General features: G+C 35.7%; 2 protein-coding genes across 3 annotated transcripts; one reads left to right on the forward strand and one right to left on the reverse strand.

Annotated features, from left to right (window-relative positions):
• Window positions 1-22,302: 22,302 nt before the first annotated feature.
• On the forward strand, window positions 22,303-59,295 carry LOC133794761 (uncharacterized). 2 transcript variants are annotated; one of them, XM_062232147.1, is made up of 3 exons: window positions 22,303-22,670; window positions 58,043-58,521; window positions 58,592-59,295. In XM_062232147.1, the coding sequence occupies exons 2-3, from the start codon at window positions 58,048-58,050 to the stop codon at window positions 59,117-59,119; spliced, it is 1,002 nt and encodes a 333-aa protein (XP_062088131.1). In that variant the 5' UTR covers window positions 22,303-22,670; window positions 58,043-58,047; the 3' UTR covers window positions 59,120-59,295. The 2 variants fall into 2 exon arrangements, 1 of the variants encoding a protein (XP_062088131.1); XR_009875309.1 differs by lacking the exons at window positions 58,043-58,521; window positions 58,592-59,295 and adding an exon at window positions 42,359-42,567.
• On the reverse strand, window positions 22,893-42,272 carry LOC133794759 (calcium-transporting ATPase 12, plasma membrane-type-like). Its single transcript, XM_062232146.1, has 3 exons — window positions 42,076-42,272; window positions 41,610-41,888; window positions 22,893-26,128 (listed from the first exon to the last, which is right to left on the reverse strand). The coding sequence occupies exons 2-3, from the start codon at window positions 41,832-41,834 to the stop codon at window positions 23,099-23,101; spliced, it is 3,255 nt and encodes a 1,084-aa protein (XP_062088130.1). The 5' UTR covers window positions 41,835-41,888; window positions 42,076-42,272; the 3' UTR covers window positions 22,893-23,098.
• Window positions 59,296-72,089: the final 12,794 nt, after the last annotated feature.

A 72,089-nucleotide genomic window follows, 5' to 3' on the forward strand; every position in this document is an offset into this window, starting at 1 on the left:
CCCGTTTGAGTGTTTTGACCTTGGGAACTTGGTTTTAGGCCTCGGGAATGTTCCTACTACCCAGATTAGTGGGGATTGATGTCCCGAAGGCTAGATCTTGGTTCAGGAACCTTTGTTATTCATTTTATTGATGGTGTCCCGTATTTGGTTATGACTAGGTGACCGTTCTCAAGGGTCGTTCTTTTATTCATTCTCGCTTGAATCAGATGTAAGAAAACTGCACCCTGTGTATATGTGGCATGCATGGTTATTCTTGATGCATGTTGGATGCTTAAATGTGACATGCATGGTGTTGACCCTCGATTTAGCCAAAGACACAGAGTCAAATGTACGACAAAATATAAAACAAGAATGAGAAAAATGATCTAACGGAAAGGAAGAAAACACCAAGGAATTATATGGTTCGGCCCCAAAGAATGGTAATGACCTACTTCCACTTAGTGATATTGTTATTATTGAATCTCAAAGTTGTGATCAAAGAACTAGGGTTCTTGAGTTTCACAAACCTTGAATGTCCTACAATAAGACGATGTACAATTCACTATAGCTCTTTTTTCTCTCAATGTTTAGCAAAAAGATTCAGGAATCAAAAGTTCAAAAGTCCCTTCCTTGAGCTATTTCTTGCATATTTATAAGCTCAATGAGGGTTACACATGCCAACGTATCCTATCTTTCCTTAATAATTGCGTATCAAGATAATAATGAAGAAATATTCAACATAGTTATTATAAGATTACAGCTTAAAAAGGAAATAAATTAGGTTATACGACCAACCTGGTTGTATCAAAAATTAATCCCGACGATGAGGTGTGCTTCTGGTTGATAGTCGAGCAGTACTTTCGCCACGTGTCAACCACGTGTGAGAAATTCTCGCCACGTCATCAGCAACCATTTTTTGGGTAAACATTTGCCCCTCAAGTTTATTTATTGCGACCAGCAATAAGTAAACTTAGGAAACCGACTCTTCGAATACCCCACGAAATCTGTCAGAATCGCCCATGCTTTCTCGAAAAAGGTGACCAATCATGTCTAATCAAGTCTTTTCGGTTTCCCAAGAATGTGTCCGACGGCCATTTCACTTCCCTATGCTTAGAAAAATTAACTCATGATTACCTCTTTTAACGTGTCGCAGTCACTATATATAATACCCCAAATTCATGTTTTTTTACTTTTTACTTTTCATTCACCATTTTCTCGTCAAGAACTCCTAAGAACCTCGACTTTCAGAGACCAGAAAACTTGAGGAGCTTCCATCGTTGTTCTAAGGATCCTCCACTCGGACGCTCAAAGCTGTGTCGTTTCAGACCCCTCTTTTCATCCAAGTAAGTTTTACGAATCCCTTGGATGTTTGAGATGCCATGCAAAACAGTTTTTTGTGTATTCAAATATGTGCCCTTGACTGTTCTTGGCCGAAACTATTTTGGGGTAATGGGCATATTGATCGATGCTTGGTAGGATAGCGAAATAACGTTCCGTAGGAGTGAGGAGCCAGTTTGGTAGTCGAGATTGTAGATTTAGGGCGTAAAATTGAAGTAAAAATTCGATTTTTAAGCTAGTTGAAAAACTGAGTTTTTCCTGCCCCTTCGGAGTTGAAGAAGCTTTTTCCTAAAAGACTTTTTACTTCCGCTTTTCAATCTATTTTTCAAACTGCTCGTATAGAACTTAGTGTCTTTATTAGAATGTTGCTGGCTGTATAAAAACTTAATTTTTATACGCGAGCAACATTATTCCAACTCTCAACACAAGCTTTTAAGCTTTACGTCTTACCTCCCCCTTTCTCAGTTAACAGCTTTTCATGTAAGATCCGTGGGGAGGTGAAAGACCCATCGACGACGACTTGCTAGCTCAACTGCTTGAGGATGAGGAGCAATCGTCGTTGCTAATACCTAAAATTCCCTTTTCTCGTGCCACTTCAAACACTCCATCGACCCTCGTCCAAAATATGGGTCGAGCAAAAACTACAGCCCAGAAAAAGAAATCCTCTAATCCTTCAAATCAGCCTGCTCCTCGGGCTGAAATTCCCTCGACCAGTGGTCGAGAAGAAAATATTCCTAACCCAAACATCCAAACTCATGCTCAACCCCGAAATGCTGTTCAACCAGATGTTGAATGGTATGTTGCACTTGTCAGCCGGGTAACGATCATGATGATCGCCAACTATATCAAAAAATACGAACTCCCAGGGTGACACTAGTCCGACCCACTCAAGACCAACGGGCGAACTTGCCAGGAGGCGCTTTCAGCGCCTAGTCAAGGTACCACATTGAGGTAGGGGTTACCTTGCCTCTTCATCCTTTTTTCCAAGGGGTGGCCAACTACTTTGGGGTCGCCCCTTTCTAAATAACTCCCAATGGATATAGAATGCTTGCTGCACTCTATATCCTTTATAGCCACAAAAAATGGCTTATGCCAACACCACATGAGGTTAATTATCTATTTGACCTCAAGTCTAACCCCAACCAAGAAAGCACGGGGTTTTTTCACTTTTGTCATCAGGAAACAGGGCGCACTTTCCTGTCTGACACCACTCACATATCGAACGTGGGGAAGTACCGTCAGGAGTATTTTCTTACGACTGACATGGTCGCGAACAACCTGGCCTTCACTCAAGGAGGTAACATCTTTGTACCACTGGTCGTTAATCTTTCTTTAATTTTTTCTCTACACTTAGATTTTAGTGCTTTTCAGGCCCATGATTGCGACCAGAACCCACTCCAGACATGGAGTTAAGATCAATCTTCTTGGCCAATATGACTGACGTGGAGAAGAGTGTCAAGCATCTGGTCACAGAGGCTAACCTTAGGCTGGTTAGCCTTTTGGCCCTTCATCAGGATGTGAGGGAGTCAATAGCGGGGAGTGCTACTGGCAGAGAGGTTCCCAAGCAGCACCCAGACGTGGAACAACCCCCTTCGAGAAGGGCCATTGGAGTAACAATCAGGGAACCTTCCAGCACTTCGCAGGCTGCTGCTCCCCCCGCCCCAAAGGGAAAAGGAAAAAAGAAGGCCACTGAACCCCCCGCTCCCATCGAAGAATCTTCAGATGAGAACGGTACTGATCTTTCGCTCTTAGATAGTTTGCCAATTCCCTGTCACTTATTTGACGGGGACGTCAAATTTAAGTATACTCCAATCTTAAGTTCAGATTTCTTCCAGGCAGTAAGTAGTTTAGTAAGTAATGTAGCGACCAGTAGTTGTAGCACTGGTACTTTACTTATAATCTCTTTACTTTCATTTTTAGTTCCGTCTATACATCTTGTCTCACTGCTTGTGTTGTTTCTTTTTGTGCAGATATGTCATCTAAAGACGTGTTCGAGCATTACAAGGCTGCCGCTGCATCTTCAGGCAAGAAGAAGAACAACAAGAGGACTCAGGGGGAGAGCAGTAAAATCGCCTCAAAGAAGGCTCGAACTGAGGACCCTCCAGCCACTGTCCCTTCGAAGGGGAACACACCACCTCCGTCACCACTCGAGTAGCCGGCCTCAACTCCTTCTGTCGACCAGCATTCCACTCCTCCAACACCCATCGACCAGCACCCTACTCCTCAGGTTCCTACCAACCAAACACAGTGCACTCAGCCCAAAGGCTCCCTATCCAGCATCGTGGTCAGCTCAGCCAGGGAGAGGATACACAAGCTCTCCAAGCACAAACACAGTCAAGAGGCCGTTAACGAAACCATTTCCATGGAGACTGACCAAATACTCAACCGAGGGTTGAATGAGATTGTTAGCATAAGTTACCTCCTGATGCTGAATAATTTTCTTTTGATTTTCTGCCATCACCTTATCCTTTTCATCTGATTGCAGGGATTACTGACTGTGACCGCCGGCTCGCGCCGTGCGGGTGCCATGGTGTCCAAGACAAAATTTTTGACATCAGGCTTGCTGAGGCTAAGAAAGCGCTTGAAGGGAAAAACGCTGACTTGCTCGAGAAGAACAATGAGCTAACTAAGCAAAACGACGAGTTGCTTGAGAAGAGTGCGGAGCTGTCTAAGCAGAAAGAGGAATTGCTCGAGCAAAAAGCCACTTTAACTAAGGAGCTGCTGGAGGTTCGGGATGCCATGAAGAAATCCAATGAAGACAAAGAAACATTCAGGGAAAGCGCCAAACTCAACTACCAACAATGCAAACAACTTGAGCTTGATTTGATTGCGAGCAGGAAAGAGACGGAGGAGCTGGAAAAGCGCGTGAAGGAGCTTGAGGAACTCGAAGCCAGGAACTTGGAGAAGTACAAGGAAGCCATTCATCTTTGCTTCTACGAGTTTTGGAAGCACAACCAGGAGGCTAACTTCAACTATCTGTCAGAACGCCTGAGGTGGACTCTAATCTCTCAGTGTGCCATTCGCCTGGAGGAAGAAGAGAGGGCTAATATTCCTGCTTCCCTAGAGATCTCTCTGGCAACAGGGATAGATGGTGCAGATAATGAAGCTATCGCAACTGTTGACCAGGACGTTCCTCAAGACCCTCCTGCCTCTTAGACTTTTCCCTTTCTATCTTCTAATCTTTTAATTACATGACCTACGGGTTGTGATGTAAATACATTAATTTTTTATTGCTGCATGGGCAGGTATTTTCCTTTTAATCATTCAGTTACATCCAAGAAATACTGCTCGCAGTGTAAAGTAATTTGTTTTTGATATTATAATACATGTTGATCGTTTTTTTGGCCAACGACGTGAGAACGTCAAAAACGATAAAACCTTCAAGAGAAATAAAACGACACAGACGGTTTTGAACAGGAAGTAAATAACACACGCAATTTTTATAGTGGTTCAGCCCCAATATGCTGGTAATAGCCTAATCCACTTAGAGTTGTGATTATAGATCTGTACTCAAGATCAGATGAACTGAGCCAACTGAGTTTCTTCAGTACAGATTACAAGAATACAAGAATTCTTTCAGATACAAGCACTTTCTCTCTCTAGAAAACTCAGACCCAAAATTTCCCCCAAAAAAGTCCCAAAAAGAAGAAGACATTTTTCTAATCCCATAAGCCATATATTTATAGGCTTAGGATTATACATCTGATATCCCCTAGAATCGGGATATTTTATTATATTTAAGTTACAAAAATATTCAAAATGTAACAGAACACCCAATTTGTGGGAAGAATGAGAGATTCCCGCGTATGCCAAGACCAATTCTTGTTGAAGTCGTTTATGGGAATCTTGACATAGTCTGTCCTACCTGGTTGATGAATATCACCTTCTGGTCGGTCATACCTCTACTGGACAGTCACACACTTAGCTGGTAGGACACGCACTCCTCTGGTCTAACATGGCACTCTGGTCTAGCATGCCATATCTCTCGGCTAACATGACACTCTGGTCTAGCATGCCATGTCTCTGGTCTAACATGGCACTCTGGTCTAGCATGCCACATCTCTGGTCTAACATGGCACACTGGTCTAGCATGACACATCTCTGGTCTAACATGGCTTACTGAGCTACTCCTAAGCCAAGTCACTTTATCACAACTCTGAGGTGCCAATATACTTATTGACTTATTAATGTGTCTTTTACGGACCATGTACTGCCACTTGTCACCTCTACTGCCACGTCATCGATCTCCAATTTTTGGGGATAACATTTGCCCCCCAATTTTATTATATGATTTTTCTCGTATGATAAACTTTTCTTCTAGCAAAATGTTCTTGAGGTCATTCAAAAGCTCCCATCCGGTTGATAACTTTCACGTAAACTCCCACAACAGAACTTTGTCTTGTGATTTCTTCAAATTCTATTTCTTGATATAATGAAAACATAGCCTCCCTTTTGATTTTCTCTTAATTCTCCTTTTGCCTATTTTGCAAAATTATCATGGTATCCGAGACAGGTTGTTGAGTATCCTCGATTTAACAATGTGATCCGATTAGACCATGGGTGAACTCCTAGGTCCCAAATACATCTGATCAGTCCCTTGGCTATGGGCTCGGTCATGGCCATATGAACCCCTTGGACCATGTTGCCTTTCCTTGGCTCAGACGCATACGGGCTCCTCGGACCAGGCGCATCTCCTCGGATTGACATAGCCGCTCGGACGTTCATGCCTTGGCTCCTTAGATGCTTTGACACAGCCCAAGGCTTAGCACCGCAGCTGTATAGATGAATGCCATGATCCGCTCGAACAGCAGCTGCTCGGATGCAGCTCCTCCTGCTCGGACAAAATGTCCCCCGTCCGTTCGGGCACTCACCTCTCTTCGAACCAGGCGCAACCTCTCGGACACAGGTGCGGCAGCAGCTCCTCGGACTGGCACAGCCGCTCGGACGAATGCCCCACACACTGCTGGGATGCAGCCTAGCTGCTCGGTCACCAACACTCAGACGCACGCGGGCCTACCCGGACACCCATGGCATCTGCTCGGCCATGTTCTACCCGATCGGACACAATGCAGCTTCCAACCGCTCGAATGCAGCCTTGGATGCTCGGGCACTCACTTAAACCACTCAAGCATGTATCTCCTCCTCGGATGCAGCACCTTAGGCACCAAATTTTTGGGCCTAGATCCTTGGACATAGGCGAGATGCTCCTCGGACCGACATGCACCCGATCGGCCATCTCAAGGTTTGCCTGGACACCGCATTTTTCAAACACTTTAAGCACCCTTAGGCACTCTTAGGCATTTACTTGGGCACATGGCATAGCCAGTTAAGCATGCCTTATCCCTTCGAACACCATCAAAACACCTTGTTCAAACCTCCCATAATTATTTTGGGAGATTGATTTCTCTCAATCAATCTTGGTGAAAACTTGACTTCTTCTCTCAAAGAAAACTTCTCACTATGTAGTATTTACTTTTCATGCATTTGTTTGATTCACTCCAGGGAAGTTGATCAGTGATACATGCTTAGCAATAGAGTTTCTTACTCGACCAGTGGTACATGCTCAGCTGACCAGGGAAGTTGTATCTCTCCCGACCAGGAAAACGTTGCACCTGATCAGCTAGACTTTGTACCTTGCCAATAGTTTACTCTCTTTTGTTGTGAAGACAATTGTTGCTTAGCAGCTTTGATCGTACAACCGAGCTGTTGGCATTTATACTTTACTTTTCTTTGTTAACTTAAAACATTCTAAGTCTCCTCTAGACTTAAAAAGTTATAAGTTTTTTGTGAATAGTAAGTCACTCTGGTGTATGTCTTATATTTTCGCATGAGTACTTAGTTTTCTAACTTAGAGATTCTAGACATTTCATAAGTCCATACTAAGTATACTTTCTCACACTCTTATTGCTCTAACATTTTATGAGCATGTTTATTGTCACACGAATATCTGCTCCTAACTTGAATTTTTTTTTTTTAAAAGAATTCCAAGTTACTTAAGCTTTGTCAAACAAGTTAGCTTAATGGCCTTTTTGGACTTCGAAAATTTACAAGTCAACCTAAAAACAGATATATTAACTCGCGCTCTTATTGTCTGTGTTAAATTATATACCAGTATACCCCAAGTGCCCCCCAAGTGATCGAGGGTTGAAAGATCCTTAGTTACTTGCTACCTGACCGAATCTGTTTGAGTACTTAATTACTCGGGAAACACATAGAATATATGGAAAATATTCTAGTAGTTGAACACTACTTGAACGTATCGACCAGTTGAACACTGCCCGATTTTACCGACCAGTTGAACACTGCTCGGATAACTAACACACATGCATATTTGTAGCAAGAATCAACCACGCTGCGAGTAGTCTTTTATTACTCGTAAATTAAAAAGGACAAAACATGTCTAATAACGAGTCTTAAACAACCAAAAATTGTTCAAAAATAAAATGACTGGTTAGCAAATAACCAGTTCATAAACCAAACTTAAATAACAAGTCTAACAACTCGAAATCAAGCTACCACTCTGAAAGCGGTATTTAAAAATAATATATCCTTCGGTGCTCGCCACTCCAGTGATCTCTGATCCTAGCACTTCCGCTCAGCATACTTCTCCTTTGCTTCGTTGCTCTCCTTAGCCAAGTGTGGACCTCCACATATAGTGTCTAAGGTAAAGTCCACAGGTCCGGGCTGCAAGGGTGGAGATCTTTGTCGCTTGAGACCAGAGTTGCTGCTACCTCCTTCTCCTTGGGGTGTCTCTGCCCGGTACTTCCTCAACTTGCCCGTCCGGAGAAGAAATTATATCTCGTCCTTGAGGTGGTTGCATTCATTTGTGTCGTGACCATAATCTCCATGGAAACGACAAAACTTGTTCATGTCTCTCTTCCTCATCTCTCTCCTGATGGGTGGAGGCTTCTTGTAGGGAACCTCTTCATGACTAGCAAGATATATCTCTGCTCGGCTGGTCGAGAGAGTGGTGTAGTTAGTGAATTGAGGCTCATACTTGGTTGGCTTTTCACTTGAATCCAACTTTGCTTTCTTTTCCTCATGGTGGTCAGACCCATTATTTCCACGTTTCTTTCCACCATCACTAGGAGAGTCAGTTGATCTGCCCGGATTGTTTATGCCATTCTCCCCTTTCTCTATTGCATCATCCAATTTCATATATTTGTTCGCCCGGTCAAGAAATTGTTGAAGTGTTGAAATTGGATTTCTAAGTATACTGCCCCATAGAGGACTCCGATAAGTTATCCCAGCGGATATGGCAACCATCTTCCCTTCGTCTCCTACAGCAGTTGCTCTATTGGCTTCTCTCATGAATCTCTGTATATAGTTCTTTAGAGACTCATCTTTTCCTTGTTTGATATCTGCCAAGTGGTTGGCATAAACTGGTGGAGTCCGGGTAGTGCTGAATTGTCTACAAAACTCCTTCCTAAATGCCTCCCAAGAGGTAATGGAGTTTGGCTTAAACTTCCAATACCATTCCTGGGCAGTATCCGTCAAGGTAGTCGGGAAAACTCTACACCGATAATCGTCACTTACTTCGAGCAGCTCCATCTGATCTTCAAATTTCCCTACATGCCTTATCGGGTCTGCCTTTTCTGTATAAATTGGTAGTACAAGTGCTTTGTACTTTGCTGGTGGCTGGGCTGCTCTAATTTGAGCACAGAACAGGCTGCCACTCCGGTGGTCGATCGCATCTATCTCGGAAGGTCGTTTCGACAAACCTTGCACTGCAGCTGCTAGCATGTCAAGCTGGACTTGGATGGCTGGTGCAACTGATGAGGTTCTAAGGCCTTGATCACCTGGTCGGGCATTACCATTTGGCGTGCCACCGTCAAGTATTTCTACTTGACTGGCAGTGCGGTCCAGATTTTGCCCTTCGACTGGGACGGTCCTCCTCTTGTTGGTGATAACATCCCTTAGATTCTTCTGAGAAGCATGCTCTCCTACCCGATCGAACACCGTACTGTTTGATTTCCCAGAGGGCTTACTATGCGGGACTTCCTCTCTCCTGCTACGCTGCTGGTCGGGGTGCAGTGGAGGCTTCTTGGCGCGCTCTGGGCAGTTTTCTCCTCTTTGTGGGTTGTGGCCCTCCTTTTCCTTTGACTGGTCGGTGGGATGACTATTAGCCTCATCAAGACCATGCCCATCTTTGAACTGTGAAGTCCCCTTATCTCGAGGAGCTCTATTTTGCTCCTGCCCAGGTGGAGTCTTCTTACTACCCGATCGGTGACTTCTGGAGGGGGTCTAGAGTGCTCCCTTTGTGTTGAGGCAGTGTGCGATCGGACTCCATCTTCCTCACAACCAGGTGGGTTATTACCACCCCTCCTTGGTCTAACATTGTTCTTACGACTAGCTTCTGTGGTCCTTGCTCCTGAGGTGGCTGCTCCTCGTGCTACAGCTTGAGCATTGGCTTGGGCCAACTGGGTAGCTGCCTCTAAAGCAAGTTTTGCTTCACGATGTCTCCGGTTGACCTCCTCCTGTTGTGTTTGAGCTCCTCGCTTCTGGCCTCCATGTCGCGCCTTTGCTGCTCTAACGCGGCTTTCTGCCTGGCCATCTCTTCAACGAATGCCTCCTGTCTGGCGTGGAGTTGTGCCATCTCCTCCTGGAAGGCGCTCATGGCTTCTTGGAGCTCTTCAACTTCTGGAGTCACGTCCTCGAGCATGACCCTAGGCTCATTCTCATGGTCTTGTGGGCTAGGACCTTCTGATCTAGCAGGCTCTTTAGAGGAGCTTATCTTCTTGGAGGCTGCATTGGTGTTCTTAGGCGCCATAATACTTCAGGGACTGTCTGTCTTTCTCTTCAGGCTCTCAATGAAAACACCAAAATGTTGACCGCGTTTTTGGCCAACGACGTGAGAACGTCAAAAATGATAAAACCTTCAAGAGAAATAAAACGACACAGACGGTTTTGAACAGGAAGTAAATAACACACGCAATTTTTATAGTGGTTCAGCCCCAATATGCTGGTAATAGCCTAATCCACTTAGAGTTGTGATTATAGATCTGTACTCAAGATCAGATGAACTGAGCCAACTGAGTTTCTTCAGTACATATTACAAGAATACAAGAATTCTTTCAGATACAAGCACTTTCTCTCTCTAGAAAACTCAGACCCAAAATTTCCCCCAAAAAAGTCCCAAAAAGAAGAAGACCTTTTTCTAATCCCATAAGCCATATATTTATAGGCTTAGGATTATACATCTGATATCCCCTAGAATCGGGATATTTTATTATATTTAAGTTACAAAAATATTCAAAATGTAACAGAACACCCAATTTGTGGGAAGAATGAGAGATGCCCGCGTATGCCAAGACCAATTCTTGTTGAAGCCGTTTCTGGGAATCTTGACGTAGTCTGTCCTACCTGGTTGATGAATATCACCTTCTGGTCGGCCATACCTCTACTGGACAGTCACGCACTTAGCTGGTAGGACACGCACTCCTCTGGTCTAACATGGCACTCTGGTCTAGCATGCCATGTCTCTGGTCTAACATAGCGACAAATGATGTTTTTGATCACAAAATCCAGAACCTTATTGGTCATTATGCTTGCGAGTGGCTCGGCTTCAGCCCATTTAGTGAAATAGTCGACGGCAACCACGACATACTTTACGCTTCCCTTCCCTGTGGGCAAAGATCCGATCAAATCTATGCCCCAAACTGCAAACGGCCACAGACTTTGCATGTGTTTAAGCTCATTAGGGGCTACTCATGGGATTTTGGAGAACCTCTGACATTTGTCGCACCTCAGTACAAACTCCATCGAATCTTCATTCATTGTGGGCCAAAAGTATCCTTGCCTCAGTATCTTCTTTGACAAGCTTTGTCCCCCAGCGTGGTCTCCACAAAAGGCTTCATGTACCTCTTTCATCAACTCTTTGGCCTTGTCTTTCGAAATACATCTAAGGAGTGGCATTGAATATCCCCTTCGGTACACGATTCCATCGACCAGGATATATCTAGCAGCCTATCGCTGAAGGGTCCTGGATTTGTTTCTGTCCGTTGGTAATATGCCTTGCGTTAGATACTCTATATATGGTGTCATCCATGCATCCATCATTTGGATCACCATAGCAGTCTCCTCTGCTTGGATGCTTGGCATTGTTAGCCGCTCAACCGACACTATATTCAGAGTATCAGCATCCTTCGCACTTGCTAATTTGGCCAAAGCATCAGCATTGGAATTCTGGTCGCGAGGTACTTGCTGGAGACTGTATTTATCGAACTGAGCCAATAAATCTTTTGTTTTGTTCAGATAGGCAACCATCTTTAAACCTCGCGCTTGGTATTCTCCCATGACTTGATTCACTACCAGCTGAGAATCACTGTAGATGTCAAGCATTTTTATATTCAAGTCCCTGGCTAATCGCAATCCAGCGAGTAACGCTTCATACTCGGCCTCATTGTTAGAAGCAGTGAAGTCAAACCTGATTGCGCAGTGAAATCGATGCCCTTCTAGCGTTATCAATATCACTCCTGCCCCAGCGTGGCACTCATTAGAAGAACCATCTGTAAATAATTTCCATGTGGGAGCTTGGTTTTGAAATTCAGGTTCATTAGTCTCTTCAATCTGCTCGCCATCTTTCAGTTTAGTGAATTCTGCAATGAAGTCAGCCAGGGCTTGTCCTTTTATCGTTGCTCGTGGCAAGTAAGATATATCGAACTGCCCAAGTTCGACTGCCCATCTTAGCAATCTACCTGCGGCCTCTAGTTTTTACAGGACTTTTCGTAGAGGCTGGTCGATCAAAACCGTAATTGGGTGAGCTTGAAAGTAAGGCCGCAGCTTCCTGGAGGCCAAAACTTGGCAATAGGCTAGCTTCTCGATGGGTGGGTACCACTGTTCTGCCCCAATTAGCCTTTTGGTTACATAGTAAATAAACTTCTGCACGCCTTCTTCCTCCCTTACTAAAACGGTACTAGCAGCGTATTCCGTGATCGCCAGGTAGATGGACAAGGTTTCTTTATCGACAACGGAACCCAGTTCGATTGTGACTTGTTTACCAACTTTTGTGAAAAGAACGGAATAATAAAGAATTTTTCATCAGTAGCTCATCCACAGGCGAATGGCCAAGTCGAGGCTGTAAACAAAACTCTCAAGAGTTCACTAAAGAAAAAGTTGGAGGAAGCAAAGTGACGATGGCCCAAAGAATTGCCCCAAGTCCTATGGGGATATAGGACCACAGCTCGAACATCGACGGGGCATACCCCGTTCTCTTTAACGTATGGTTGCGAGGCAATGTTGCCTATCGATGTCGAAATTCCAACAATCTGAACCCACATTTACGACCAAAACTCAAACCACACTCAGCTCGAAGAAACCTTAGACTTGATTGAAGAAAAGAGAAACGAGGCTCAGCTGAGAAACGCTGCCTACCAGCAACGAGCTACCAGGTATTTCAACAAGAGGGTTCGAGATCGAAAGTTCGGTATGGGAGATCTGGTGTTGAGACGTGTATTTTTGGCAACACGAGATCCAGCAGCTGGTGTGCTCGGGCCAAATTGGGAAGGACCATACCACATAGAGTCAGTCATTCGGCCCGGTGTTTACAAGCTAGCGAGATTGGATGGGAGCCTGGTACCGCGAGCATGGAATGGCGAACACCTAAGACCTTACTACCAATAGTATAGGAAAAGTGTTGCCTGTAACCATGATTTTTCTATCTGTATTAATTTGTCTGCTTTTGAATTCCATCAAATAAAGATCTATTTCGTTCAATATGTTATGTCTCTTTTTATTTTTGCAATCTCTCTTAATTTAATAACCTATGGTCAAACTCATAGGATATTAAGGGGGCATCATTGGTATATATACCATCAGCTTAAAAAATAAAATAACATACAGGAAATACATACAAGTGTTTGGATACAACCAAATGCGCGAGCTTAGATAGTTTGGACGTAACCAAATTATAAAAAACATACAAGTGTTTGGATATAACCAGATGCGCGAGCTTAGATAGTTTGGACGTAACCAAATTATCAAAAGATCAAAACGTTTGGATATAACCAAATGTGCGAACTAGGCTAAAAATGTAAGTGGATTACATACCAAACTTGAACTTAATAGGTTTGGAGCAAACCAGCTAAAACTAATCGACAATAAGTGGGAACTTAAACCTACTTCGAGATAAGTCGAAATCAAGGCTGGAATATCTTAAAGGAAAATAGTTTCGAACTCATAACCTCGGAGAAATAACCGAGGACAAGAAAAAGTAACTAAGCAATAAGATATAACTAAACCATTCACATTACATACCATACAAATACTTTCGGGTTCATGGTTAAAGTAATATCCGACCTTGATAAATAACGAGATCGGAAGCGGATAATTCGAGCAAACGACGCACGAATGTGTTGGGTTTCGAGCCTAAATCCAAACTATGTTTGTATGAATAAATAAACATAAACGATTCATTAATATAAAATATGCAAAATATTTCGAACCAAGAAATGTAAAGCATATGTATTAATATAAAAAGAAATTGTATCAGCCCTACGGGCATAAATTAAAACAATTACAAAAATAAGGGGACGCAGCCCCAAGATAAGATTTCCCTGAGATCAGATTCAAGAAGGAGGAGTCTCCTTGGCCTTCTCAGCATTGGCAGCATTGGACCCCTTAGGACGAATAGCATGACTATCCTCCTGAGCACCTTCGGAGGCGACCTCCCGAGCAGCTTCTTCCGCCTCGAGCCGAGCATTCCACTTATCCAGAAGCTTTGCCTCATGAGGACCTAAGAAGTTGGTATCCAGGTCTTCGTTGTTGGCCCACATTCTGTACATGATCGAATCAAGCGCCTGGTCCTTCTTCTCCTTATACTCAGCAAGGAGACGAGCCTTCTTGCCCTCAATTATGTCAAAGGTAGCGGCCTGATCTTCTTCGAGCTTCTTGTTAGACTCTTGGAGCTGAGCGTTCTCCTTCTCAAGCTCTACGAGCCCGGCATTCTCTTTCTCGAGCTCCGCAAGCCTAGTGTTCAGCTTCTCAAGCTCGGACGCTTTGGCCTTAAGCTCCTCAGCTCCTGTCTCAAGCTTTTCATTCCCCGTCTTCAGGTCGTCACTCGCCTTGAGTTGAAGATCCTTTGCCTCCTGAGCATAAGACTTGCTCGAGTGGATCTCATTATTCAACCTATAGTTGAGCTGGGCAGTAAAGGCAAGAGACTGAAAAGAAAAAATCGTCATTAACACCAGGATTGTGTAAATATAACTAAGAAGTAGAAGAAAACTTACCGCGGCAGCGAACTCGATACTATTCTCATAGAGGGCAGTGCAGTCTCGGGCATTGTTCAAGTATTTCCATTGAGGAGCCTCGAGACTGCTAAAGCTCTGGCCGATTCGGGACATAACATCTGAACATAGCATAGACCCATGGGGACCAGCCGCGTTGTCAATTACATACTCCTCGACGTGAGTAGAAACTGACAGCTTCTGAGCTCGAGAAGTAGAAGGCTTTCTGGGAGGGGGACCAAGTGATGTCTGGACCACTACAGGAAGTTGGGGCTCGACCATAGTGGAGACACCGACCTGTGAAGTCGGCGCCGCGGTAGAGGCATCGACCTGCGAAGTCGGCACCACGGTGGAAGCACCAAGCTGCGAAGTCGTCGCCGCGACGGAGCTCGTAACAGGCGGAGTCGGGGGAGGAGTTTTCTCGGACCTCTTGGAGACCTTGGTGGGCCGGTTAGACTTTCGCGACCCCGCCCTAGGACGCTTGCTCCTCTTGGCGCTGCCACTCTCGATGATGTTGTCAAGGTCAGAATCCATCTTGCCTGCACAGTCACGCCACAATGTGAATCATAGCAAAAGGAGGGAGTAGTATATAAAGTGATTCAGTATCACATTGATATACAAAGTAAGGATAGAAGAAACCTAACTGGAACTCTCCCCCGAGCTCGAGCTCGGGGACCATGAAATTCCCCCATCTTCAGAAGAGGCGGGGGGAGTACCTTCCCTATACGTGGACGTCAACCTCGAAAGGTCCCTATAATCATTGGTCCCATATTGGATGGCTATCCCATCCCACACCTCGTTCAGACTATACATGGTATCATACTTCTCGAGCCAACTATCAAACCTATGAACTCGGTCGTCTACCCAAGTCCATATATAGAAGTGATCCCTATCATCTGGGCACAAGACTAACTTATTGGGTTGGTGCTTTAATAAGGTGGGGCACCACATTCTCGAGCTAAGGATGAATTTACCTTGATCATCCGAGTCTGAACTCGAGGCTTCATCATTAGCCTTGTTCCCCGATGGCGGGCTTCTTCGGCGAGCTGGGGGTGGAGGCCTCACCTTTCTCCTTGGAGGGAGGATGCCTGTGGGCAAAGGCACCTGCTCCCAATGATCATACTTTTTATTGGACCAGTCCGAGGTGGACTGGCCATCTCCCAAAAGTCCGCAAGCTCGAAGCTTACTCTCATGTAAAAGGTATGAGAGAGACCTCCTGCCGTTAGGGAGTTGGAGCAGAGTCTCTCTATGCTCCTTCATTGTGTCGTCGGGAGTAGGATGGTGAAAATTGGCTGGAAAATAAGACACATTTCAACTGAGTACGGATTTACAAATAAAATCCCGAGCACAGAGAAAAAGAAGGTTGGAATACTTACGAATCCGTCTGAATGAGTAGCATCAAGACGGGGACAAGCCATCTGTCCAGAAGAAGGCTTTCTTAAAGTCAGGTGGATGATTAGGAAGATCCTCAAACACCTTTTTCTCTTTGGGGTAGCTCGAAAGATAGTAAAATCCATCTCCTCCCCGAGCTCGGGAAGGGTTGCTTTTCAAACAGAAGAGGTATAAAATCTCCTGTGGTGAAGGTCCTTCCCACTTCAGCTCATGGTATAGCGACCTCAGGGCAGACAGAACCTTGTAAGAATTGGTGTTGAGCTGGAATGGAGCCAGCCCAACAAAGTCCATGAAGTCCTTGAAAAACGACTTCAAAGGCAGTAACGCTCCTGCCTTCATATGCTCCTGGCTCCATGCCGCATACCTCAGCTTGTTGTCAGGGTTTCCATTCCCTGGAGCATAGCAGCTTCGCTCACTAGAGGTCGGAGCTCGACATCTCAAGGAGCTTGACAACCTAAGACCATGGAAGGCCAGGATATCAGTTACCTGATTTATCGAGGTAACCGAGCTCCAGTAGTGCTCGGCCTCAAAGAATTCCCTCCTCGGTTGCGAGGTAGAAGGCTCCCCCATGAGTGAAAATTGGAGCTCTCCCGGACTATACGCAACGGTCACTTTTAATTTAGGGTCGAGGGGAATCGGCCTGGGTCCAGAATCAGGTTTTGGATAAAGAGCTTCTCGAATGGTTCTCCTTTTCTTTTCTATAACCTTGTCAATTTGGCGACGATAATGAGCTCGAATCTCCTCCTGTTCGCGCACGAGATCGTACTCGCGAATCAGACGTTGATTCCGAGCAAACAGCGACTCTGGGCTCAGGGTTTTGGGCGAGAAAGGGATTGCCAGCAATGACCCCCACCATTTTTCTAGATTCTGTGACATCTAGCGAGAAAGAAAAAATGGTGAGGGCCATGCATGCAAGAGTTCAAGAATTGCGAGCTTGAAAAGACAAGCTCGGAGCTTAAGAACGAAACGAGCTCGAAACTAAGACCCTTATTAAAGAGTCAGAACGTGTATTCTACGAGAAAAAGGGGGAGAGTGGATATAATTTTTTGAAAATCCCGAAATATCAGGGAAAAAATGTGGCGGTTATTCAGAAAAGGTAATCTTGGGTATCGTGCGTTCTTTAAAACCAAGATTTAGTACCCGATATCTTGGTGTGCAAGATATGTCTTTCAAATTTTGAAACCCAGAAAAAAGATACCTTGTTCTACACCAAAACTGGATTTGGAACCAGTAACTTAAAACCTAGTATGGAGACTTAAACGTGAAAGTCTATCGGTCAAAAATTTCTTAGCGTATCATACTACGAAAATATATCTGCGTATTCCCAGAAATAACAAGAACAATATAGACAGTAACTGGTATAAAGGCAAACAAAAAGACAATCGGACACTTACACAATGATGGCGATTGCAGAAAAATCATCGAGTGAAGGAGAGGCTGCAGATATGAGCTCACAATCTCGAACAAACTGGCGGTCCTCTGTTTCTTCGGCTGAGAAAACATGCACAAGCAATAAGTTCTCAGGGATAGTTTCTAGTTCTTCTTCTTTTCTTTCTTCTGATGAGCGAAAAATAAAAAGGAAGACGATGAATGGGGTCTTATATATAGATGGAAAAAGGGGGTTAATCTGAGCCATTGAATAAAACCCTTGCAAAATCCAACGGATAGGGATTAATGATATGATGGTACCAGAAAAGTGGCAGACGAACGATCGTGGGCAGATTTCCAAGGTACTCAAGTACCCTGAATGGGCAATACCCAACTAACACATGTCCATTCTCAAGTATGTGACGGTGCGGTTCCCGAAGAAAGTAGTTCAAAAGTTTCCTTCTCATAGGATTCGAACAAATACTTTTGAGGGGGCAAGATGTTACACCCAGATTTCGAGCCATGAGAATTGTGACCTCGAAAGCTGGATTCATAATGAATGAACTCGTAAAGTCTGGAATATGTTCGAAATCTAAGCATCGAGCCTGCGGAGCAGAGACGACTTCGAAGATGATAGCCTCGAAATCCTCACAAGCTCGAAAGATAGACCCTAAAGTACATCTGTTCTCGGGATGGCCTCGGATCAGGGCTCCGAGCCTGACGCGTGTATGAGCTCGAAGTCATGTGGCCTCGGGAAGATGGTATAGCTCGAAAGTCAATAAGAAACCTAGGTAAATAGGGCCTTGCTGATATAGGATAATTACTTTGAATATCCTAATTGAGTCATCTATAAGGGACGCGGTCTACATTGATTACTATAAATCCCCTACAATCAAGGGATATTAATTGTTTATTTATACGCCCCCTGATCTTCAGGGGACATTTCCTTGTATATCGGATTGCAGGCATTTAATGTCATTTAATTTATTTGCATATACAGAATAACTTCCCGAAATATGTGGGATAGTATTATGAAATCTTCTCTATAAATAGAGAGGTCATGCACCATTATAAATGACCGAATTTTTGTGATCTTTGGGTTTCGTGCATTTATCAAGGCCCATGTTTTTATCCGAAAACTTAGTGTACAAGAAACGTTGCCTAAAAATTTCAAAACCCAGAAAAATTGGAACCTCACTCAAATATGAAAACTGGGTATAAGCCAGAGATGTAAATCCAGTACGGGAGTCTAAAAAGCAACTGAGCCTATCGGATGAAAACCTCCTATCACATTATGCTAAGGATGTAAACTAGTATATAAACATACACTGCAAGAACAGTTTGAATAAAAACTGACAAAATGGGAAACAGAGATTGCTTACTTACACAATAATGGTGACTGCAGGGAGATTGTTGATTGAAGAAGAGGTTGCAAATAGGATCTCACTGACTCGAACAGACCAGGATTCTTTTGTTTCTTTGGGCGAGAAAACATGCACAGATTGGAAGCTTTTTATGAGGAGGTCTCTGGTTTCTTTTTTCTTCTTTTCTTGCTCTTGGTAAATGAAGGTAAAAATGAAGACGAAGAGTAGGGTCTTGTATATATAGGTGGGAAAAAGGCATTAATCTGGAACGTTGAAAAAAAATCCTTGCAAAATCCAACGGTCAGGGATCAGTGACAAGATGGCGCCGAAAAGGTATCAGACGGACGATCGTGGGTGTGTTTCCAAGGTACTCAAGTACCAAAAATGAGCAATACCTGGTTGACGCGTGTCCATTTTCAAAAGTGTGACGGTACAGTTCTCAAAGAAAGTAGTTCAAAAGTTTCCTTCTCTTAGGATTCGAACAAATACTTTTGAGGGGGCAAGATGTTATACCCAGATTTCGAGCCATGTTAATTATGACCTCAAAAGTTGGATTCGCAAATCAGTGGACCCATAGGTTTGGAATCATGCTCCAGGATTGTATGTCGAGCTTGCAGGATATAGACGACCTCGAGTATGGTGACCTCGAAGTATTCATGATCTCGGAAGACAGCTCTGGGAACACACTCATCTTCGGGGACGACTTCAGATCAGGGTTCCCGAGCTCGACGCACATACGATCTCGAAAAGGCATGTGACCTCGGAAGATGTCTCCAGCTCGAAAGGTGACAGGAAACCTGGGAGGCTAAAGCCTTAGAGATACGTGATAACCACCTTGAATATCTACAAGTGTTATAAATATGAGATGTAATCCTCATTTATTATTGTAAATCCCCTAGAATCATGGGATATTATTTGGTCAGTTATACGTCCCCTGGCCTTCAGGGGACGTTTCCTTTTATATCTGATTATAGGCATTTAAAGCCATAAATTTTATTTACATAAAAAGAGTAACTACCCAAAATATGTGGGATAATATTCTGCAGTCTTCTCTATAAATAAAGAAGGCATGCACCATTGTAAAGGACCGAAATTCTGATCATTGAGAGAAAACTCTGGAGAATTCATTCTTGAAGAATTCCTAGAGATAATCTTGAGTTTAATAACAAAGACTCGTGGACTAGGCAGATTTAACTGCTAAACCACGTAAAAATCGTGTGTTTATATTGTTTTATTTCAATTGGCCATTTTCAATTATTGTTTTCGTGCTCTTCTTTCACTGTTTGACGAAAAACGGCGTCAACATTAACAGAATGATTGTGTTTTTTTATTTTGAAATGTTAGTTTGATGATTTAAGTAAAAAAGAACTATGACCAAAATCGAGTTTAGGGGTCTATTTGAACTATTCTACAAAATACAAGGTCAAAAAAATAATTTGTCAAATTATAAGGTCCAAAGAGATAAGAAGACAAAAAACATAGTCCAAAAATATAAAAACGCTATATTTTATTGTCAAACCATAAACAAAATTGTGTCGTCTTTCATTAATTACCTATTCTATTTAGAGTGTTCATCCTTTTAGCAATGATTTTTTTTTTTTAAATATTGCAATGATGCATTTTATGATGTTCAACATATGTAAAACTACATATTAAATTGTAGTCTATGTGTGGTGTGCCCTATAGCAATATTTTTTTTAATAGCTTACTATATTTGAATAATGATTTATTTTCATTTTTTTAACTTTCTAAATAATTTTTTTTGGCAACAATAAATACTTCATTAAAATAATCGAGGTATAATACATCGAAACCTTATTTATATGTATCTCTTCTATATAAAAAGTGTGTCGATTTTTTTTTCCATTAACTTTAACAGAATATTCTTATATTTAACATAACTTAAACTTAAATAATAAATAATTAAATAAATTAAAATATAATATTTTTGAGATATTTTACAATGATAATTATTTAAAAATAATAAAATCATACATTTTATAAATTAAATAAAATTTAATTAAACTTAAACTTCATGTATTAGAATAATATTATATTAAACATATAATATAATATAATCTACTATCAACAAGCAACAAACTTCTTAAAAAAAATAACAACAAACTTAAATTTAAAATCACACATAATATTAATATTATATTTATCATATAATATATAATCTATTGTTGTCACTGTCAAATTCAAAAACTAGAACAAACTTAAACTTAAACAAAAATAAATAAATTAAAATAAGATATTTTATGATAATTTAAATAATTAAATCATATTTATTTAAAAAACAATAATGTCATACATATCAATTTCTGTGATAGTTTTTTTTATTCTATGATTAATTTCTTTTTGAATATTATTGTAATTTATATATATGTCATGTAGTCGTGTAAATATATATATTTGTGTCAATGTTGTGTTTAGATGTCATATATGTACACATTATTACAGATTATTGATATAAATATTTGTATATATTATAAAATTGTAATTCATTCTATTATATATTAAACATTTTATTTATTTTTATGATATTGTTTATTTATTTAAAATTTATATGATAATTTCAAAAATATAATAAAAATAAATACATATTTGAATAATCATGTTTACAATTTTAAAATTAAACAAACGCGCATTGGAAATTACTTTTACCTAGTATGTATATATATATATACATATACATAAAAAAAAAAAATGAATTTTCAAAATTTTGTTTACTCACTCTTATACCTTATTATTCAATATTTTTGTAAAACATCAATAATTTAAACAGTAAAAAAATATTACTTCGATAAGAGCTATATATTTACCCAATTATATAATGTAGGTTGAGGATAAAGGAATTTAAAAAAAATATTAATTGCAGTCGATGGAAAAGTCTTACTCTATGTTTGGTCAGGGGAAAAAGAGAGAAAAAAAATTGTTGAGAAAAGTGAAAAAAAAACTGTATATTTGTTAGGAGAGAAAATAATGTGGAAATGAAAAATGAGTAAAAAAAAAGTGAGTCCCACACAAAAATTTTCTCTCCAATTTTAAGGAGAAATATTTGTATATATTATAAAATTGTAATTCATTTTATTATATATTAAACATTTTATTTATTTTTATGATATTGTTTATTTATTTAAAATTTATATGATAATTTCAAAAATATAATAAAAATAAATACATATTTGAATAATCATGTTTACAATTTTAAAATTAAACAAACGCGCATTGGAAATTACTTTTACCTAGTATGTATATATATATACATATACATAAAAAAAAAAATGAATTTTCAAAATTTTGTTTACTCACTGTTATACCTTATTATTCAATATTTTTTTAAAACATCAATAACTTAAACAGTAAAAAAATGTTACTTCGATAAGAGCTATATATTTACCCAATTATATAATGTAGGTTGAGGATAAAGGAATTTAAAAAAAAAAAAATTAATTGCAGTCGATGGAAAAGTCTTACCCTATGTTTGGTCAGGGGAAAAAGAGAGAAAAAAAATTGTTGCATATGTGTTAGGAGAGAAAAGAATGTGGAAATGAAAAATGAGTAAAAAAAAAAGTGAGTCCCACACAAAAATTTTCTCTCCAATTTTAAGGAGAAAAGAAAACGAATTTTTTTTCTCAAACTAATAAAAAGTTTTAATTACTAATATACTATTTACTCATTTAATTTTAAAATAACAAACAAAAGAATACAAATGTAATGATAAAATAATTTAATTTTCTTTCCTTCCTCCGTACCAAACAACAAATGGAAAAAAGTCATAAATTTTTTATCTCCCTTTTATTTTTTCCTTCCATTCTAATCTCTTTCCTCCTTGCCACACATACAAACATAGCGTTAGAAACGCAAGTCGTATATATATTATCAAATATCTGCAGTTGACTAGAGAGGTCAACCTTCACTTCAGAGACTCTGCTCCAGTTACTCCCTTCTTCTTCGTGGAACCAATGCTTGTCTCAACAACTTTCGGGCTCCATCACCTCAGGTAAGTTTTACATAATTTTACTCTTTTAGAATTATGCTGCTGCTGGCAGTAGTTTTAATTGAATTATTTACTTCCTCATTCAGTTTTCGCCTTTTTGGTATCAATTGTACAAGTCTGGTTATTCTAGACTAATATTACACAGCGCAAATAGCCTTAGCATAATTTTGCAGAAAGTCTCTTAGTTAGAAAAATACAATTTAATGGGAAAGTAATTATAAAGACTTGCTATAAAATTGGTCTATATATTACGCATTTGAGTATCTTTTAAAATATCTTAAAGTCAGTATTATTGAAAATAACGCTTTGCTTGGATCTCAATAATACAAAAGATAAAATAGAGCTAGCAAAAGAAGTGCTGTATTTAAGATGGAGCTCATGTAGAATTTTCAGAACTACACGTCAATGGAAATTCTAGATTAGAAAGCGAGTCAGAAAGCAGAGTCAGAGTGTGTCATGGTAGGCGGTGGTATAGTATGAAACCTGGAAAGTAGCTTCTTGGTGAGTTTCCATGTGCCCTTGGCTGCTGCATCGACTAGGCATGAAACAATTCCTATAATAAAACAGACCCCCCACTGAGCCAAACTCAAATTCTCATCCCTATTCACAGCATGGGCCACCTGAATGAAACTGGCCTGTAGTCCTAGTACCAAAACCACAGCCAAGGGAAACCATCGATTTCGATGAATTCTCATCAACACGTTTATATTCTCTACCTCTCTTGAATTCACCTGATTAAACATTTGGCAGAGAACGAAACTGTTAAAAATCATGGACTTACTCACATGTTGCTGTTTATGACAAATTCTGAAGAAGCGCAGTAGATGATGCCCTTTGATTTGAAATGTGACCAAGATGGTAGTCTGATATAAAGCCTGAATTATCATATTTCTACACATGTGTACTGAAATGAGTGATTCATTTGGCCTTATTGGAGGCTTGCGCATCAGCTCATTATTTGGTGGCTCCATCAGTAGAACAGGCCCAATTACAAAAGTTGTGACCAAATTAGTCCAGAACAGTTGAATCCCGGTGATTGAGTTTGACCCCAACCACACTGTGGTGATGGATGCTATCAATGTTCCTGCAATGTTGGTGACGAGATCTAGTTGAATGTACTTTTGAATGTTGTAATAAGTACATCTTCCGCACTGTATAAGAGTCAGCAAGGAACTCAAGCTCCAGTCAAAAACTTCCAGGTTAGAACTCTCTCTAACCATTTGGCAGCTCCTTCTCCCCATTGTAACACCGATATTAGCTCGTGTTTGCATGGGAATGTCGTCTGTTCTACTTCCAAGCGCTAGGACAACGCCTCCTTTCCTTTTCAAGTATTCCATTAGAAGTATTCTGTCCTCTGGAAGAGAGTTTCCCATTACGCAGATCATATTTGCTTTATCCATCTTCTCTTGCTCGCTGTAGTTTCGAAAATCTTCACCTGTAATTACCAGTCCACCTGGGGGAAGAATTTTACAGGCAATAGCTATATTTTTAAGCTCTGTCATGTCATCTTCTGAGACCAATACGAACTTCACTTGGGCATCTTTAAAATCTTTCAGTGTTTTTTCTATCTTGGCGCAACAGGTGTAGTTCTTGATACCAACCATTGCTATTAAGGTTAAGTTATCCTCTTCCACAACGGGATCATCAATTCGCTTGTAAGCATACGCAATGGTTTTTAGATCTCGCGATTGCATCTCCTCAATATTCTTCTCAAAAACCTCTCGTTCGCTGTCATCCAATCTTCTTGTATTCCCATTCATGTCATAGTAGTTGGAGCACTTTCCTAATATTGTTAATGCAGGTCCTTTAAAATGCAAAGACATATTCCCTGTCGCAGTGTTTTCCTTCATCAAAACTCCACTTCCTTCCTCATTTGGGCTCAATCTTTTGATCTTCATGACTCTATTACTTTGCCACAAAGTGTCAAGCTCTATCTCCAAATTTGAGCTAGCCCATGGAATAAGTGGGTCCTCCTTACGGGGACTCGATGGTAACACAAGTGGCGCACAGATGCCAATTCCAAGAGCTTCACGAATGGATTTTTGTATCCCAGAAAGATTGGAGCGTGTAGTCTGGAAGACTTCTTCAGTACCAATGAAGCACATGGAAACATCAGCTGGGTTCAATGGAGTTTTATCAGTGCAAATGACTGTAGAAGATCCCACTATCACAGAACCCAACAGTCCTTGATCTGAGTAGGCTTCTTTGGGCAACATCTTCTTTCTCCATAAAATAGATACAGAAGTAATGATAAAGGGTATTCCTTCCACTACTCCCACCATTGCTGCAGTGAGTAAAGCTACTATATTTGCACCTATATTTCCTCTTGGTTTCATGACAATTCTCTCTATAATATTCATGAATTCATAGCTCGTATCTGGTTTCCCCTTGAACTGTGGAAGATCAGGGTCAGAATAAAAATGATTGTCCAACATAAAACGAACAAAAAGAACTACCAGAATTATTACAGAGAGTAAAAGCCCGATAATTTGCGTAAACCTACTCAACCTATCAAGCTGAGCAGGAAACCGCGTCGTCCTGTCTGGTGTTTGAGCGCTAGCGGCTGCTGAACTCATTAGCTTGCTAAATTCAGTGCCTTCGCCCACAGTCGTCACTAGCATACGTCCACTTCCATGAGTCACCATGAAACCATGAAACAGAAACGGATCTTCTTCATCTACGGTCGACTCCAACCCGTCATGAACCACTAGAAATTCACCTCTAATAAATAAACCATCAGCAGGGACTAGACATCCGGTCTCCAACAATAAGACATCGCCTTGGACGAGTTCGGAGGCGTACACTTTTTGTTCGGTGTTCCCTCTGTAAACAGAGACCGACTTCTCCTCCAAAAGTATTGGCCGATCCCTACGTGATCGTTTAAGCTGCAAGTGGTCACGTAATGCAGGTGCAACTACGAGTATGATAATGGCAACAATTATAAAAAACCCCTCGTACCAACCTGTCTTGGCACCATCTATCTTCATTCCGAATCCAATCGACAACCCCGCAGCTATGAAGAGAATCATGATGATGATGGCGACATCGTTGCAGTGATTTCGGAGGATTCTGAAGAAGCTCGGAGAAGGTATAGCTTCAGTTGCCTGTCCTGTAATGGGGTTATCTGAATTAGTCTGCGCAGTTCGCAGATTCAGATCTTCTTGGTCGCCAGAGATTCCAGCCTCCAAATCAGTATTGAGAGCCTCAGCGATTCCTTTGACGCCTCCGAATTGGTTCAAGGAAACCAAGTTCTTGGTTTTCATTATCTCGGCAATGCTGGCATTTTGTTGGTTTTTTGCATCAGTAGCAGTACCAATAATAGTGCTGTTGGTTTCCGGTTCCTCATGAATATCCACAATGGTTTGAGGATGATGATCATGATCATGATCATGATCATTAGGTAATGCAGGTGGAGCATCTGTGCCGCTTGATGTTGATCCCCTCAGCACTGCTTCTGTTTCCTGTAGTAGAATCAATAAAATGAAGTCAAAACGCTACTGTGTAGTGCTTCGAAAGTGGATGAGTCGAGTGAGTTGTGGTATCAAGAAGTAGTAGTGATCGATTAGAACACTTTGTGTTTCTAATTGTCGATTCCCCAACTACGTACAGACTTGTTTCTTCTCTTTAGTCTTTACAAGGAGGCAGAAGTAGTTCACGTAATCTAGTGTCTATTATCAACATGCATAAAAAGAATACAACAAACAAGTTAACTTTTACTTTCTTAAGACTGTAGGACTATTACTATTATGTTAATTGTGAATGGTAATAATATGAAAATAAAATAAAAAGTAACAAATAACAAACTGATCTAAATTGTAAGTGGATAATGAAATGAGAAAAACTTGGAGAAGAAAAAACCTATGATTAAAAATAATTTAACAATCAATTAGTAATAGCAACGATAAAATGGTTACGATTTTGTTACTCAATGCAACATATCTGACAAAATGTATACTCTGAGACCAAGTCTTTAATGTTGTGAATCGAGTTTATTTTCAGCATTTAAAATTTGGAAAATTGACATAATATACTTAATTTCGTTAAAATTATGGTCAAAGAGTTTTTTTCGATTTTATGATTTTAAGGAAATTTTTATATTTTGATGGTTTTGCCTATTTTTCATCTTTTGTGTTGTTTTTAATTGTTTAAGTTTATGTATAATTGTTTTCATATTGTTTTTTAGTTCTATAGTTGTTCTGTTGTTGTATTGATGTCTAATTAGTGATTAGTTGTTTTATGATATATATATATTTTTTTGTTTAAAACATGTTAGTATGCAATTGATTGATTTCTAGTTAGGGGTACTCAGGATCTATCCCGAACCAATTCAAACCATTTAAATTACAACAAGTTAGATATCCAATTATAATTTAATTGGATTTGAAAGTTGGATGTTAGTTGAATTGGATCGGTTGGCGGATGAGATTGTGAAAATACATTTAGTAACTGATCAAATTCAATTACAATTAATTTATATTTTTTTTATATAATTATATATTATATATAATATATTTAATTGGAATGTTTTTGTTTTTGGATGCTATATGTTAGTAGTTTGGAGATATTGTTATTGTTTTTATGTTCATATTTTATTACTATCTAAGTACTTTAGTTATTGGTTTGGACGCATTAGTTTTAAATTTGAACGTCTGTGTTGTAAACTTAATATTTTCAACGAGTTAATGTGATAATTATAAGGACTTAATTTAGTATTATTATTAAATAATGTTTATTTTTTTGCATGATTTATTTTGTATGCTCTTTTTATTTGTTAATTTCTTTAATAATAAAATTTAAGTTCAAAGATAAAATAACCGATCCAATCTAATTACAAATCCAATTACAATTGGATTGTATTGAATTTTGAGGTCAAATTGGATTGGATTGGATGATGATTTCTAACATCCAACATTTAATTGGATTGGATTGGTTAGGGATAAAAATGTTGGATCCGATCGGGTGAGCACCCCTACTTCTAGTTGTTGTCCAATTGTTGTTTTTTAATGTGTTAGTATGCAGTGAGTTGGTGTCTAGTTGTTGTTCAATTGTTGTTTTTTGGTTGTTTTTTTTTTACACCGTATTTTTGTAAATAATTTTTTTGAAAATTATACTTTTAAAACAGTGAGTTTTAATTTTGATAAATATGATTAGTTAGGTTACACTACCAGGTCATGTTTGGTATAGGTTTGGTAAATTTATATTTAATGACTTGGAGGTTTGTATTTTCAAGTGAATCCTACTTTTTAGCTTGATTTGAATGTAGTTTTATATTTTTAAACACTTGAGTTTGATATTCCCTAATATAAACCTCCTCTAACTCTATTCTTACAAACCCAAATTTTATATAAAACAACCCCTACTATGTGTAATATTTAGGTGCATCTTTTGAGTAGCAAGTCTCATATTACTAGATTTATATACATTTCAATCAACTTTTTCGATTTTTGAATGGTTTTCAATACTTTTGACTATGTTGGCTCTATAATTGGCGTACACATTTAAAACTAATCAAAGAAAATGATGTTTTTTAAGGTGATGATATATTTGCACCGATATATATATATATATATATATATTACATCCCTATTTATTAAAATAAATCAAATTAAATTATTATATTAATTTATTGTTCTTTCTTTAATTTTTTTATCCAATTGTCTTTATATCTATCTAAAATATATTATATAAGTCTTTGTAATATTTAAAACTAAAAAATATAATTGCGCTTCACGCAGTCTTTTGTAATGATTAAAAAATATTTTTTTGAAGAGATTGTGTTGTAGGTTGTCATTTTCATCCTACACGAACAACATGCTCCCTATATGGACCGTAGACGCGTCTTGACCCAAGTGTTTTTTTCTAAAATAGTATTCATTGTATAGTAAATAATTAAAGTGTTGAAAACAAAGTCAAACAACTTGTTGTATGTGCTCTTTTATATATTTATTTATTTATATTATTATTATAAACTTTACGTAATTTTCTAAATTGTGTATAAGAAATTTATGTTTTGTGTAAGAGTTATTTTGGTCGATTACCATTTTAGATCCTTTATTTTTTAAATTAAGTTTTAGACCTCATATTTGGTCAAAATGTTGAAAATAAGAATAGAGATATATCGATTATTTGAACATTATATTTTGATTGATTACCTGTTGTGATCCTTTATTTTTAAAAATAACCTTTGGACCATGTATGTATTCAAAATGATAAAATTCTTAATATAAAGTAAATTATATATAATTTATGTTTTGTGTAAGGATTGACACAATTTTCAACCTTGTATTTTAGCCGATTATCTATTTGGACATTTTATTTTAAGAAATTAACTTTTGGACCTCGTGATTTGTTAAATTTTTTTTTTTATGATAGTGTTCATTGTATAGCAAACTTCTGCAGGATTTCGAGAAATTATGAATAATTAAAGTGTAAAAAATAAAGTAATAATTGTTGTGCGCATACTTTATTTATTTATTATTTTGGCTGATTACCTATTTAGACCCTTTATTTTTAAAAATTAATTTTTCGACCTCATGGTTTGTCAAAAAGTTAAAATATAAATAAATAGATCAATTATTTGAACACTATATTTTGAAAAATTATCCGTGTTGACCCTTTAATTTTAAAAATTAACATTTGTGATATGTATTTATTAAACGATAAAAATTCTTTATAAAAATTAAATTATATAAATATATATAATTTATGTTTTCAGCATAAGTTCATCTATTGCCAAATAAATGTGTTTTTTAAATCTTTAATTTTGTTTATAAAAGTTTAGTCAACACACACTCTACGTCTATTATAATTAAGACTCTAATTTTTTTCCTTTACATAAGTCTTTGTAATATTTAAAATTATTTATCAGCTACTTTTTAATTATATATTATAAATTAATTTTATTGTATTTTTATTTGAATTTTCATAAATTTATATTTGAAATTATATAAAACCTTCATTGTTTTTTACTTCATTAATTATTTCATAAAGAAAAATTTTAAAAATTTATTAAAAAAATTTAGTTTGTATATTTTAATAAATGAGGTGTTTTTTTTCTTCTTCATAAATAATTAAAAAAAATCAGATTATGGGAAAAAAAATATGACATAATAATGATTTTTTACAAAAATATAGCAAAATAATGATTTTTTTACAAAAGTATGAGAAAAAAATCTCATAAAAGGGAATACAAGTTTTAAAAAGCCATAAAATAATACTTGTAAAAAAAAAACTATATTTTTGAAAACTTTATTAAAAAACCCACATAAAAGGTAATTTTCACTATAATTTAAAACCTAATATATAGGAAATATATAAGGTAACCACTTTGCCTAGCTCAGATTCAATTCCCCACTGTAACAAATATATATAAGGTATTTTGCTCAAAAAATATATATAAGGTATAATTATAAATAAATATTAAATTGTTTGATAATATGGGATCCAATGACGTTTAGTTTAATATTTCTAATATTTGACAAAAATATATATTTTTCAAACATAAAATGCTATCAATAATATATAAATTAATATTTAAGATCGTTTTAAAATTATAACAGTATAAGGTAATATTTAATTATTCATTATTTTTTTCATTTTTAAAACAAAAATATAGAAATATTAATTGTACTGTTATTTTTAAAAAATCTTAAAATATAGAGATTAATTGCGTAAAAATACGATTATATTTTACAAATAAGGTGTTATTAATGGCCTAATTTCTTAAAAAAAATTTGTTTTAATATTGATCTAACTTATTTTGGTGGGACAAAATCGGTGAGTCCTGTTGGCTGGCCTTGTCAGCTCACAACTTAACTGTTCTCTTCTAACTATCACTATTCCTATCATGCCCCGTACAATGAATAGTGCAATTTAATGTTGAATCTGCATATTTTATTTTAAATATACATGACTGATATTAAATTATACCAATTATTATATATTGCTTTTTGTGGTATTTGACACCTTATTAATGTGCCATATATAGCAACACTCCTGTTACAGTCCCAACAATTATATTTTTTAACACAAATATAAATTCATATTCATCTCAAATAAATTCCAAATGGTATTTGTTTTATTTTTATAAATTTATGAGTTTTTATTCTTAGTAATTCATAGTTTATGTATGTACATACAATATTAAAACATGTTTATTAATTATATTATTGCATGCAGTTTTGTTAACAATTTAGCACTAGCTAGGATAAATAATCTAAATTAATAAAATTATTCAGTTTGTCTTGCTGGGATTATTTATTCCAACAAAAAATCTGAGATCATTTGTCCCACATTTGAAAGATTTACACTCCACTAGTCTTAATTAATTATTAGTTTCGAAACTTGTAGATCCTATTTCAATTGCACACTAGTAAATAACTTGCGATTATAAAAATTTTAAATTATTAAATTATATTTTAAGTAATTAATATATTGTAAATACATATTATAATTTTATTATAAATATTTTTAATTAATATATATTATAATTTTATCATATATTTTTTCAATAAATTAATTAATAATTATAAATTAAATATTTTTGTATTGATATCTATTATAATTATTATTATAGATATATTTTTTAAATGAATTATTATAGATATTTTTTCCTTTAATAATTAATATTTTTTAAATAACCATAAATTAGGAAAAGTGAAATAAAAAAATAGACTAATATGGAAAAAAAAATTAGAGTGCCACATGACGGACCTAATTTTATATATATTTATACTATATTAACTAAATTAGATCTAAGTCCTTTTTTTGTGTGAGGGGTGCCCGTTTAGTTCTTACCTATGTCGGTATTTTTGTTTTTGGTATGTAAAGAAATTATATCCAATTTTTTTATATGATCACTGATGTTAAAATTAAGGGATTTTTTTTATTAACATAGTTATTGAAAAAAATTAATCCATTTTTACGGTTTCTAAAAAATAGTTTTATCAATGTACTTTTGCAAAATAAATAATGAAAAATACGATCTCTTCCTCAATACACTTGCTCTAATGATTTGAAGAACAAAAATAGAGGAGCTAAGTGACCCAATCAGACCATATAACTCTGAGTCAGGCATGTAAATGAGGCGGGTCTGCCCTGCCCCGCCCCGCCCCACAAATATTTTGCCCCGTCCCGCCCCGCCCCGATTAGTTTCTTAGAGCGGGGCGAGTCGCCCCGCCCCGGCTTAATCGGGGCGGGTCTGCCCCGCCCCATTTGCCCCATTTAACTTTTTTTTTAGAAACATTAAATTATAATTTTAGAATTTTTCCTAAGCCTAAATATTACTTTTTATTGTAATATTTATATTTTACACTTGGTATCAACTACACCATCAAATATTATATATATTTTTTTATTTTAAAATTTACAAAATAAATACAAGAATAAGGATGAATTATATAAAACATATTTTTCAATATTTATAATTCTTTCTAGTCTATATAGAATTAAAAATATTCTAAACCACATATAAAATGTCAATTTTACGTACTATGTATATAAGTAGCATGAGAGAATTGAGTTTGAGTATAGAAAAAAAAATTGAGGCGGGGCGGCCCTGCCCCGCTTAAATTTCTAGCGGGGCAGGGCCTCGCCCCGAATTCCGCCTCGTTTTTACCGGGGCAAAGATGCCCCGTCGGGTCGGGGTCCTGCCCCGCCTCACCGCCCCATTTTTCCATGCCTAACTCTGACAATATCCATTGCTGAGCTAATAGAGATTTAAAAGAACAAATAACAAGGAACTCCCAAATCATCTAAACCAATCAGCTACAGAAATAATTAAACCACGTCAGATTATAATGTCTAAAATTAGAATTACATGAGATTGAAGTCTTTGTTTGAGCCTTGTGATTAAATTGGGCATCTTTGTGATCTCATTCTCTGCATTTGCATGCTTTGGTCAACTAATCTATTATATATATTTTTTAATCTATTATATTATATTATATTATATATATATATATGTGCCGATTGTTTAATTGGGGTGGGTGAGTCTTTATCCCTAGAATATATACATTTTTCCTTCATTTTCTTTCAGACCATTCTATGTGGTAATTTTCACTCACTTTTTTCATTTTTTTTTATATGAAGGAGTTTTATGATTGTATTTTCGTTTCTTGTGTCATGTGCCTAGTGTGGGATGTGAGTCTTCATATGTGAAATTAATCACTATATTTGAATCATTTTACTGAACTTGTAAATAGTGCTACCTTGTAGACTTTATACTTATTAGTATCATATTTTTTCTAGATGAGTAAAATGCCAAAAATGAATTTTAGTAAAATGCCTAGATATTAAAAATGCTTCTTATTATCATTTTTTAATGTAAATAATCTATATATTAAGGTTACTTGAAAGAAGAAAACAAAAAGATTGGAAAAAAAATCAAATGAAAAAACAAAGGATTCATATATGTAATTGTTAAGAAAATAAAGACCCAAAACAAGCAACCGTCAAATCAAACACACAAGCAAAAACAATATCATATCTATGGGTTTATGGATTAGAAAATCAGATTTCCAAGGGTTTATGGGATTTGAAAATTAGATTCTCAATGGGATTATGTGTTGCTTAAGAGTTTCAAGGGTTGCTTAGGAGTTTGAAGGGTTGCTCAATAGGGTTGTTTACGAGTTTCAATGGTTGTTTAACAAGTTAATGTATAAGATTGCTAAGGGTCGCTATATGAGTTGCTTATGAGCTTTAAAGTTTCAAGAGTTGTTTAATGGGTTAATTTATAGGTTTCTAATGAGTTTCAATAGTTGCTTAAAATGTTGCTATATGAGTTGCTTAAGTTCTTTAGAGTTTGAAGGATTGTTTAAGAGTTTGAAAGGTTGCTTATGAGTTTGAAAGGTTGCTTAACAAGTTGATATATATGGTTGCTATAAGGAGTTGCTATATGAGTTGCTTAAGAGTTTTTGAGTTTCAAGGGTTGCTTAAGATTTTGAAAGGTTTCTTAATAGGGTTGATTTATGGGTTGCTTGCGAATTTCAATGACTACTTAATAAGTTGATATACATAGTTGCTAAAAAGGGTTTCTATATGAGTTGCTTAGGAGCTTTAGAGTTTCAAAAGTTGTTTTCTAGGTTGCTTTATGGGTTGCTTACGAGTTTCTATGATTGCTTAGCAAGTTGATATATATGGTTGCTATATGAGTTGCTCGGGAGCTTTAGAGTTTCAAGGATTGCTTAAAAGTTTGAAATGTTGCTAAATAAGGTTGCTTACAAGTTTCAATGGTTGTTTAACAAGTTGATATATATGGTTGCTATAAAGGGTTGATATATATGGTTGCTATAAAGGGTTGTTATATAAGTTGCTTAGAAGCTTTAGAGTTTCTAGAGTTGCTTTTTGGGTTGTTTACGAGTATCAATGATTGCTTAACAAGTTGATGTATAGGGTTTCTATATGAGTTGCTTAAGAGTTTTAGAGTTTCAAGAGTTGACTTTGGGGTTATTTTATGGGTTGCTTACGAGTTTCAATTGTTGCTTAACAAGTTGATATATAGGGTTGCTAAAAACATTTGCTTAGGAGCTTTAGAGTTTGAAGGGTTGCTTTATGGGTTGCTACGAGTTTCAAAAGTTGCTTAACAAGTTGATATGTAGGGTTGCTAAATGATTTGCTTAAGAGCTTTGGAGTTTCAAAAGTTATTTTTTGGGTTGTTTACGAGTTTCAATGGTTGCTTAACAAGTTGATATATGGGGTTACTAAAAGGGTTGTCATATGAGATGTTTAGGAACGTTAGAGTTTCAATAGTTGCTTACGAGTATCAATGATTGCTTAACAAGTTTATATATAGGTTTTCCAAAAAGAGTTGCTATATAAGTTGCTTAGAAATTTTAGAGTTTCAAGAGTTTGAATGCTCTTATCAAATCCAAAACTACATATCAACCATGTTTGCAATTGAAAAATCAACCAATATTGTTAGATGTTATGGTTGAAAGCTTTTTGAATTTTTACTTCAAAATTGAACTTGGCCATTAAAATCTCCGCAACTTTCAGGTATGTGCTAAGTTTAAAATTGAATCCACTTATAAATATGTAGATCATATAATGGAATCCAAAAGAGATCTAAATTGGAATAAAATTCTGATACCCACCATTAAATTTAGTTTTTGAAAAAAAAAATAACAACTATATAAGTTCTCCACAAAATATTATTAGGGGCATTATATTTGCACCCGAAAAATTGATTAGTACATCCCATTTTTATTAAAAATTAATATATTATACATTTTTCAACTTGTGCTTACATTTTTCTAGGTTTTTTTTTCTTTTTCATATTCTAAAGAATACATACAAATAATACTCATCTAAAATTATAAATATAAAAATTAAAACAAAAAGTATATAAAAACTTGTTAAATTAAGAGTTTTTTTCTACAAAATAATGAAAAGAATATAAGTTGATATACATAGTTATGGGTTGCTTGCGAATTTCAATGGCTACTTAATAAGTTGATATACATAGTTGCTAAAAAGGGTTTCTATATGAGTTGCTTAGGAGCTTTAGAGTTTCAAAAGTTGTTTTCTAGGTTGTTTTATGGGTTGCTTACGAGTTTCTATGATTGCTTAGCAAGTTGATATATATAGTTGCTATATGAGTTGCTCGGGAGCTTTAGAGTTTCAAGGATTGCTTAAAAGTTTGAAATGTTGCTAAATAAGGTTGCTTACAAGTTTCAATGGTTGTTTAACAAGTTAATATATATGGTTGCTATAAAGGGTTGTTATATAAGTTGCTTAGAAGCTTTAGAGTTTCTAGAGTTGCTTTTTGGGTTGCTTACGAGTATCAATGATTGCTTAACAAGTTGATGTATAGGGTTTCTATATGAGTTGCTTAAGAGTTTTAGAGTTTCAAGAGTTGATTTTGGGGTTATTTTATGGGTTGCTTACGAGTTTCAATTGTTGCTTAACAAGTTGATATATAGGGTTGCTAAAAACATTTGCTTATGAGCTTTAGAGTTTGAAGGGTTGCTTTATGGATTGCTACGAGTTTTAAAAGTTGTTTAACAAGTTGATATGTAGGGTTGCTAAATGAGTTGCTTAAGAGCTTTGGAGTTTCAAGAGTTATTTTTTGGGTTGTTTACGAGTTTCAATGGTTGCTTAACAAGTTGATATATAGGGTTACTAAAAAGGGTTGTCATATGAGATGTTTAGGAACTTTAGAGTTTCAATAGTTGCTTACGAGTATCAATGATTGCTTAACAAGTTTATATATAGGTTTGCCAAAAAGAGTTGCTATATAAGTTGCTTAAAAATTTTAGAGTTTCAAGAGTTTGAATGCTCTTATCAAATCCAAAACTCCATATCAACCATGTTTGCAATTGAAAAATCAACCAATATTGTTAGATGTTATGGTTGAAAGCTTTTTGAATTTTTACTTCAAAATTGAACTTGGCCATTAAAATCTCCGCAACTTTCAGGTATGTGCTAAGTTTAAAATTGAATCCACTTATAAATATGTAGATCATATAATGGAATCCAAAAGAGATCTAAATTGGAATAAAATTCTGATACCCACCATTAAATTTAGTTTTTGAAAAAAAAAATAACAACTATATAAGTTCTCCACAAAATATTATTAGGGGTATTATATTTGCACCCGAAAAATTGATTAGTACATCCCATTTTTATTAAAAATTAATATATTATACATTTTTCAACTTGTGCTTACATTTTTCTAGGTTTTTTTTTCTTTTTCATATTCTAAAGAATACATACAAATAATACTAATCTAAAATTATAAATATAAAAATTAAAACAAAAAGTATATAAAAACTTTTTAAATTAAGAGTTTTTTTCTACAAAATAATGAAAAGAATATAAAATAAAATTATTGAAATCAACAAAAAAAAATTAAAGAATGTTAAAAAAAATAGTGAGGAAAAGTGTTAGAAATGATTTTAAGCATGATTTTTTTTAATTATTAGTGTGCCTATATATATATATATATATATTCATAGAGTGCAAATATAATGTCATATTATTATTTAAGTTCTAATTTTACCTACATTATCCATTGCATTATATATATAAATCTATATATATATAAAGGAGAGCTTCAAGGATATTATGTGGCACTCTAAAATCTCTTCAAATCACTCTTTCTATTTTCTCATTTAATCTAATTTTTTTTTATTCATTTTCTATTTTCTAAAATATCTTAACAATTGAAAATATCAATATATATACATATTAATTTGATTAAAAATTTATTTAGTTTAAATATTTTAACTACTTATTTATTAAAAAATATTAAAATAAATTAATTAAAAATTACGTAATAATTTTCGATTATCTATATATCTATTTTTCTTATTATATTATAATTATGTTTTTTTATTCCAAAGTGAATAGTTTTACAAAATATTTATATTTATATCTATATATAAATGAGAAGGTGGCATCCTATATTTTTTACAATCTATTTTTACTATTTTGTGAGAATTTTATATTGTGTCCAAAAAAAAATATACATACATATATACGTACATCAACCCTTCAACAAATGTAACAGAATTAACCAAATTAATACACATACTTATAAATACATTGATTATAATATAGTCATACGTAACAGTAGTTATCCAATAATAATAGCATGAAAGAGATATCAATGAGAATGGTCACATATGGTTTAACTAAACAGTTATCACAATTAGATTTTATTATATTATTATATCATTTTATAATTAACATTTTACAATCTAAAGTATCTAATTTTTTATTTTCTTTAATATTTTATTAATTTTTTCAGTTTTAACCTATAAAAGTATGCCGTTACAAAATAATATGTTGCTTTTGCAGGCAGTTCTCTTCCTTAGAAAGAGAACTACCTTGATATTGGTAAGAACATATAATACCTGAATATTAATGAGAATTAAAATTTATTATCGGGTGTTGAATCGCTTGATGCTGTCATTTTTATTTAAAATTCTAATTATTATTATTTTCACTAAAGAAAGTAAACTTTGAGTATATTGATTTACACTGTATATATGAATTTTAAAGAACCCACGTACCAAATTTTTAATTTTTCTTTTCGCTATGTAATTCAGTAAATATTAAATATATATCTTTATATCTATATCTATATATATAAATGAGAGTTTTGATGAGATTATGTGAGACTCTAAAATTTATTCAAAGCACTCTTTCTATTTTCTCATTTAATCTAATTTTTATTCATTTTCTATTTTCTAAAATATCTTAACAATTAAAAATATTAATATATATATACATATTAATTTAATTAAAAATTTAATTTGCTTAAATATCTTAACTACTTAATCATTGAAAAATACTAAAAAAAATTACATAATAGTTTTCGGTTCTCTATATATCTATTTTTCTGATTATATTATAATTATGTTTTTTATTCAAAAGTGAATAGTTTTACAAAATATTATAATTATTATCATCAATCATCAATATTTATAATTGTATTTTTCTCTTATTTGATATTTTACTAAGTTTGTGAAAATAAGATATTACTAATGACATTTTTTGGATTTGTGATTTGTTTTCACTATAATAAATAAATATTTTATAGATTGTAATTTTAGTGGACATTCCCGCAGCAACAAAAGATGCGGAGGTTAATGTGAAACACGAAAAATTCTTTTTAGAAATAAGGAACACATTATGAATGAAAAATAATATTACTAAAAATAAAATAATGCACAACAACAAAAATAATAAATGTTTATTTAAATTATTTATGTTTTTTTTTTAAATTTAAATGTAATAGTTTTACAAAAATATATATTAACAACATATATAATTTAATTTAAATTTGATTTATTTCAACGATGTATATTTTGAATTTAAATTTGATTAGATATTTCATTACAACAACTATTTAATTAAATTATAAATATAAGTAAACAATATTTTTTTCTCATTTTTTATATTACTTTTTTAATTTATTAAGGAATTTTTTTTTATCTATTTTGTCTGTTCTCTTTTTTCTCATTTTTATTTTAATAAAAATTATAATAGATAAAAATATCTACATATAATAAAAAAAAAAAATAATAATAAAATCTATCTATTTATATTTTAACTTTTTGACAAAATACATAATCCAAATGTTAACTTTTAACAATAAAATATTCAAACAGGTAATCAACCAAATTATACGTGGTTCAAATAATCTATCTTTACATTCCTATTTTTTAAATTTTGACAAAACACAAGGTCCACAAATTAATTTAAAAAAAATTAATGGTCAAAATTGGTAAATAACTAAAATACAAGGTTCAAAATGGTGTGAACCCTTATAGAAAACATAAATTATATATATTTATATAATTTACTTTTTATAAATAATTTTTAACCTTTTAAATAAATATATGATCCACATGTTAATTTTTAAAAATAAACAATCAAAATAAGTAATCAGCCAAAATATAGTGTTCAAATAATAGATTTATCTATTTCTATTTTAATATTTTGACAAAACTTGAGGTCTACAAGTTAATTTGTAAAAATAAAAGTTCTAATGGGTGATCGACTAAAATACAAGGTTCAAAATAGTGTGAACCCTTACAGAAAACAAAAATTATATAAATATATAATTTAATTTTCATAAGAAGTTTGAAAATTTTAAATAAATACATGGTCCAAAGGTTCATTTTAAAAAACATAGGGTCAAAACGAGTAATGAGCAAAAATACAGTGTTCAAATAATCAATCTATCAATTCCAATTTTTATTATTTTGACAAAACACGAGATCTAAAAGTTAATTTTTAAAAATAAAGACTTCAAACAGGTAATTTGCCAAAATAAATCTTACACAAAATATAAATTTTCTTATACATAATTTAGACTTTTTATAAAAACAACTACGCAAAGCGTATAATAATAATAAATAAAAGTAAATGTACAACAAACTTTTTGAACTTTGTTTTCAGTACTTTAAAATTTGTCAGAATTTTTCAAAAATCTACAGGAGGTTCGCTATACAATAACAGTGAACACCATCATGAAATAAAAAATTATGGTCAAGATGTCTTCACGTGTCTATATAAAGAACATGTTGTACGAGTATGGTCAAAATGAATCACCACCCCACAGTCTCCCAAAAAATATTTTAAAATATATATGTTTTAATAATTATAAAAGACTGCGCGGAGCGCGGTTATATTTTCTAGTTTAATATAATTCAAAGATTTGAATATAGATAAAAGCATGGATCATATATTCCTTTCTTGAAGTACTTTTACACTTGAGATCAAATTGAATGCAACATTGACTGACTGCAACTTGAATGGTTGACCAAGTCAAAAAAGACATTTCCAAACCAAGTGGGAAAGAAAAGAGATTGAAGAAGAAGAAGAAATTACACGGAAGGAAAGAAGAAACCGTAGAAATGAAATAAGTAAAACATATAAACCTTATATTTGAAAATAAAAATTTATAAAACTGAAAAAGAAAAAAACATTACGGAAAGATGAAAAAAAGATGACAAATAAACGTAAATAGGATCATTTCCCTAAAATTAATCAATGGAATATGTGGCAACCTCCAATTCGTCCAAAATATTAATAAATTTAGAAAAAAATAAAACAAATTATTTTAATTCCTAGAAGTTTAATTTTTAAATACTTTAAAATAATTAAAAATTTAGAAAAAATAAAACATTTTAAATTCCAAAAAAATAACACACGCATTTTTAAAACTAAAAAACATTAATTTAATTTAAAATCTAAATAAAATCATAAAAAAATCATTTTGATTTTGATTAAAATGTAAATACAATCTAATTTCATGTTGATTAAAAATGAAATTTTTATTTAGATTTTTCATTAAATTAATGTTTTTTAGTTTTAAAAATACATGTGTTTAATTTTTTATGAATTTAAAATAAGTTATTTTTTTTGGGGAATTTTTTTCCTAAATTTTTAATTAATTTTAAAATATCTGAAAATTTTAAAAATAGACAATTTGGAGCCTGTCACGTGTCCTATGAGTTAGTTTTAACAGTTCACTGTCACATATCCTGTAGGGTTAGTTTTAACAGTTGATTTAACGACAAGAAGTTAAGTGCAAGAAAATCGTTTATCCGTTAAAATTTTTACATGAGTATTTAAATGACAGAATTGTAATTACTTGAGTAGTTTTGCCGTAAAAAAATTTACATAAGTATTTAACTGCAAGAATTGTAACTACTTGATTAATTTTACCGCCATTATCCTTAAAAAAAAATTAGGTTATAATTTCTCTACATGCCGAAAATAGAAACACTCTTTTAGTAAGGGCTTAAATGTCACCCTACTATAAAATTTCACTATATATTTATAATTTTTTTACAGTAGTATTAAAAGAAGAGAAAACATGTTGATGTTAACATTTGTTGAGTGATCAAACATGTTGTATATATCTTGGATAGTGAGCAAAACCCATCATACATCATGACTTATTCTATATTAGGAGTTATTTCATGTGAGAATTTATAAGAAAACAAAGAGAGAGAGAGAGATAGAGAGAGAGAGAATCTAAAAAATTCTTCGTGTTGGTCTTAGAATAGGTCAGGCGGGGCCAAATGTTTCATTATATATGGATTGTTCGTGGTACGACATAAGTGATAGTTTTAATTAGCTACGTATAAATAAATTAAATTATAGCAAAAAAAAAATTACTAGCAAAAATATAGTGTATTTTTTTTATTGTGTTTTCTCTTACTACTTGTTTGGACAAAATTGTTTTTTGGAACTTTTAAATTTAAATAGACATTTAAACCAAATTTTGAGCAAACTTTTTTAAACTAAAATTACAAATTTTTCTCCAAATTAAACAAAACAAAAGTAAAACAATTACACTGAACAAATTATCTTGTTATATTTAATTTTTTTCTCATCAGCAGGTTTGAAAAGGTAATAATACAAAAAAAAAAATTAGTATAAACCATTGGTATAAAATAATAAGTTAGAGGAGAAACTACTCACGTCAATAGGGAGTGTGACGTAAGAAGCGGCTAGTTGGCCTCCGTTTTGAGCTTCTTTTGCTAAGATTATAAATTTCCTCACTTGGACGATGCGCCGCCAGAGGGACCGAACCTTTCTCGCAGCCACGTCGTCGTAATTAGTAGTAGTACTCGTTTCATCAAGCAACGGAATAGTTCTACTTTGCTGAGACTCAAGATCATCAGTCTCTGTTTCATGTAATGCCATGTCAGATTGATTATCCAAACTGGGGATATATTGACGATGTATATGATTGATGATCTGCCAAGAAAACTACGAATCAATAATATAATTATTTATATTCGAGTTTTAATAATAATGAAAAACAACGTAAAAGGTAATGTTATTGTAGGGATATAAACTGATGGTGTACGAAAACATAAAAGTAAGTGATCGAAATGAGCTTTCAAATCTAAGATACCTAATTTGAGAAGAAAAAGAAAAGTACCACTAATACTTGATATTGGTTTGGGGAATCAGTAATCGGTCCCGTTGTTGTGTTCAGTCTAATTCATTTATTGCTATATTTATCATCTAGGGGTTACAAGGAGATAGAGATGTGCTATAGCGTGTGGACCCCCTCACGCATACTTTCGGATATATTTCTGTCCAATTTTATTGACCTAATTGATTACCATTACTCGTTATTTTCCTTACGTACTCACTTTATTAAATATATCCACTTACAACTTAGAACTAATGTTAATACATTATTAGGGGTTGTTTGGCAGGTAAAAATCTGGACACGGGAATAAGAATCTGAACACTTTCCCATGTTTGGTACTGGGTTTGAGTTTTTCTAATCTGGGAATCTGTACTCCAGGGGTTTTAACTTTTCCTGATTCTAGGTTCTAGTGAAACTCATCTGACAAATGGTTTTCAAATAACCAGGAATGTGAAACACTTCAAAATTATTATTATTATTTTAAAAAAATAAATCTTAAACCATTAATTTTTTAGTTAATAACTTATTTTATTTTTAAAGCTTATAATATAAAAACAAATATACATATATCAAACTATAAAATGATAAATAATATTTGTTTATTTAAAGAAATTAATTTGTAAAACCTTTATATTATTAATTTAATTTAAAATAACAAATGAAATGTTATTAACAATAAAATAAAGGTATTTTTGTAATTTTAAAAATTATATTTGATTCTAGTATTCAATAGATGTATTTTTTTAATTGTGTTAAAAAATATTTTATGAGTAAAATTGTTTATAAATTATTTTGATGAAATATATTATTATATTAATTTTATGAAAATATGAAAACTTAACAGATTCCTATGTACAACTAAACACCGAAAATCATTTTCTCATGAATCATAGATAAGAATACAGTGCACAACCAAACACAATGATGTAAGTTTCTAGACTATCAGATTACTCTCTTCAACTTTTCCAATAATATAAAAACTATGAACTCCTCATATCAAACGATTCCTTAATGTACGTACTTGTTTTAGGATTTTATCGAGGTCATGTGTAATTGATTGTGTCATTGAATGAAACTGGAAAAAGATCGAATTCTGCTGTATAATTGCGACAGATTAATAATTCTTGAATCTCAAATAAAGTACATTTGCTTATGAATTAAAATATAAGGATGCTTTTTATAATTTTTGAAAACTCAATACAAATTAATTTAAATTAAACAAAAATATCACATACATAAATAAAAAATTGTTGTATAAACGACGACGCGGTAAGATAAGATAACACGCCACTAGGTATTTCGATCCATGTAAGACTTGAGTAATGCCTTTATATTTTTTATGTAAAGGAGTTATCTCCGGTACTTAATCGAAATTGCTATATTCCTTTCAAATTCTAAATTCCGGTCGCAAATTATAGATGAACCCTTTTCCCTAATATATATTATATTTATATAAGAACCTTCCACGATACTTCTTTTGCAGGAAAATTAATTTTCAACACAAATAACTGAATAATAATCTAGTAAAGAATGAATTACCACTTCCTCACTAATTTGCTAGTGATTTTCTTAGAACACTTAAAAGGAAATCAAGAAATTATAGCGTTTTCCTAATATATATATATATATATTATTTCCTGCGTAAAAAATTTCGATATCATCTTCGTCGAGCCTTCCTACAGGCTTCAGGGAAAGAATAGCATGTTAATACGATAATAAAGGTGCAATATGCAAAGACTTTACATGGTGTACAGTAGTAAAGTCAAGCTCACATATATATATATCGATATATAATGTAAGGGCCAAGGGGGTGGGTTAGGTGGCAAACTGTGTCAAATATTCCATTTACATCTAATTAAATTTGACATTACAAATGGAACTAACGATTATGAATATTAATCTCAAAACACGAACATAGAATTACCAAAAATATGTGTGTGTGGTGTTTTTATATATCGTATGTTTCCCAGTTATCACTAAAAAAATGTTTTTTTGACAAAAAAAATTATTAAAAAATAATAAAATATATATGTGTGTGTGGTGTTTTTAAAAATAATAATATTGATGTTAGGGTTTGAGTGACATTTAGTTTATTGGGAGTGACAATTAATGTGCTTAGATCCTGGACAAATAACCGTTTTATTTTAGGATAATACGTAAATAGCAATTCCCACTAGAGAAAAAGTTGCTATTTTATGAATATTGTGTGGTACACAAAATTCCATTTTATTTCTTCTTCCAAATTTCATTATATTACAATTTCATATTATATGATGTTATCACATTATATATTATTTTCTTTTTCGAGAATAGAAATTTTGATCTCGAAAGTCAAGTTCGAAGTTACAGTGACAAGGGTTCAACACTTGTTTAATTATCTTGGTCTGTTTGTATTAACATCAGTTAAAAAGGTTCGAGACTAAATATTGCAAGCTCGGAGGAAACGACCTCGATAAAAATACTTAATCAGACCGAGAGAAGTCGAGTTGGCAAGCTCATGACGATTTGCTGATCTCGAAAATATGTAAATCGAACGTGTGAGGTCGATGACCAATTGTGAACGCAGTTACTGTTTAAAAATCCCTATATCTAAGGGATTTGTTGTATTCTGTTAATGAATCCCGAATATCATGGGATTTTTACGCGTATCATATATTCATATGCAATTAATTGTATTTATTTTGAGATTTGAATCATAACTCCCCGAAATGTGAGGGGAGATATTCTGTAAACCAGTCTATAAATAGATTGGAGAAATTCATCTGCCACCACATTGTCCTGGGCCCCTCCGGCTCATTGCATCTGCCACCACGTTGGCTTTCCTAGGGTGGTAGAGGATATCACAATCATAATCCTTAACCAACTCCAACCAATGTCTCTGTCTCATATTCAGATCCTTCTGAGTGAAGAAATACTTCAGACTCTTATGGTCGGTGTATATCTCGCACTTTTCTCCATACAGATAATGACGCCATACCTTCAGTGCGAACACTACTGTCGCTAACTCCAAATCATGAGTCGGATACCTTTGCTCATACTCCTTCAGCTGCCGAGACGCATAGGCTATAACTTTCTCATTCTGCATCAGCATGTAGCCTAAACCCAACCTCGATGCATCACAATAGACCACAAACTTCCCTTCCTCCGAGCGAAGACTCAACACAGGCGCAGAAATAAGTTGTCGCTTCAACTCCTGAAAGCTGTTCTCACACTTCTTTGACCAAATAAACTTCTGATTCTTCCTTGTCAACTCTGTCATCGGCGAATAAATCTTCGAGAACCCCTCTACAAACTGCCTGTAATAACCAGCCAACCCAAGGAAACTCCGCACCTCCGAGGAATTTCTCGGCCTCGGCCAATCTCTAACTGCTTCCACCTTGGACGGATCCACCTTAATCCCTTATGCCCCAACTATATGCCCAAGGAAGGTCACCTTTGGTAGCCAGAACTCACACTTCTTAAACTTGGCGTATAACTGATGCTCCCTCAACCTCTGCAAAACCTTTCGGAGATGCTGCTCATGTTCTGCCTTTGAACTGGAGTACACTAAGATGTCGTCGATGAAAACAATAACAAACTGATCCAAAAAGTCCTTGAACACCCTGTTCATCAGATCCATAAAAGCTGTTGGGGCATTGGTCAGACCGAAAGACATGACCAAGAACTCATAATGCACATATCGTGTCCGGAAGGTCGTCTTCGGTATATCCTCGTCCTTGATCCTCAGCTGGTGATAACCTGATCGAAGATCAATATTTGAGAACACCATCTTACCTTGCAGCTGATCGAACAAGTCATCAATTCTTGGCAGATGGTACTTATTCTTAATAGTTAACTTGTTTAATTCTCTGTAATCGATGCACATCCTCAAAGTCCCGTCCTTCTTCTTAACGAACAACACTGGAGCGCCCCATGGAGAGTAGCTAGGCCTGATAAACCCCAAATCCAGAAGTTCTTGCAACTGTATCTTCAACTCTTTCAGTTCCGTTGGTGCCATCTTGTACGGTGTCCTTGATACTGGTTCTGTCCCCGGTGCCAACTCAATCTCAAACTAAATCTCCCTACGCGGCGGCAACCCTGGTAGATCCTCAAGGAAGACATCCAAGAACTCACACACCAATCTGGTCTCTCCCGGCCCTATCGGCATAACTCTAGTAGTATCCAATACACTAGCCAGAAAACCTATGCATCCCCCCTGCAACAAGTCTCTATCTCTCAATGCTGAGATCATGGGTATGCAGGGTCCAGACACCGCACCCACAAAAACAAAAGGGTCCTCGCCCTCAGGCTCAAAAGTAACCATCTTCTTCCTGCAATCAATTGTAGCTCCATATCTGGCCATCCAGTCCATCCCTAAGATCATATCAAAATCCTCCAAATCTAACTCAATCAAATATACTGAGAGTTCCCTACTATCAACTATCATTGGCAGTGCCCTAACCCATCTCCTAGAGACTACCAGTTCCCCTGTAGGCAACAAAGTCCCAAACCCTACGGTCCGATACTCACTAGGTCTACACAGTCTATCAATCACTCTACTAGAAACAAAAGAATGTGTAGCACCAGAATCAATCAATACTGTAAAAGGAATGCCAGCACTAGAAAGTTGACCTGTCACTACTAAGGGACTAGCCTCAACCTTCGCCTGAGTCAAGGTGAATACTCGAGCTGGAGTCAAGCTATCCACCTTTCCCACTTCACCTTTCTTCACTGTTGGGCAGTCTTTCTTGAGATGCCCTACCGCCCCACACACGAAACATGCCTTAGCCCGACACTCGCCCAGATAGTGTCTTCTACACCTCGGGCACTCTGGATAGGTCCGCCATGCCTCGCCGCCACCCTGACGGCCACCCTGACCACCCCGACCCCTCCTATCAGGACCCACAGCGGTCAAAGTGTCAGGAGTCTTTCTCTTGAAGTCATTGGGGCCTCCGCCCCTACCTGTCCCTGAATAAGGAGGTACCGCCCTGCGGCCTTCACGCCTCATTGTGCTCTCCTTCCATATCTTGTTCTCCGCTTCCTCAGCGGTAAGAGCCCTCTCAACGACCTGGGCATAAGTTGTTCCTCCAGGTACCGTTGTGATCCTGACATCCCGGGCTATCATAGCATTAAGCCCCCTGATAAAACGATCTTGCCTAGCAGCATCAGTAGGCACAACATCTAGTGCAAATTTCGCAAGCCTATCAAATTTCAGGGCATACTCTATAACAGTCATATTGCCCTGAACCAAACTCACAAACTCATTAACCTTTGCTGCTCTGACAGCAACATTGTAGTACTTCTGGCCAAACAAATCCTTGAAACCTTCCCAAGTCAAAGTGGTAACATCCTTGGTCTGCGATGCCACTTCCCACCAAATGCGGGCATCCTCCCTCAACATGTAAGTGGAACAGGCCACTCTATCCTACCCCTCAATTCTCATAAAATCCAGAATTATTGTAATCATAGTTAGCCACTGCTCGACTTTCAACGGATCCGGTCCACCCTCAAAAATTGGGGGTTGTTGTTTCCTGAACTATTCATATAACGGTTCCCACTTGTTAACAACCTCCCCAGGCTGCACAGCTGGTACCACTGCAGGTGGTATAATAGGGGCAGCACTCCCTGATGGAGCCTGCTGTCGCAGAATACGGATCTGCTCATCCTGACTCAGTAATCGAGCCTACATCTCTGCCATTAACTGCTGCCAGTTCTCAGGGACTGGCAAGGGAATCTGGCCCTGATCATCACTACCGGTCCCGGACCTAGTGCCGGCTAGTCGTGTGGATTTTCTTGGACGCATAGCTATCCAAGTCAATCTGCAAATAATGACTCGGCGGTCAGACCACAATGACAGGGTAAAAGCTTCTCCAAAACTCATCAATAGAGCATAGTCAACCACAGATAACCAACATATAAGCATCCATTCTCAAACACTGGCTGCTAATAAGCACGCCCTCAACCCCATTACACAACAACTATAGAACAAGTATTCATCCATGCACTATATGCAATTAATCATCCATACACTCATTTACATACACGACAATGTTAATAAACATGCCTCGATATTCTTACACAGCAGTCAAGGGCCAGGCCCTATCAGTATCTAATGCTTCCTAGTAATTCAGTAAATAACAACATTCATAGCTTATCTCGGGCACATAAGCACATAAACACACATATGCACATTACCAAACTCTGATTTGAGCTTGTCTCCAGCAACGAATGTACATGTCCAGGCTTTCTTCAGGAACCCTTAAACCTAGGATGCTCTGATACCCAGTTGTAACGCCCTGGATAGCCAAGACCGTTACACTATGTACTTATAAAGGTGCAAGACCCACTAATCAAGTCAACATTTTAAAAACGTGTCACTAAACATGTAAGAGCTAGGGTTAAAAAGGTTTTGGTCTCAAAAGACTCATTTCATATATTTAAACTGTTATAAACACGGGATCCCATAAGAAAATAGAGTTAAAATAAGTTTACAGACTCCCAAAAGTACATGAGTGTTCACTAGCCATACTAAGGCAAAACAGGCAGTCAATAGGTCCCACGTCCTTGCCTAATCCTCAACTGTGGCGGTCAAGCACCTGGCTATGTACATTCTGCTTGCTGAGCTCTCCAATCAAGGATGATCTAACTTGCCCTTGCCTTTACCTGCACCACGTAGCACCCGTGAGCTAAGGCCTAGCAAGAAAACATCTTATACAACTCAATCAATGATAACAGACAATTAACTCATTAAGCATGTATTCCCATCAGATAATCCACAACATATATTCAGATTCAGGATACAATCTATCACCTATTACACTCATATCACATAATATTCAGGGTCGACGACTTAGGTCACACCCTCTGTTTAACCCACTGACTCCGGCCCGCTTAAACCGAGCTCAGTGCATAATAAGTTGTCCTCGGCTACCAGTGGCCGAGCCGCGCCCTGTGCGCTAGTGTAACCCTTGGCACCCTTAGGCCGTTGGTTCACTAAATAACTTGCATGGCATAACACCATCTTTTCAAGCGTTTACAATAGGGAGCCCTTAGTCCCGTCACATATATTCAACTGGGTGCAGTTTTCTTACCTTTAGTCTGTACAACTATTGAATTACGAGCAACGCCCCTCAAGCACGATCCGTTCCCGAGCCTAAGCCTTTATTACATAGTCACAACCAAAGTATAGGGTTCCATTAATATTCAGATATAGGTTTCCTGTTACAAAACTAACTCCCGAGAATCCAAATTCCATCAAGCACGGTGGTGAAACCAATCCCGAGCATACTAGACCATTTTCCTGTGCCTAAAACCCTCAAAAACTCATGTGTGCAACCAAGGGCTGCGGCCCTTGAAGCTTAGCCGCAGCCCTAGCCTCAAAACAGAACCAAACCCATCCTGAACAAGACACGCGCCGCGGCCCTTGCCTTGGGCGCCGCGGCGCTCTCCCATGGCCGAGCCTCCTTGGCCCTTTTTCATCCTAGGGCCACAGCGCTCTAGAACATAGCCGCGACCCTTCCCTTCATGCCCAGAAAACCCATCAATTCTAAGCTTGAAACCTCACTTTAAACCATCCCAAAGCTCCCCAACACATAACCAATTAATCCCAACTCCTTTAGCATGACTTAAACAACATAATTCCACAGAAAACACAGCCCAACACACACTAATCTTCTCTTTTCAATTTCTAAAACTCAAGAGCTATAAACACTCAAACCAGCCATTCAAATCCAATTTAAAACCCCTAAATCATGAGTTGAAACTTACCTCCTCTGTTGAACCACTTCACCAAGGCAAAGCCAAGCTAAGTCCCAAGTTTCCTCCTCAATTCTGCCTTAAGACATCAAAACCATGTTTGCTTCAACACTTAACCAAAACCCAGAACTCTAACCACATAGAAGAAGATTAAAAGCTTACCTTAACCCTGTTTTAGTTCTTGATTTACTCCTGAGCTAAGTCTCCAAATCACCCCCCTTCAATCCACCAAACTCCAGCTGAATTCTAGCAAATTCTCTTTAAGTTTCTGTGTTTCTTCCCCTTGTTTTCCTTGAGAGAGAATAGAGAGGTAAGGCTGAGAAAATAAGGTCGGTTTATGTTTTCTAAAGGCTTCCTTATGTCTATCTTACTCGTTAAGTTAATCCCGAGGCTCGGGTGTAACGACCCAACTATTCTAGAACTTGGACCATTAATAACTACTATACTAATCTTAAGAAAAGATACATATGAAAGAAAAAAAAAACATAACTTTATTTAAAAACTGTAAAGTAAAGGTTAAATACAAAAAAATTCATTTAGGATATGGGATCCCATTGTTTTGAAAATAAAACAAAACATAACTTAAATAAATTGGTTACAAAATTAAGTGCAGAAAAATAATACATAGAAATCATAACTAAAAGACTTAAAAACTTCATCCTCGAATCGAACGCGCAATCCACTGATTCCATCCTGCCTCAATACACATCCTCAAACTGCCAAGAATCTTTCCGCTGCCATAACTATTTCCTGCACATATAAACATAAAGGAATGAGCCTAATGCCCAGCAAGGAAAAACTACTAAACACATAAACATACACATAAAATCATATCATAACATATGCTAAAAACATATCATAACATATACTGTATAAGACTATACTAATAATGGTCATTATGACATGTGATAAACCATCTACGTCCCCTGTCTAATATTTGAGGTAGGTTAGATCACATGGTAGGTTTATGATAACCCATCTATGTCCCCTGTCTAATATCTGAGGTAGGGTAAATCATAACCATGAAACATAAGAAAACATAACATACTATAGCATAACTTATCATAACATATAAGCATATAAAACTATCCTATTTTCCTTACCAAAAATACCGGGATTTGAGAACAATTTTGGGACTTTGGAACACTCCTAAAATCCATAAATGGAAGGGTGAGTATACTAAAGAGAATGAGATGAAAAGAATGGAAGAACTATACCATTAAGAATATACTTACCAAAAACCTTATGTTTAAGAACTTAGATTTCCTATCCAAGAATAAAGAATAAAGTTAGGGGCTGAGTAGAAAACTATAAGAACTTGAAGAAAATAATACCAAAAGAACTAGAGTTTTGGAATACCTTGAATGCTTTATGACCAATCTAAACCTTGAACCGAAATGTGTTATAAACATTACTTCCCAAGTGTTTGGTAAGCTTAAAAAAATGATTAAGCTTATAATCCCCAACCCAAGTGTTTACACTCTCACAATAACCTAGCAACTTGCAGCCTCTGAACTTAGCTTGATGAATGAATGAAAAAAAATGCTTGGTGCTAGGTCCTATTTATAGAGTTCTAGGAATAAAAAATATTCTAATCATAATTCAAATTTAAATTTAAATTTAAAATAGAATCTTAAGGAATAAAAATCTTCTGATTATAATCCAAATTTAAATCCTAAGGAATAAAAATCTTCAAATCTCGTAACTTTAAACTAACCTACAGTAAAATCAACATATCTGGAGCTGTAGGACTCCGATTTAAAATATCTTTATGCCGTTAGAAAGATAATTAAATTATCTACAACTTTTTAGAAATACTATTTTTCGAAATTCATAACCTAACTGGGTCAAAAATAGGTTGGAAGTTACAGTACCCTAAAGTTACGAAAAAAAAAGATCTATTTAATTATCTAAATAACCTAATCCACAAATAAATAAAATTGTGAGTCTAAATATCTGAATATCTAAATAAATATCATGCTCCTAACAGATTTTGATGAAGACTAAGTCTTATATTTCCCTTATTTTATCATTTAAATAATAATTCCTTAATAACAATGCATATGACAAGTGTCATATTCTTATTGGCTCTGTCTAAACCTTAGGTTATAATAATCATCATATTAATAACCAGCAATATTAACCAAACCTTATGTTAAAATTAATATTCTTAAACTATAGATTAAACTTATAAAATTCATAACTATTGTTAGGAGTTTCCAACTAAATCCCGGTTTGAACCAAAATCCACAGTAATAATAATACTATAACTACTACTAGCTATTACTATTACTACTACTATCTAACTAGGTAAGTAAAGTTCTTGGACTCTACATCGGGGTGCCGGAACCGTCCCCAAGGCCAAATTGGAAAAAATCCCCCAATATTCCCGTCTAAACATCCTAACCTCAAATATATCTCCATATATTTATTTTCATAACCCGATAGTCCAAATCACTACCCGATACCTAAAATACCCCTGACTTGCCCAAAGTCATATCTTAAATCCCGTTGTGACTTTTCCCGCTATCTGACCCTAGGATCGTCTCGAGTCGTGCTCTGCAAACTTGCCCAGATAATAATGTGGTTCTTACATATATCACATATTTATTTCATATTATCACATAATATCATCAACTATCATATAAACATTACTAAACATATAATTACTCATTTAAATCACATTTATTCCATTAATGCCCTCCTGGCACACTAATAAAGGCCCTTACTTATTAGCGATTTTGGGTTGTTACAAGTTTCCAGCGGGAACGTCATCTTCAGCGTAAACATCCTCCAGGATATCCGCTATCTCATCTCTATCATGATCTCGTACCACAGCTGGTGGCGACGGTAGTGCCTCTCCATGGTAATGCCACACTTTGTAGGACTGTATGCTGCCATTGTTGAATAAATGCATCGAAATTGCATTTATAGGATGGAACTTAACATTCCCACATTTCTTGCACGGACAACGAACCAAACCCCGATCGTTCAATTGATTTTTGGTGATATCGAAGAACTCCTTAACACCATTTCTATACTCCAGAGACCAACGATTTCTCGCATTCATCCAACTTATGTCGCTCGCCATCTTTAAGCGAAATAATTAAGAAAATATTAATAATTAATTGTCTTAAAATGAGAGAAATGATAGTCAAAATATTTCATGACTGTTTGTCTCCCTAGTTATCACTAACTTATAATAATATCCTATCTCTAGCAAAAATAATTATTTATAGGGATATTTGCGGCTAAAATACTCAAACTTACAACTTACTAACACTTAAATGACACGTGACACCACATGATTGGTACACATTATTATTATTATTATTATTATTTTAAATAATTTTTCATAAAAAAAATCATTTTTAAAAAAAAAATCAAATTTATTGTTTTTCAATTTAAAAGTAACAAAAAATAATTTTTTCTCATTTAAAAAAAAATCAAATTTGTTGCTTTTAATCAATTATTTAAGATTAAGTAAAAAAATATTTAATCTTAAATTATTGCTTGGATTTTAAACAAAATTACTTAATCTTTAATTGAAAAAAAGTAGACAAAATGATAAATAGGAAGATTTTAATAATAATAAATTAAAAAATTTGAGGATATTAATAATAAAAAATTAAATTAAAAAAAAAAGTATTTTTCATACTTAATCTTAAATTGAAAAAAGTTTGAATTTTTTTTAAAAAATTGTAAATTTTATTTTTTGTTGAATTGAAAAATATTTTAAGAATAATAACAATGTGGACCAATCATGTAGTGCCATGTGTCCTTTGACCAGTCAACTTTAACATTTAACACTGTGTATCTCTAATTGCAAGTAAATTTCACATTTTGGCACTTTTGCCACTAAAAAATCAGTTTGGGTATTTAATTGTTAGTAAGTTGTAAGTTTTGGTATTTTAGCCGCAAATATCTCTTATTTATATTTACCAAAGAAAATGTAGCTAATTATTAATTATTACAATTTTTTAAATCATTTACTTATTTATTACTTTTATTTTAAAATTAATTTAATTATACATTAATTTCATTTTGTAATTTTTTATTAAATTCTTCAATTTGTATTGGATTATTTACTTAATTAATAACAATTTTATTATATTTATATTTTACTTAATTATATTTTATTAAATCATTTATATTTTTAACTTTTTCAATTACGAAACATCTAATATTAATGTTAAAATTAATTATTAATTATTATGATTGGTAATTTTATTTTATTTAAATTATAGTTAAAAATTAATTTTTTGATGAATTTTTAATTATACTTAAATTTTTATTTAATTAATTATTAAACTTTTATTAATTTTACTAACTCTAACAAAATTTGGGCAGCATAACGACTATATTTCAAACTATCTCAAAAATTGAAAAACCTACAAATTAAACACATATATAACCAGAATATTCCCAGATCATACAAAACATATATATACATTAACAAATACATCAATTTACATATATACAAATATTTAACCACAAAAAAACATATACCAAAACTGATTTTTTTATTAATACATAAAAAATTATTAAATACATATTTACAAAAATATCACCTTTAATATAAAACAATTTAAAAATATAAACATACATTATTAATCTGATTTTTTTAAGTTCATAATTTAACTAAAATGCATATATCACAAAATACAATATAATAAATATTAACAAGAAAAATTAAACAAATACATATAACGCATTAAAATAAAAAAATACATATTCAAATCTGTTTTTTTAATTTTACTGTTGACGCCGTTTTTCGCCAACAGTGAAAGAAGAGCACGTAAACAACAAACAGTAATGACCAATGAAAATATAACAACACAAAACACGATTTTTACGTGGTTCAGCAGTTAAATATGCCTAGTCCACGTGTCTCTGTTATTAAACTCAAGATTATCTCTGAAAATTCTTAAGCATGAATTCTTCAGAGTTTTCTCTCAAGGTTCAGAATTTCGGTCATTTACAAAGGTGCATGACCTCTCTATTTATAGAGAAGGTTGCAGAATACTATCCCACATATTTTGGGTAGTTACTCTTTTTGTATAAATAAAATAAATGGCTTTAAATGCCTGTAATCCGATATAAAAGGAAACATCCTCTGAAGACCAGGGAGCTTATAACTAATCGAATAATATCCCATGATTTTATGAGATTTACAATAATAAATGCAGAACACGCCCATTATAGACTATACTTATAGATATTCAAAGTCAGTATCATATATTTCCAAGGCCTTAATCTCCCAGGTTTCTCATCAGCTTTCGAGTTAATGACATCTCCCGAGGTCATATGGCTTCGAGATCATGCGTACGTTAGGCTCGGACCCCCTGATCCGAGGTCATTCCTGAGGATAGATGCGTCTCGGGAGCTACCTTTCGAGATCGTAAACGTTTCGAGGCCACCACATTCGAGGTCGTCTCGAGTCTTGCAAGCTCGATATTTAATCCTGGAGCACACTTCGAACTTTACGGGTTCATTCGCTGCGAATCCAGGTTTCGAGGTCACATTTAACATGGCTTGAAATCTGGGTATAACATCTTGCCCCCTCAAAAGTATTTGTTCGAATCCTAAGAGGAGGAAACTTTTGAACTACTTTCTTCAGGAATCGTACCGTCATACTCCTGAAAATGGACACGCGTCAGTTGGGTATTGCTCACTTATGATACTCGAGTACCTTGGAAACATGCCCACGATCATTCGTCTGCCACCTTTTCGGTACCATCTTATCAGTAATCCCCATCCGTTGGATCTTGCAAGGATTTTATTCAACTCCCCAGATTAATCCCCTTTTTCCATCTATATATATGAGACCCCATTCATCATCTTCTTTTTTATTTTCGTTCACCAGGAGCAACAAAAGAAAAGGACGAAACCAGAAGCCATCCTAGAAAACTTCTATTCCGTGCATGTTCTCTCAGCCAAAGAAGCAAAGAACCCCTGGTTTGTTCGAGTCCGTGAGCTCTTATTTGCAGCCTCTCCTTCAGTCAGCAATTTCTTTGCAATCGCCATTATTGTGTAAGTGTGCAATCTTTGCTTTCCCTTTTACCAGTTTTTGTTCTTACTATTCTTGTTGTGCCTCCGAATGTACTAGTTTATTTTCTTAGCATAATACGTTAGGGGATTTTTATTAGATAGGCTCTTATGTTTTTTTAGATTTCCATACTGAATTCACATCACTGGTTCACACCCAGTTTTGATGTTTGAGCAAGGTTCCTGTTTTCTGGGTTTTAAAGTTTTAAGAGACGTTTCTTGTACACCAAGCTTTCGGGTAGAAAACGTTGTCTTTGACAAATGCACGAAACCCAAGGCTGCCTTTTCTGGTTATCCGCCACTCTTTTTCCCCTGATTTTTGGGATTTTCAAAAAATTATCCACTCTCCTCCCTTTCTCGTGGAACGCACGTCCTGACTCTTTAATAAGGGTCTTAATATATAGCTTGCTTTGTTCCTAAACTCTGAGCTCGTCCTATTGAACTCGTAATTCTTGCATGCATGGCCCTCACCATTTTTTCTTTCTCGCTAGATGTCACAGAATCTGGAAAGACGGTGGGGGTTGTTGCTGGCAATCCCTTACGAGCCAAAAATCCCGAGCCCAGAATCGCTGTTCGCCTGGAATCAACGTCGGATACGGGAGTACGAGCTTGCGCGCGAGCAGGAGGACATTCGAGCTCATTATCGCCGTCAGATAGACGAGGTTATAGAGAAGAAGAGGAGAATTCTTCGGGAGGCCCTTTATCCGGAATCCAATTCAGGGCCTAGGTCGATTCCCCTCGATCCTGCACTAAAGGTCACTGTTGCATACAATCCAGGAGAACTTCAATTTTCACTAATGGGGGAACCTTCTTCCTCACATCCGAGGAAAGAAATGTTCGAGGTCGAGCATTATTGGAGCTCGGTTACCTCGACTAGTCAGATAACTGACATCTTGGCCCTCCATGGCCTCAGCTTGTCCGGTTCTTTGAAGTGTCGAGCTCCGGCCGACCACGAACGAAGCTGCTTCGCCCCTGAGGGTCGCGACGCCAAGGTGAAATACGCGGCGTGGAGCCAGGAACACATGAGGGCGGGGGCACTGCTGCCTTTGAAGTCTTTTTTCAAGGACTTCACAGATTTCGTTGGGTTGGCTCCGTTCCAGCTCAACACCAATTCCTACAGGGTGCTGTCTGCCCTGAGGTCGCTATACCACGAACTGACGTGGGAAGGGCCTTCGCCTCAAGAGATTTTATATCTCTTTTGTCTGAAAAGCAACCCCTCCCGAGTTCGGGGAGGAGATGGCTTTTATTATCTCTCGAGCTATCCCAAAGAGAACAAGGTCTTTGAAGATCTTCCCAATCATCCGCCTGATTTCAAAAGGGCCTTCTTCTAGACAGACGGTATGTCCCCGTCTCGACACTACTCGTTTAGGCGGATTTGTAAGTATTCCCGTTATCTTTATTTCTGTGCTTGAGATTTTAGCTCTTAGATTCGTACTTAGTTGAAATATGTCTTGTCTTTCAGCCAATTTTCAGCGTCCCACTCCTGATGAGACAATGAAGGAGCATAGAGAGATCCTGCTCCAACTCCCCCATGGCAGGAGGTCTCTCTTATACCTTTTACACGAGGATAGGCTCCGAAAATGCGGACTTTTGGGGGAGGGCCAGTCTACCTCTGACTGGTCCAATAAAAAGTATGAACTTTGGGAGCAGGTGCCTCTGCCCACAGGCGTCCTCCCTCCGAGGAGAGAGGCAAGGCCCCTACTTCCAGTCCGTAGGAGGAGTCCGCCATCGGGGAACGAGGCCAATGACGAAGCCTCGAGCCCAGATTCGAATGAAGGTAAAGCCCTCCATACCTCGAGAATGTGGTCCCCCACTTTACTAAAGCATAAGCCCAATAGGTTAGTCTCATGCCCACAGGATAGATACCACTTCTACATATGGAGTTGGGTAGACGACTGTGTTCATAGGTTTGATAGTGGGCTCGGGAAATATGACACCATGTATACTACGGACGAGGTGTGGAACGGGATAACTGTCCAGTACGGGACCAACGATTATAGGGACCTTTCGAGGTTATCACCCACCTATAGGGAAGGTACTCCCCCTGCTTCTTCTGAAGATGGGGGAATTTCATGGTCCCCGAGCTCTAGTTCGGGGAAGAGTTCCAGTTAGGTCTTTTCTTTACTTGGTTTTTTTTTTTTCTTTCCAAGCTTATCATCATTGTCTAACTTAGATTGGAACTGCGCAGGTGCCATGGATCCCGATCTAGACGCTGTGCTTTTTAGCGATGAGGGAGTCGGAGCTCAGAAGAGTAAACGTCCGAGAATCCCGCGGAGGTCCGACCGACCATCCAAGATCCCCATACGCCACGAGACGACCCCAACGTCCCAGACTACTGCGAGCACAACCGCGGAACCGATTGCCCAGGTTGGTGCGTCTGGCTCAACCGCGCCCATCTCGCTTCCTCCGACCGAAACTCAAATAACAGTCGGTCGGCCCCCGAAGAAACCTTCTGTCTCCAAGGTTCAGCTGCCGACGGCCCGACCTCATATTGAGGAGTTCGTGCTTGATGGTGTCGCTGGGACCCAAGGGGCTGTGCTCAGCTTGGATGTCCTCTCTCGAGTGGGTCAGAGCTTTTCAGGCTTCGGCGCCGACCATTGGGACCTCGTGCACAAGGCCTCGGACTGCAATACTCTTTATGACAAGAGTATCGAACTCACTGCCGCGGTAGCCTTCGCAACTCTCCTTTAAATGTTTGTGTCTCAGTTCGCGATCTAATTCATTCTTTGTATTTCAGGCCCTTGTCGTTTCAGCGCAGCTTAACTATAAGCTGACCAGCGAGGTGCACACGAGCATGTCTCTGGCCCAAAATTCGAAGGATCTCCAGCTTAAGATGGCGGACGAACTCAAGGACTCGAAGTCCGAACTTGAAAAAATGAAAACCCGTCTCGAGGAGCTGGAGAAGGCGAATGCCGAGCTTGAACAGGCGAAGACTTGTCTTGAGAAGGCTAATGCTAAGCTTGAAGAGGAGAAATCTGCTACCTTCGACATCATGGAGAGCGAGAAGGCCCGCCTCTTGGACGAGTTTAAAGAGCAGAAGGAGAAAGCGGTCGACCAAGCCATGTACAAAATTTGGGCTGATAATGCCGACCTTGACACCAGCTTCCTGGGTCCTCTCGAGGCCAAGTATGTTAATCGGTGGAACGCCCGTCTTGAGGCGAGTGTAGCTGCTCGAGAGGCTGCTCAGAAGGATAGTCATGCTATTCGTCCTAGGGGGTCCGGTGCGACTGATGCTGAGAAGGCCAAGGAGACTCCTCTTCCTTAAATCTGATCTCGGGGAAATCACTTATTGGGGCTGCGTCCCCTTATTCTTGTAACTTTTAATTTATGCCCATGGGGCTGATACAATTTCTTTTAACATTGACTTTTATACGCTTTACATTTCTTGGCTCGAAACATTTTGCACATTTTATATGGATGAATCATTTATGTTTATTTATTCATACAAACATATTGTGGATTTAGGCTCGAAACTCGATGCATTCATGCATAGTTTGTTCAAATTATCCGCTCCCAACTTCGTTATTCATCAAAGTCGGATGTTACTTTAACCATGAACTCGAAAGTACTTATATGGTATGTAACGTGAATGATTTGGTTATATCTTTTTTCGCTTAGTTACTTTTCCTCGTCCTCGGTTTCTACTCCAAGGTTAAGAGTTCGAAACTATTTTTTTAAGATATTCCAGCCTCGATCTCGACTTATCCCGAAGTAGGTTTAGGTTCCTTTTTATCGTCGATTAGTTTTTTGGCTGGTTTGTTCCAAACCTGTTAAGTTTGCACATCTGGTTAACTCCAAATGTTTTCTGTTTTTGATAATTCGGTTATGTCCGAACTATCTAAGCTCGCGCATCTGGTTATATCCAAATACTTTGTTTTTGATAATTTGGTTATGTCTGAACTATCTAAGCTCGCGCATCTGGTTATATCGTTATGCGCAAAAGTATAAAAATGCGCCGGCAAAAGTCTATCAGAGAAACCCTAGTTCAAAACGACGCCGTTTAAATAAGCATGCATTTACCGACGCATTTTTAGACTTTTGCCGGCGCAACGAAACACGCCGGCAAAAGTCTGGCCATCTAACTCCTTGAAAACGTGTACCACATTAATTTCACGTTGACTTTTGCCGGCGCGTTAGGTGAATTGCGCCGGCAAAAATCACTTCTATTATATTGTTACACTTTTTCCGGCACAAGTCGAAATTGCGCCGGCAAAAGTGACCTTTGCCGGCGCAAAATAACGCCGGCAAAAACCTTTGTTTTTATCGGCGCATTCCACTATTTGCGCCGGCAAAAACCTCCTTTCTTGTAGTGATTCTATAATTTTATGGACAATTTTGATACTTTTTTATGTATTACCCACATCCAAAAAAATTTACACATCATTTATATAAAATATCTCATTCAAAAACTTAAAATTGTGTGAAAAAAAAACTAGAAAGACTTAATTGCTGTTTATAAGACTTAAAGACTTGATTTTAAATTCCTTTTAGGGACTGAAACACTGTGATCTCTTTAACTGCTTGATTTGTTCTTTTTAAGAAGATTTGTGTTTATTATGATGAACAATTTGGATTTTCAATGAATTATGACCGATAATGGTAATAATTAGATATCGATATTTTGTCCAGGTACTTAATTACAAGATCGATGCGTACTTTTTGTAGCTAATTTAAGAGTTGATATTTCGATCTGCTCTTGTAGTACTATTTTATTTCATATATATAAAGAGATATAAGGGGTGTACGTACGTAGAACATAAAAAAGTACATATATATATATATATCATGCATGTAGAGCCGTAGAGTTTCGATCAGTTGGTGCCTTCATGATATAACTTGATTCTCGCCGTAGGGTTACTAATAGTTATATATTTGAATTTGTTGTCAAAACTCAATGGAGAAAAAAAACATATAAAGATATTATCAGTGACACCCTTTCCTAGAAATTAATAAATACTCTTATTATACCAAAGACAATAATTACATGAAGCCTGAGGGGGCATCTCTCAAAATAAATAAATAAATATCAGGGGACAATTTCCATCTTCATTAAGCGTAAGGTCTCCTAACAAAAACAAAAAAACAATTATATATGGTGATGTCCGCCCATTACAAATATTTGATTTTTTATTTGAAATTATTAAACTTGTAGATTTAAATTATAATCGTCAATTTTATATATCATAAACTGTGTAAGTCTTCTTCTTTTTTCTTCCTCTGAATAAACTTTATATGTTGATTTATATACTGTAAAATATGAAAGAAGCTTCCTTGTTAATTCGACGAAAATTCCACTTTTTCCAAGCGTGGGTGTGAATCTTAAGATGGCCTTCTTAATATATGTATATAATTTCTGAATATTCATTATGCATATTTATATATTATGCATATATATATATATACAAAATATTTACAGAGCGTGTTTTATACTTCTTTATTTTCTAATGTAAAAAAAATTCTTCACGGCACAGTACAAAAGTAAAAGTGACACGTCAGAGTATTTTCTTTCCTTCTCTTCGAAGATATTTTATATTTATTTATTTTTGGACAAATATTTAATTATTATTATTACTCTAATAATATATTATTATTTTTTATTTAAAAAAACACAAAGGAAAAGAGAAGGCAAGGACATCAAAATCAAACCCTGATCAACCATAACACATCAGAAACGGCATCTCTAGTGAATATGCTATAATATCTTAGTAATCCAATTAAAGTTAAGTTCGTATTTTGCTCCTTTTGTCTTCCTTTATAGGGAGTACAAAAACTGAAAGTATAGTACTTGTGTTAATACACCCAACTAGCTAATAATACAACTTAACTTTTGTTAGATTTTTTTGTTATATATTTTATTTATCCTTATTCTTGAATAACAAAATGCTCCAAATTACAAATTTTTATATTTTAAAAAAATTATTTTAATTATGCAATTTATATATATTGGTACACGATCAAATAGGAGATATGAATCCCGACCAAAAAAAAAAACGGAGATGTGAATAGAACTGCTATAAAAGTAGCAAAATATTAAAAAAAATCATTATAGTTGTCCTAAGTTTCAATTTTGAATATACTTAATATATATATAATCAAAATCCATCTATAGTACTTATCATATACGGTATGAAGTAGAATATTTTTTAAAAAGTAAAATAATTTTTTTCAGAAATATATATAAATATATGTATAAGGGTTTTATATCTATTTTTAATTCATTCTATTTTGTTTTTATATCAGTTTGAGCGGATGTTCGATTTCAAAAAATTACAAATGAGACTCTTACTTTACTTTGCAAAAAAGTAAGAAATAGGATTTTGGGCTAGATTTTGGTAAACATATTTTTGAATAAGACAAAAAACAATATAGTACTTAAGGGTATTTTTGGTCAAAATTCCCTTAGTATTTTAAGTGTTATTTTTAACGGTATTATTAGAATATCATAAAATAAAAAGAAATGTTTTACACAATTAATTTTATAAGTGATATACTCTAGTCAAGCACGGGTTTAGAATGCAACAAATGGCTAGAGCATAACATGAATATTGTATTCGGCATAATATTTTTTGTTGAGTAGCGTTTTTGCTAATAACTAATTAATAGAAAAGCTTAAAAAAATAATGACACGTTTACTAAATACTAATCGGAATTGAAATAAATCAATAAGAGAAATGAATAGGAAAAAAATCTAGAAGAATCGGAATCATTATTGTATAATGTTGTTTATTAAAATTGAGTGGAAAATGAATCAGAATCATTTTATCTTATTTATATAACCAAAAAAAGAAATCGGAATGCTTTAATTGACAAAATTGCCATTTTAAAAAGAATTTTATTTTATTTTTTATCTATTAAAATATATAATTAAAAAGTGAGTAATGAATAAAAATATATATTCATAAATGTTTATCATATGATATGGGTGGTATATATTTTTAAAATACAATATTATAATTATAAATGTGTTGTTTGGTAACAATTAAAAAAATAGTTTTTTATTTAATTAATTAAAAATTTGATAATTAAACATAAAATAGTGTTTGATAACTCTATTTTTATTTATTATTTTTTTAAATTTTAAACAAAATTTATTAAATTTTGAAAATAGAAAATTTTCACTTTTAATATTTTTTTAAACCGTTTTCCATTTTTAGTTTCTCTTCTTTTCTTCAAATCAGCACATCATTTTATATTGTTAAACAAAACATAAATATAAAAGTTATCAAACGCATTTATTATTTTTTGTTTTTAAAAACAAAAAAACAAAAATAGTTATCAAACATATTTTTATTTTTTAAAAATAAAGAAAAAAATATAAATATAATAATATTTTTTAACGTTATTTATCAAATCGTAGAGTTAGACTTACTAGATTAGTATAATATTGTTAAGAAAAAAAGTAAATATACACATTATTTATTTATGAAGTCAATATAACCAAATCAAAAAAAATTATAGTTAATAACAATCTTAAAAAATGTCAAACTTAAACGCAAACACAAAAGTCTAGGTTGTAACATAAATAGTAATGTTCTAATATCTCAAAATAAATATTAGGCATCATTTTGCAACATATTCATAATATATTGCATTTTCACCTCATTTGACATTGCATAAAATACTCGCATCAATGATGGCTTTTCTGCTAACATGTTGGTGGCTTTAATACATTGTATTGCAGTTAGGCTGTCAATCTTGCTTATTTCTGTATATAAATTAGCTTGCATATCAGCTACTTCTTTATCATCCGATAATGCATTGATCAGTTCTTGAAGCTTGGGGACGATTTCTGATACAGATTCTGCTAATGCACCAATATTAGCTAACATACCATCCATTACCTTTGACCTTTTCTTTTTATTACGTTGTTGGGCACTAGTAGTACTCTCAGTGGATCTACAACGCATATTACTAGGGTGTTGAGTATTTGAGACACCATCAAACTCATCTATTTCTTCATCATCCCCTCCATCAGCTATATTATCATCAACTCCAAAATCCACACCAATTGTATCCTCTTGTCGTATTTCCTCTTCATCATCGTCAGCATTACCAGCATTTGTTCTAGTAGCACGATCTCGACCATATATTTCTGCTAGCTTTTAGTAATAAGGAAATAGTTTTCCATATAATCCACTTGCATCTTTATGTTTCTGTGTATTCACAAAACAATGCAATCACATGTTATCATAAATAACAGACATTAATATATATATATTATTATATATAAATATATGTCAAACTATATTGTATTTACCTTCACCCACTCATCAAATGCACTTTTTTCACATAATAACATCATTTGCTCATTGTCCCAACCAAAACCACTTAAAGACAACAATTCAGTCAAGCAACAATACTTTCCCTTCAAAGTTTTAATACGAGATTCAATCTTCAATCCAGAACGCTGTAATTTTGTTTCTAACATAATCTCTATGTGTTGCAAATATCCATTTTTAAATCCACAATCAGTTTGGCTTAACTCTAGAAGACAGTCAATCAAAGCATTGTCTTCCATAGGAGTCCAGTAATGTTTATTCTGACCTCTCCCTCTTTGACCTACATTAGAGTTAGAACTCATCCTGTACATTCATATAAAACTTCTCATGAGTATAAAAACAAAACTCAGAAGAATTAAGTACTCATAAATCAATATGAATGAAATTAAACTCAAACAACTTGGACAAAAAGTATGCACATTTCAAATTAATGTATATATGTCGTTAATACATCAAAATATGATCAAAGTGCTCAAATACAAATAGTAGAATAATAAATACTAAAAAAAATTATCCTAAACCTCTATTTGCTCGCCATGTATTCCACATATCTTCTGCCAAATTTTGTCTCCATGTGGTCCAAGAATTTGAAGACTCAACACTATTTATATAATTATAATTTGTTGTAGTATGATTTTCTGGAACATTATTCATCTCATTTTCCACTGGATCAATGTTCATCTCTTTTCGAATAAAATTGTACAACATACAACAAACAGAAATTATATGTCATTGTGTTTTCAAGTCATAAAAAGATAGACTTCTAAGAATTGCCCATCACATTTTCAACAATCCAAAACAACTCTCAATTACATTCCTAGCACTTGAATGCTTCATATTGAAGAACTCTTCCGGTGTGTTTGGAAGGTGTCCATCATCCCAATCATTAAGATGCTATCGTGTCCCTTGAAAAGGTGCAAGAAAACCTTGACCATTGGTGTATCCAGCATCAACTAAATAATAATAACCTACCACCAACATAAAATAAATTTTGTTATTTGATGGAAAAATACATTGTTAGTTTGAGATTAAACTTTTACAAGTTTACTATAATTTATTATTTTACCATTAGGGACTTTTAACCCATTTCTCCTAGTCACGGCATCTCTCAATACTCGTCCATCGTGTGTTGAACCTTCCCAACCTGGTAAGACATATATAAACTGCATGTCTTGTGAACAAACCCCCAAAACATTGGTTGCGATCTCTCCTTTTCTTGTCCTATATCTTGGTTTATCAGCTTCACATACACGCACTCTTATATAGGTTCCATCTAATGCTCCCAAACATTTCTACATCAAATTCATTCCACTTATTATAACAAATTTTAGTTAACAATCAACAACTAAATTTTGTAATCCATTATTCATACCTTAAACCACTTCCACCTTGGATCGATTGAGGTCTCTAATACTGGCTCAGGTGTTTTCCAAAATTCTTTTTGGCAGCGAATCATTGCTTTTAAACATTCATGAAAATATTTACTAACAGTTTTTCCTAATCTCTTAAAACTAAAACCAACAACACGATTCTTATGGTGGTGTGCTAGAATATATAGAAACATTGCTACCATCTCCTCAATCGATACATTGCGTGTCCTTTTTAAATTTCCTCTTGTAGTGAGTATGCTACATAATGTTTGAAAAGTTTGTCTATCCATTCTTAATTGTGAAACACATTTGACATCACTTTCATACACTAAATCATGTAAGTTTTCTAATTGTCTATAGACTCTCATAATAGATAACGGATGATTGAGACGTTTTTTGTAACCTATCCATGCATAAGCACATGTAGTTGTTCATACACTCAAAATAATTTGTAATAGTACAATCAAATTTTGTACTACAACAATAATCTTTTGTTTCCTTGTCAAACTTAACGAAGTCATTCGTCTACAAAAAAAAAACATAAATTAACAAAATATTTTGGTATAAAAAATAAATAGTCAAATTCTCTTTTCAAAATATAAAGATAGCAACCAATTAATTAACAACATACATATATATATACTATGTATATATATATATAAATAATTTGGTTATCAACATTCTTTTATCGTTTTCTTTTGTTTTGTTATTATTTATTTTTATTTTTTAATTGATTTTTCTCTTTTCTTCTTGCCACTATATTGTACATAAATGAGTTAGACTTCTTTTATTAAAAAAAAAAAAAACTACTATGCCACTTTATTTTGTTGTAACATTTTGTTATAATTAATTAAATAATAACTTTAAAAAAAAACTATTATTTCTTTAATAAAAATATCTTACATAAATACTATTATTATAATACAATACATTGCACTAGAAGACAAAAAAATGGATATATACATAAACCTTTAAGAAAATAAATCAACAAACGATGTAAATTTTAAAAAATTTAAAATGAGTAATGATATTCTATTTTTTTCCTCAGTAACTCATATATAATTCCTCAATTATATAAAGAAAAAACATATTAATATATTACATATATAGTTAATATATTATTGCTTAATAATTAATATTATTAAAAAAAGTATTTTTTTCCTGGATTAAAAAAAGTATTTAAGCATCATTATATATATACTAGTTTTATGATTCATGGCTCATTGATTTGAACGATTAGTTTTAAAAGATTAAAATTTAATATTAAAAATTAAATAAGTAATACTTAAATGTGAGAGATTGTTTAAAAATGTTTGTTTCAATGTTTCAAATTTGCCTATTATTCTACTACTTCATTATTATTATTATTTAAAAAAAAAAGTGATATGTTCTTAGAGAGATTTAAATATTTTTATTAATAAAATTTAATTTTCTATTATATATTAATCTTCTCACGTCAGATTTTTTATCTTTCTTTTTTTCGAAAACACGTCAACTACATTTTTAGAACAAAAATAAAATCTAATAAGTACAGTATATATAATAAATAAATATTTAAAATAAATAAATACATACAAACACTAATTTGGTACAAAATAATAATAACTTTGTTACACCCAGATTTCGAGCCTTGAGAATTGTGAACTCGAAAGCTGGATTCGTCAGGTGTGGGCTCGCAATATCTAGAGTACGTGTTCGCAACCTAGGCGTCGAATCTGCATAGTTGGTGACAACCTCGAAGATGGGTGACCTCGAAGTCTTTATGAGCTCGAAAGATAGACATCGGAAGGCGTCCATTTTCAGATGACCTCGGACCAAGAGGCCCGAGCCTGACAGGAGTGTGAGTTCGAAACAATGTGGTCTTGGAGGAAATAATACAACCCGTGAGCTACTCTGAGACTTAGACTGGTATGATATTGATTGCTGATTTTAAACAGCTTAGTGAGCCTCTTAAAGAGACGCAATCTACATTTATTGTTGTAACTTCCCCACAATAAAGGGAAATTTATTATTCAATTATACGCCCCTGGTCTTCAGGGGATGTTTCCTTGTATATAGGAGTTACAGGCTTTTAAAGCCATTAAATTTATTGACATAAAGAATAACCTCCCAGAGACGTGTGGGAGAGTATTCTAAGACTTCCTCTATAAATAGAGAAGTTCTGTACCTTTGTAAAGGACTAATTTTTTGGTAATCTGGAGAGAAACTCTATAGAATTCATTCTTGAAGAATTTCCAGAAATCATCTTAAGTTCTAATAACAAAGAGTCGTGGACTAGGCAGAATTAACTGCTGAACCATGTAAAAAATCATGTTTGTGTTATTATATTTTTCTGGCCATAACTATTTATTGTTTACGTGCTCTATACTCACTGTTGACGAAAAACGGCGTCAACAGTTTGGTGCTTTCATTGAGAGCCATAAGCATTCAGTCCTTGAACAAGTTATGGCCGCAAACGATCAAAACATTCTTGAGGAAAATTATCCGAGACGCCCTGGGAAGCATCCAATGGTAAACCCGGATAATGAAGAAAGAAGCGAGTCCTCCGATTCTCGGGGACCACCAGCACCTCCAAGGGATGAGGATATGTACTACAACCCCGAGCGATACGTTCCCATTGTGGAACTTGAAAACCGGCAACTGAAACAGCAATTGGCCGAAGCCAACAAGCGGAATGAGGAGTTGGCTAGGATAGCCGCAGAGGCTCAGGCGGCTCATCCCCCACCTCCGCGTGAAAACCAAGCCCCTCCTCCGAGGGACGTACATGTTCCTCCCCGCAGGCCTCGTGGGCGTCCACGAAAAAATGCTGCCACGAGAAGGCCAGAGCAGCCTCTGGCACCACCAGAGCCATTCGCTCCCTCGAGACCCCAGAGGAGCACCCGAGCTAGGGCTCCGGTTAATTCAACTACGGAGGTACCAGCGGAAACTGGGAATAACCGAACCCCTGCAGAGGCTCGGACTCAAATCCCTGGTAACACGCAGAATTCAACCAACCCTTCTCGGGCAAACTCCGGGCCATCTAGGCCTCGAAATGGGTGGCAGCCACCTTCACCCATACGATTCCCTCCATCACCTATAAGATATCCTTCTTCACCTTTCGCAAGAATGCTCAGCAAGATCGAAATGGCGAGGAAAGACGTGCGGGAAGGAGGCAAGGGAACAGAGAAAACTTCAGGGAACGAAGAGGCGCTCAGTCCACAAGAAGTCAAATGTCCCGGTCCCGCACTGCAGAAACGAGGCAGCATGAAAGAGACCCCTCTCGAAATAATCATGTGACGAGTCTTACCAGTGATGACTCGGGAGATACTAGATCGGTCAGTATGTATGACCGAGGTCGAAAGAATACTAGGAGCCGCAGGAATCGCTCCGACCTGCGGGAACACTTGAATCAAAATCGGGGTAATGTTAACCCGACAAACCTGGACCTGAGGGATCACCTAAATGGGCGAAAAGATCCCCTGCGGAGGCGCGAGCCTGGAATTGTGATCAATGATAGCCAATTTCAGGCAAGACCCCTCATGGACCCGGTCCAGGAAAGAATTGACCAGCTGGAGAAGGCCTTCAGACTTTTGCAAAATGAGCAAGGCCAAGATCGGCATGAGGACTCTGATGAGGAGCTTGAACCGTTCGCTCCCCATATTTCCAATACCCCATTTCCTCAAGGATTTCGGATCCCTCACGTCCCAACGTTTGAGGGAAATTCTGACTCGTACAACCATCTGAGTACATTCAATACCATAATGAAAGCAAGTAGCGTGGGTTACGAGCTCAGATGTATGTTATTTTCGGCATCGCTAACGGGACCAGCCAAGAGCTGGTTCGAAAAATATAGAAGGCACTCAATCACTTCTTGGGATCAGCTGTCTAGGGACTTCAAGAAGCAGTTCAGAGCCATGATGGGGGTCAGGCCCGAGGCATCAACTCTGACTAATGTTCGATAGCAGCCGAGCAAGACATTAAAAAGTTACCTTACGAGGTTTAACTTAGAAGTTTCCCAGGCCCGAAATGTGGATGACAGCGGTCATCTAATGGCAGTCCAAGCTGGAGTAATGCCAGGAAGCACCCTTTGGGACGACATGCAGAGAAAACCGGTGAGGTCCCTAACCGAGTTTAACAAACGAGCACAAAGGTTTGTCAATGTAGAGGAAGCGAGGTCGACACTTAATGTGACCTCCCAGCCCGTAACTACAACGATAAACGTAAACTCTGCCTCAACCACGGCGGACCCACAAACCTCAAAGCCTGCTGCGGAAAACCCTTCCAAGAGAAAGAAGAACGAAGGGAGTAACCCTGAGGCCGAGGGAGGAAAGAAAAAGAAGGGGGAAAGATATTTCTCCATGTACAGAGTGTACACCGAGCTCAACGAGTCTCGGGAGAACATATACCTGGCTAATGAAAACCAGGTCCCCTTTAGACGTCCAGACCCAATGAGAAATCAGAAGTCCAAGAGGGACTCCAGCAAATATTGTCGATTTCACAGAGACACCGGGCATACTACTGATGAGTGCCGACAGTTGAAGGACGAGATCGAAGGTTTGATCTCGAGGGGCTACTTTAGGCAATATGTCAAAAACTAGAATACTAATCAGGCGCCTATAAGCCAAAGGGCAGCTGCGCCACAACCTGCACAAAACAACAATTCCCGAGCCAGGGAAGAAGATAGGCCCCCTTCGATCGATGGAGAAGACGTGATAACCATCTCGGGAGGGCCTCATCTCGTGGGAAAGGGCAGAATTGCCCAAAAGAGATATGTGAACGAGCTAAAAACTAGGGACGGGTCTCCTTACGAACCCGAACCTAGAGCTCCTAAAAATCAAAAGATAGAGTTTCAGCCAATAACCTTTACTGAGGACAACGCGTCCCATGTTCAGTTTCCTCACCATGATCCACTGGTCATCACTCTCCAGCTGGCAAATAAGAGAGTTCATCGGGTTCTCATAGACAATGGGAGCTCAATTAACATTCTCTATAAGGCAACCCTAGAGAAAATGGGACTCACTCTTCGTGACTTGAAAGCATGTGCGACAACACTGTACGGTTTTTCAGGAGAAGGGACCGCCTACATGGGATCCATCGAACTCCCCGTAACCTTGGGAGATTACCCAATCTCAACAACCAAGATGATGGAGTTCGTGGTGGTAGACCTGCCTTCGGCCTACAACGTGCTGCTCGGAAGACCAGCCCTTGTAGGGCTGGGGCAGTCTCGTCTGTTAGGCATCTGGCCATTAAGTTCCCTACTCCTAGTGGCATTAGGACGTTGAAGGGAGACCAGTTGGCCGGAAGGGAATGCTATAGCATCTCCCTAAGAGGGAAGAAACAGACGAGTGCACAGACACTCGTGATTATTCAAAATAAAGATGGGACGATCTTGGAGATAGATGAGGAGATCGACCCAAGGGTGGAGGAGAAGACTGACCTCGAACCATTAGAAGAGCTTGAAGAAATCAAGCTCGAAGAGTCAGATCCTTCCAAAACAGTAAAGGTCGGGAAACATCTCCAGGAGGAAACTAAATAGCAATTAATTTGCTTCTTGAAGAAAAACCAGGATGTCTTCGCGTGGTCACATTCGGACATGGTTGGAATAAGTCTGAATATCGATAAAAGCTTCCCACCGAAGCAACAAAAGCGAAGACAACTGGATGACGACAGAAAAAAGGCACTGAAGGAGGAGGTCGACAGGTTAAAAGAAAACTGGTTCATTAGGGATGCTTTTTATCCTGACTGGGTAGCCAATCCGGTGTTGGTCCCGAAGCCAAATGGGACATGGCGAACCTGCATTGACTATTCGGACCTCAACAAGGCTTGTTCAAAGGATTGTTTTCTTTTACCAAGGATTGACCAGCTCGTGGATGCCACGGCAGGGCATGGACTGATGTCGTTCATGGATGTCTATTATGGATATAACCAGATTCCCATGCATGCACCTGACCAGGAACATACGAGTTTTATAACAAACAAAGGATTGTATTGTTACAACGTCATGCCATTCTGGCTCAAAAATGTTGGGGCCACATGCCAGCGGCTCGTGAACATGATGTTTTCGGAGCAAATAGGGAGCAACATGGAAGTTTATGTTGATGACATGCTAGTCAAGTCTCAACTTAACGATAACCACGTTGACGACCTCGAAGAGTGATTTGCCGTGCTCCGGAAGTATAATGATAACTCTACAAAATAGAGTTATTTGACCACTTTTTATGTGCTAATTGTTGCTTAATTCTTGAGTTTTTAAGTAATTTATTAAGTTTTTTAGTAATTTTGAATTTATTAGTCTTATCATGATTTTATATACTTTTGTGTGTTTTTATAGTTATTTTGTTATAAAATGTTGTAATTAATTATTTGAATTATTATTGTTAAGTTAGTGGTAAAAAAATGTTGTATTATTGAACTTAAATATAAAATATAAATTAAGTTATAATTAATATTTTCAAAGAATTAAATTGATTTATTTTATAGTTGAAAATATTGTATTATGATTTATTTTATATTTATTTTGTAGGGAATTTATGCTCTTGAAAAGAAAGAAAAATAAAGAAAAAATGTGGCATTTTCAAGAAAGAAAAGAAGAAAAGTGGCAAATGGC

Source organism: Humulus lupulus, chromosome 8 (genome assembly GCF_963169125.1).
Source record: "Humulus lupulus chromosome 8, drHumLupu1.1, whole genome shotgun sequence".
Lineage (NCBI taxonomy): Eukaryota > Viridiplantae > Streptophyta > Magnoliopsida > Rosales > Cannabaceae > Humulus > Humulus lupulus.

Coding starts and splice junctions, on each gene's coding strand:
- LOC133794759 (XM_062232146.1), bottom strand. CDS start 41,834: ATGGCATTACATGAAACAGAGACTGATGATCTTGAGTCTCAGCAAAGT. Junction 26,129..41,609: donor ACGTCACACTCCCTATTGAC/GTGAGTAGTTTC, acceptor ATTCTACTACAG/GAAACAGAAGCAGTGCTGAG.
- LOC133794761 (XM_062232147.1), top strand. CDS start 58,048: ATGGATCCCGATCTAGACGCTGTGCTTTTTAGCGATGAGGGAGTCGGA. Junction 58,522..58,591: donor GTATCGAACTCACTGCCGCG/GTAGCCTTCGCA, acceptor TTTGTATTTCAG/GCCCTTGTCGTTTCAGCGCA.